We start from the raw sequence: 61,294 nt of genomic DNA, 5'->3' as shown, positions 1-61,294 counted from the left end.
ACAGTAAAAACCACGATAATCTGGAACCCTCAAGGAGTGGGTTACTCAAGATAGCCAAGTTTGAAAAATGAACATTAACTATTTGTGATGGAAACCTTTTAAAAATGGATCATACCTTTCCCTCTTATCTTGAAAATGAGATATCAAGTCAGTGAACTTTGATAATTACTCATGGTCTTCAGTTAGAATCACACTCAGCTTTCATTAAAGGACTTGGGTGTTCTGTTTTGTTTTTAGTTTTTGTTGCTGTTTGTTTTTAATTCTCATGGGCATTTCTTAAACCAGTCTTCTTTCTTCAATGGCTGTCAGCTGTGTTTCTCACTGTTGCCACCTGCCCCCCACACCCACTGCTAGCCTTCCCTCTGCCTTTCAATTTACTGCTTTTATACTTTTGTGGACTTGAAAACTAGGTGATGAAACTCATGAGAATATGGGGGGGTTGCCTGAGAAAGGACTTCCCGGAACCCATTAACAGGTCAGATACTGCACTTGGGTATTGACTTGCCACCAACCCTTCTCTCCCTGAAAACTCTTATTTATTAATATGTTGGTTGTCTTTGTTCTAGTCAGTGGTGGGGCGGAGCTGCTGTAATTCCTCCCCTCAACACGCTTCTCTACCCAGCAAAGCTCTGCAACGAGAAGCTGATTCTAGCCAGGCTAGGGGAGCTCTGGGCCTTGTGTCTGGGAGCTAAGGCAGCTAGTTGAATACTCCTTAGAAAAGAAAATCAGATTTAAAACAGGCCTCATCTTATGTTCATAGTTTATTCAATGATGCATATATCATGCTGCTGCTGCTGCTAATTCGCTTCAGTCGTGTCCGACTCTGTGCGACCCCAAAGACGGCAGCCCACCGGGCTCCTCTGTCCCTGGGATTCTCCAGGCAGGAATACTGGAGTGGGTTGCCACTTCCTTCTCCTACTATCCTGCAAATTCTCCTTCTCTTCTCTGCTTCTTTTTCCTTTTTTTTTTTAAAATAAAATGCTGAACATATGCTCTTTTAGCTTGTAACATTGGAACTAAAGCTAACACATCTAAAAAATGCTTTTCTAAAAAAGCATCTCTTGTCAAAACTGCAGACTGGGGCTTCCCTGGTGGTCGGTCTAGTGGTTAAGAATCTGCCTTGCAATGCAAGGGACACCGGTTGGATTCCTGGTCTGGGAAGATCCCACCTGCCATGGAGCAACTAAGCATGTGCAACACAGCTACTGAACCCACGAGCTGCAACTACTGCAGGCCCCACACCTCGAGTCTGTGCTCCCCAGTGAGAGAAGCAATCACAACCAGAAGCCCGCACAATCGCAATGAAGAGCAGCACCCACTCTCTGCAACTAGAGAAATCCCATGTGCAGCAACAAAGACCCATCACAGCCCAAAGAAAAAGCTGCAGAGCCCTTAATGATTCTAATTTTTAACTCACATTATTATGGAGCTACTCCATATATTTTTACATTAGTTTCTTTGCACAGAAACAAATGAAAAATGCCTTATTAAAGATGCTGACAGGTAAATATTAGACTAGAAACTTGGTTGTCTGGCATTTCTGTGGTGCTTAGCAGCATCTCCAGGGTTTCACCGTGCTTTCTCATTGGACCCTGAGAACAGCCCAGGGGTTACACTGTCCCCCACGTCACAGCCACTAGACCAGAAGGGCAGAGGTGTCCAGCAACGTGTCCAAGGTCTGTTAGCGTTCTTGAGACTGAGTCCGGGAGCTCTGCTTCCCAGACCTGTGGGTTTCCCCCGGGAGATCCTAAGTTACCGTACTGATGAGTAAGAGCTGAAACCTCTTCGTCTACAGTGTGCAGACACGTTGGTTCTCACTGTGCAGCGAGGGCTGCCCACCGCTCCGAGAATGTGAAATGTCAGAGCTTCCAACATGAGAGGAGGAGAACCTGAGTGGCGTGTGATCCTGAGGGAGTCTGTCTTCTTCAACGAGTTGTCACCCTGCTGCGGCTGGAGGAGTGGGGACTGCCCCTTTGGGATCCGAGGACTGGACTGACTGGTTAGTCATGTACAGTAATCTGGGCACCCCAGAACTACACAGAGTGGCCTTAGTTATTAGCCCACTTAGGCTTCAAGGAGTGACTGGTTAGTTGTGTAATTTGGGGACCCTACCACTAAATATAGTGATATTAGTTGTTACTGAAGATAACTGTCCAGTGTTTTTAAAGAACTAATACTGTCTTGTTTAGTGGTGTTTTGGCCTCAAAACACCACCAAAGTAGTGGTCAGTTAGTGAAATTATTATTTTTCAATACTAGGTGCCTAAGGTGTTTTAGAATATTTCTGATCCATTTCTTAATACAAACAATCATATCTGTGCCACTTGCATCCAAATCAAAAGTTTCCCTTATTTTTTACTTTCAAATTTCAAAATATAACTGCTTCTGAGCTGGAAAAAAATGAGTCTTTGACAAGAATAATTTGTATAACTGGATTTAATTTGTCAGTTGCAAATTATTGCTTTTTGTTTTAAGAATTGTTAATGATAGGTTGTATTAAACCAATGTTTTTGAAGGTCTATTAAGATATTACATTCCAAATAGAACAATATTTAAATAAACCTTTCACAAATTTGTATTTTTGCTTTCATTTGTGTTTGTGTATGTGTGTGTATTTGCTGATGGAGTATAGAATGCTTCCTGAGAAGTCAACCCAACCCCCTAATTCTAAAATATTCTCATTATCCAGGTTAGTTTTTTAAAAATCAGAAATTTAGGCTGATCTATTTATATTCACAGACTGGTGCTATCAAGTTAATCCTATAATTAAAATTCATTTCCCAAAGATGTTACTAACATCCTAGAAATATTAAAGATTTAAATCCTAAAAATTGGTATGGAAATGATTCAATTTTCTCTAATTTCTTTCCTTCTCTCCCAGAGTGATTCATTTCACTTTCTGTGTCTTCCTCCATGAACCATAATGCTTTTGCGGAGATCCCTAATTCAGTGAAACCTGTTTAGGGGATCATCTCTGTTAGAAAGACAGCTGCCAAAAAGGCATTCACTTTCCGAGCATGGATTTTAGATTACGGCCAATCAAGACTCGGAGCTGGAGGAACACCTGTCAGAGACGTTTTTCTACAAGAAGATGGTCTCTTTAATCAGGTTTCATTGCACTTCACAAAAAGATTCATTTTAAAATGTGGGTAAAACGGCATCTGCTTTTATGATTCATCCTCACCATCCTTTTAAAGCTGAAAAACCAATTTAGAGTTTATTTACGACACCATTCTATGGCAGAAGGAGAAACTTCAACAAAGTGTTTAATGAGGAAGGACTTTCCCAGATGTCAGACTTGTAACTCTTGTGAAGAAATCTAAAAATCTAGTTTTGAACTTTCCTTGTGTGAGTGTAATTAACGATAGGAATTCTTCAGGGTCAACTTTTATAAGTGTTTAAGGTGAACTGGGAAAATATGCTTCCTGAAAGCTGGGAAACTCTCGTGTTGGAATTTGTTGCATTTATCTGTGAACAATGCAAAATATTATTGATACTGACTGGTGTTTAGAGGAATGACACTCAGCTTTCAACTCTGCTCTAATTAGAGGCACAGTTAAGTATATAAAACACAGGTACCTTCTAACATCTGCAGACTATATTGAGCGTAACTATTAAAAGACAAACTTCATTTTGCGAACTGTAATTTAATGGTATAACTGTGCAGACTGGAATATCGGTTAATTTTCAAAACATTTTATTCTACACCAATTAGCTTGGGTCCTAGAGGGCAAAATGACAAGAGGTTACTCGTTCACTATGTATTTAATTAATTGAAAAATGCTCAAATTGCTTTTACAGTTGTTATTAAAAAGTAGAATCAGTGTTGCCAGTGCTCAACCATAATTGGAACCCCAGGGAATTAAATATTTAGCATTAGTAATGTAACAGCACTTAGGACACAAATTTCTATTTTCGTAATGAAAGCTATACACTGTGAGTGCAAGCGGCTGAAACGACAGCTGTGACAAGTGAAACGGCCTGGGATATTTCAATAAGACACCTCATTGGACAGCAAGTCTTACCACATTACTCGTTTGTAAGAGATCTGCAAGTTTAATTCCCAATAGAAACCCGTTACCCAACTATTTAGATTTCTAATTGCATGCAGGATGAACAGTTGGGCAAATGTCTTGGCCGTGAGTGGCTGAAATGTATAGTGCTCTCTAAATAATCCTATATAAGTTCATGCCTTTGTCAGTTTAAAAATAGCAGGACTGTCAGGGAATAAAGATCTTGTTTGTTTTAAGTTTAATTACATTTTAAGCATAAATGCTTTCAGTGTTACAATGAGAAAAGTTGGATATTAGACTCTAATGAGCTACAGTGGTAGACGGCTAGAGACCCTAAGGGATTCCCTCCGTAAATTAACTGGATAAAAGTACTTGGTTAGGATATAGTTGATGGCTGAGCTGTTCTTGAAACCCAGTTATAGAGCTGTCTCTCACTCCTGTTTTCATTCTAAACAGGCCCTGTAGAGACTTCAACGGCCGCCTGTTACAACAGTTCAACTTGTCAAAATGTATTATATTACTCCACTAATAAATAGTATTAAAGGGTATTTGACTTCATTTCTCCTTTTCAGAGGGGATCAGGTTGATAAACACAACTGGCTTAGGTCTGTCTCATTTTAATTTGTTTATGTCATCTAAGTAATATTGAAGGTCCCTGGTTTGAATTTGGCAAACATTATTTTCCTGGGGATGTAAAACTTACAAAATATTATGGACAATGGAAACAATTAATGGAGACTATTTATTATAGAATCCCTGTCTGTGAAAGATGTATGACTTTGACATGTTTAGCCCATGTTCAAAGTATTTGAAAAACCGTAGCTAAACTGATATTCTTTGAAGCATAACTCGCCTAATTCCTTTGCCAATCACATTCTGTCTTTTCTTGAAAAAAAGAAAAAGTTGCAGGACATTTTGGTTTCACCATCTTCTTTTGCTTACCATTGTCTGAGACAGTTGTTTTCAAGAATTTATTCTAACTGATCATGATTTCTATTTTATTTTTTGTAATGTTTAGATGTAAAGCTTATTTTTTTTTTAAAGAAAGAGAAAAGAAAAATGTATAAATTTATTTGATAAACTCTCCCTTTCACCCTCTCCCCTAGTCTTCCCTCTCTCACTGGTGATCACCTTTGCTAACAGTTTGATAATATATCAAGCATCCATAATATTTTCCATGTATATTATACATGTGCACAAACAGATGTTATTTATACAAATTACACATAGTGTATTTATATAAAGAACATGCTTTTTTTCCCCACTTAATCATCATGGATACCTTCCTATAATGGTGCCCAAATCTTCCTTATTCTTTTTCATAGCTAATTGTCATTCCATATTTTAGAGGCATAAGATTTGTTTAGCTATTGCCTGGTGATGTCATTTGAAGTTAAGTCTAGTTTTTTCACTATGACAGATAGCGCTGCAGTGAACTTCTGAGTGTGCCTTGAGTGTATGTGTGTATATGTGTGTTTGCAGCAGATGTGTGTGCATCTTTGAGCACATGTCATAAAAAGATATTGAACTAGCATTTATTGCATGATTACTCTGCACCAGGCACTATTCAAAGCACTTTACATATAGTATGCCATTGCATCATTACAATAAAGAGAGGTATTGTAATCTCCATTTTACATATAGGAAAGCTGAGGCACAAGAGAGGTTAAGTTGCTTGCCAAAGGCCACAGGCAAGTAATAGCAGAGCCTGGGGTCAAACCCAGGAGGTCTGGCACACCAGTCTGAGTTCTTAACCAAACCAGTGTGCCTGCAGAAATGCTTTGTCTTTCCTTCTAATTTACCTCTGCTTAGTAGTGAGTTTGAATGTGGTTTCAAATGTTTATTGCCATTACATTTCTTCTTCTGAGAATTGGGCTGTTTCTGTCTTTGCTCATTTTTCTCTAGTGGTGTCTTCTTAGTAAATTACAACAGATCCTAATTGTTAATGGCTGTTGGCTCTTAGTTATAATTTGTCAAATATTTTTTCTAAACTGATTGCTTATATTTTTATTTTTACCTTGGCTTATTTTAATATTACAAGTTTTGCTTTATGGATTGAGGTATAAGGAAGTTTTTCACCAGTTACAAGATTACAAGTATGTTTTCCTACATTTTCTTCTACTGCTTTTAATTTTTTAACACTTTTGACCTTCCACTCAAGTGGGATTTATTTGGGTGTGCAGTGTGAGATAAAGGTCAAACCTTTTACTTCTAGCAACACCCACAGGTTCCTTTTGTAAGCTGTCCATTTTTTTCTCTACGGTTTGAAAGATAACTTCTGTTTAATACTATATCCTGCCTATATATGTCTCTGGATTGCCAATTCTCTGGAATATTCTACTTGTCCAATCCTATAGCATCACACTTTTTACCATTATAACACAAAAGTGAGTTTAAAATCTTATAATTAAAAAATAATCTCTATCAAACACTCATATTATAAAAATAATATATATTATAAATATATATAATAATTATATATACATAAAATTTCAAAAGATATTTTAATGACTTATACATTTGCTTTTTCAGATAAACATTTGTGTCAATGTACAAATTTCATGTAGAAATTCCTTTGGGATTTCAGTTGGGAATAGATTGAATTTATAGCGCAATTTAGGGGAAGGGATGAATCTTTCTAATCCTCACTCCTTATGATATCTCAGAATAACACCTCATCAATATCTGTTGAATGAATGGATATGTGCTTTGTTTTGGTTTTATAGACAAGGAGAGGGGGTAAATACTTGTTTTTTTTTCTAGATAGTTTAAAAATTCTTAAGATGATCTATGTCATTAGATTGTAAATTTATCATTGTGAAGTTCTATTATACATAGTATTTTCACCTAAAACATCTTCCCCATATTTCTAACTATGTACACTTTCTTAATCCAAATATAGTTTACTTTGCTTTCTGCACTTTTTATCTTTGTCAGACAACAGTTTTACTTTATTGGTCTATGTATATAGAAAATTTGACTTTATTGATATGCTCTTTTTCACTTGTTTTCCTTTCATCTTAATTCTTCCTTTTACTTGTTTTAGTTTATATGATTGACTTTTTCCTGGGTCTTTTGGCTGAATGTATAGTGTGTTTATTTTTTCCTCTCTGTTTTTAATATATACTTTTAGGCTATACATTTTTCTTTGGGTTTTGCTTTGACTGTGTCCAGTAGTTTATATATATATTGCTTTCATTGTCTTTCTTAACTGAATAGCTTATAATTTTACACTTTAATTATTTTTTAACTGAAGAATTGTTTTGAAAATAGCATTAAAAAATAAGTGGTTACAGCAGTATTTTGGGGGGGCATAGGTAAAAAGGAGAGAGCTATCCGTATATTGTTTATTTTAGGTTTCTTTTTTTTTTTTCATTATAGGTTGAGAATAAAGCCTGTATCATTTGCCCTTTGGGTTGTATGTTGAGATTTCCTTTGTAGTCAAACAGTTCATTTTTGTAAACATTCTGCATATTTAAAGAAATATGCCTTCTCTCTTTAGGAAAAGTATCTTTAAGTTTACTTATTAAATCAACTTTGTTAATTATGTTTTTCAAATACTCTACATTCTTATTTTCCACATATCTTAACCTGTCAGTGCCCTAGAGCTTGTATTTTTAAAACTTCTCCTGTATCTCCAATAATGTGTTTATATATTTTGAGGCTGTGTTGTTTCATAGAGTAAAGATTTGTTTCCACTGCATCTTCATGGTGGGTTGTGCATTTAATTGATATAAAATTTCTTTGTTCCCTTTGATTACTGAAGGAAACCTTTTCCCCAATGTGGTGCTCCTTGTGATTTTTGTTTTTTTTGAAAGTCCGGAGTTATTTCACATTTTTCCTGCTTCTCCCTCTGCTCCAGACCTCAACAGTGAGCCTTCCCCAGGCACACTCCTCCTTCCATTTGGTGAGCAATTCTCAGTAGCACACACTGTTGCTACAGCCCACTGTACCTGTGAGTGAGGGTGAGTGAGTGTGGGGAAAGGCTGGCACTCGGGCAGGCCAAGGGAGGCCCCGAGGGTGCAAAATTGAGGTGATCACTGTCAGTGACTGCAAAGTCAGGCAGACCTCGCATGATGCTGAGAGTGTGTGCTTTCCTGAATTCTGCACTCTAGGGAACCTCACCTGCCTCCCCAGAGTCCTTGTCCTGCTAACAGAATCTACTGTTCCCCGGGTGGGCCTTTCAGTGACATTGAGAGACTGCCCATCACTCACTCTGGGTCTTTCAAATCTGTCATCTCTGAGCTCGCTCCATTGAGAGGGGCAACTTCATCTCCATAGTAGTTATTCCTATACCTGTTTGCAGTGTGATTTGCTCTGGAATTTCTATTAATCTATTCCTGTCTTTTTAATTTTTATTTTCATCAGGTTAACAAGATGAATTAGTTAACAGTGAACTAGCACTAGAAGAAAAACAGAAGGTCTTCACTTTGCCCTTCTTCATTCCATTCTACTCCTCAGAGATGACCCTTGAAAAATTGCCAGCTGTTTCTTCCATTATTTGCCTTCACATTTCTAAATCATATGATTTCTGCTTTGCTTATCAGTTAAAGGAGTGCTTTACTGACTTCCACTCATGACATATGAATATATGGTTTTGTTAGTTTACCATTCCTATTGCTCTAAAACTTTATTCTCCTAATATAATTATTGGTTAAATTTGCTTTTTACTGCTGGGCAACATAGTGTAATTAAACTTCCCTAATCATTTACACTTTTTTCCCTTGATGCTAATAATGGACTTGTTTCCATATTTGATTAATTTCCCTTTGCTCCATCCATTATTCACTATCAACAGTTTCTAAACAGTTAGATCTACCAGATAATAATTTAGCAATTCTCTTTTGGTTATTTGGTTTTTCTTTTCTAGGGAACTCTCTCTCTGGAAACTTTCTTTCCCTCCTCCTCCAGTTTGCATTGATTGCTTTCTTGCTTTGCCACCTGGTTGTCATCCTGAAACTTATATTTCTGCTGTCCTGTGTTACAGTCTGTGTTTTCTTGCTTTATATCTTCTTCTTTCTTGCTTCTCATTTTCATGGAACATATCCTTTCACAGCTTTCTACAGAAGTATGGAAGGAAGTAAAATATTTTCATGTGAAAATGTCTTTACTGGAGGTGTAACACTTTTCTAAGAGCTCTATCTTATACCCTAACTGTTCTTGTTCTTTAACTGCATATTCTTGTTTCATTGATACAATATCTTCTCTTATTTTTCTGAGGTTGTTAATAACTTGATTTTCAGCACTATTTCCTTTGGTGCTCCACATCCCAGCTTCCTCCAGATCCCATTTTTTTATATGTTTAGGTGTTTTTCTTTCTGTTGGAGGATCTCCTCAAGTGTCTTGTGGTCATTAGCTATAGTATTTAAGAGAAAGGTACTCAAAAGCTGATGGGAAGCTGTGTCTACCTTTGTGAAGCTTTTTGGTGGATGAATTGGAGGATCAAGTGGCAAGCCATTCTTGGCTCTGAGGAACCCTTGAACATCTTGAAAGTCTCCATTTCTTTAGACTTGGGGCTTGAGAGGTGAACCTACCAATCTCCCCTTTAGGAGGTCTGATTTAGTGGCTGACTTGGGCTTTCCTGATGGCTTAGTGGGTAAAGAATCTGCCTGCAGGGGCAGGAGATACAGGAGGCTGGGGTTTGATCTCTGGGTCAGGAAGATCCCCTGGAGAAGGGAATGGCTACCCACTCAAGTATCCTTGCCTGGAGAATTCCATGGACAGAGGAGCCTGGCAGGTTACAGTCCATGGGATCACTAAGAGTTGGACACAACTGAATGACTGACATTATCACACTTTCTGGAAGCAAGGAGGAGAAAGGGCCCAGGGAGTATGCTTTAAAAAGTATGTGGCAAAAAAAAAAAAAAGTATGTGGTGGCTTTTTTAAGCCCCGTGTCTTGCATAGGTCTTCTCTCTGCATAGAATCTCTGAGGCTGGACCCTTTAATTTGATGTCTCCTGCCCCCGACCGTTGCCTGGATACATAGGAGAGGGGAGAAGATCTGGGAGTCTTACTGCTGTGCACAGAATTTGAGCCTATCTCCACCTTAACCCTCAGCCCCCACGCTCCACCATACCTGCTTCCTCCCATTCCTGAGCCTTTAGATGCCAGGGGCTTCATTCTCATTTTCACTCCCCTTTGCAGAATTTAGATTCTAGCTTCCTTTGCTCTTTAAAGCCAGCTTATCACTTCTCCACACTCTCTGCTTTCGAAATTGTTTTGATGTCTTTGAAGATGATTTTGATATCTTTCATGCAGTCATGTCTTCCTTCTTTTTTCCTTACATACTTGCGTCCTCTTTGCCTGAAATGGAACCCTTATCTCTTCCTTCAGGTCTCAGCTTTACTGTCACCTCATCAGAGATCCCTCTTGGGGGTGTCCCCATTTTCTCCCTCTTGTATTGTCTTTTGGCCTCTCTAGGCTGAAAGTTCTATCTTTTATTACTCTTAACGCAAATCCTGGCACCTGTGTGATACATATTTGCTGAGTAAATAGACACAGCAGAAATAGGTTGTTCTAGACTGCAGGAAGCACTCCGTTTTCCTTCTGCTTGGCCTGGAGGAAGCTGCCATCAGAGGCACCCATGTTGCCTTTCAAGTGCCAGATCTGGGACCACATACTGCTTTACGAAGGAGTGAAGCTGGATCCATGCGGAGAGGAAGATTATGTCTGCTCCTCACTCCCTCACATCTGTGTTCCAGCTGTGATGACTTAAGCCCTGTCCTTTTTGGAGAAGAGTGTGTATGTAGATCAGTGCTCTGGGGTTGGGAGTTGATTCATTATGTTAATAATGAGAGCTCACATTTATTGAGCACTTCTTATGTGCTGGGCACCATACTGCATGTGCAACATTTTGATGTTGTTTAGTCACTAAGTTGTGTCCGACTCTTTTGTGACCCCATGGACTGTAGCCCACCAGGCTCCTTTGTCCCTGGGATTTCCCAGGCAAGGATACTGGAGTGGGTTGCCATTTCCCTATATATCATCTCATTTAATTCCCACCAGGGGGTAAATTATCTCTGTTATTCCTGTTTTTATAAATGAAGAAACTGTGACTCAGAGAAGATGAATTGCTTGCTCCAGTCCACGGGATTCATGAATGAGAGAAGTCGGACTTGGACCTGGCTTTGTCTGATGCCAAAGCTTCTGTTGGTGTCATCATGTTCTACCAGTTTCTGTGATGCTTTCCTCTCTCTACACTTAAGCATCACAGAATCACTGGCTGGAGTCATGACATCTTAGAGGAAGACAAGATCACAAAGGTCATCTATTTGGTCTAACTCCTGTTGGCACTGAGGAGAAAATGTATGCCTGACACTTCCGGTCACCCATCATTTGCAGGGTGAGCACTGCATTTAGCATTGATGCCTCACAGGAAATAGCAGGACCAGACTCTGTAGCTCACCAAGGCACAGAAGGGCACAAAAGTGGGCCCCAGGTCATTCTGGGCAAGTGCACACAGCCCTCTGTCCACAGGCTAAAGGAAGCTATAGTCTGATGGAACTCAAGTAAATACAGTGCTTAGCCTGAGAATGGCACCCTGGGAATCTGCTCTGACATCGCCTTTCTTCTGACTTATAATTAACATAAAACACCTATTAGTCAGTTTTCCAAAACCCCTGTGCCACCCCACTCATGCAGCCCAAGACTACAGACTCAAAGGGCAATGTGGAAAAAAAAAACAAACACAGTGGGATATGTTCCAAGATTCACACAACAATACAAATTTTGGACTAAAATCACAGGCTGTTTCTCTCCACTCTTCCCCCCCAAGTTTATCTACTCCCATAGTTCCCTAGGTTTGCAAAGATTTGAGGGTAAGGGGATTACCACTGAGGCAAGTAGATTTCACATCCTGATGGTGTTTTTGTAACTGCCACATGTGGCCCCGTGTTAAGTAGCTGAACATTTCTGTTTGCTGGCAGCCAAAGTCAGCCCTCACCTCCTAGGGAGCTCCTTCTGACTTCAAAAAGCATTCCACAGGGTTGTAGAGAACAGGGAGTGGGGGAGCGGGTTACCACTTATGCTGCCTGAACTCAAGTTCCATCTTTGTGCTTCTTGGTTATTAAAGCCTCTCAGGAGACAATGAAAGGCCAGAGGATTTAGAGGGGTTTCTTCAGATAAGGTGCTAGAAACCCTGATATTTGAATGAGAGATTGCATTCTTTTAGAAGCAACTTTTTATTGTTAAAAAAAAAAGCATAACTAAATGTTCAGTTGGGAAGGTTCCTATCACAGATGTGCAAAGTATACCGAATCAGTTAAGGGATCCCTTGCTATCCATGAAAGCTCATCTTTTTGCATCTCTCAGGGAAAAAAGCAGTCATTTAGAATGTTTTCCACAGTATGGCAATTCTGCTGGTGGCAAGTGAAGCCAGCCTGAGGAGGCACTGCTTCCAGAATGGCATAAGAAATGTGTCATTTACAAACTGTCACTGTGCATACCGGCAGAGTATAAATGAAGCTAGAATAAATATAAGCTGGACACCCCCTGACTGGACTCATCTCTTTTTCTGTTTGTTGATGTTTTATTTTATAGTGACTTCTGACAATTTAGCTACCAACAGACTGTCATGAAAAGAATAGCTCTCTTTCTCTCTGAAAAGTATTATTCTTTAAAAAAGTTATTAACTAATTTAAGTTAATATTGGGATTAAGCACAATGAGTTTCTAAATTATGGCATCATCTTAACAATAGCCTGCCTGCTGAATTTTTGAAAAAAAATTTATTTTTGCCTCTTAGAATTTCTTAAAGTTTGAAGAAGTCTTTAAAGTTTTCTAGATTGTTTTCACCATTGAAAATAAACCCACATAATTCTTATTTTGTTCTACTTCATATTTTGAGTGAAATTTTAAAGTAATGTAATAGTTCTTTTTTAATTTACCAACTTTGGACAGAATCCTTAACACAGTGCAATAAGTTGCTTCATGAGCCAGCTTCCTTCAACAGATTTAATAGAGATGTGAGCATACTTTGTTCAATCGAATGAAAGTAATAGGCTGATTTTTATTTTGCGAAATGTAGCCAGTCAAAAGATACTTATTGCACATCCCTGTGCATAAGGAACTGTGCAAGATGCCATAGGCATCACATGTTTGGGACGCAATGACTGACTTAGAACATCACGCATCTTCTCTTATCCTTCTGCGGTGATACGGATTGAGTGTGGACTGCACATCTGTTGTGATGATCTTGGGGAGAAAGGGGGCGGGGCCCCCTCAGCAGCACCTGCCCTTTGGTGCTGAACCTGACTTGAGTCAGTCACCCTGTCCCTCTGGGCTTCTGTTTCTTTCCTCCCCCTAACTCACAGGGCAGACTGTAGTTGGAGTGGAGCTGGAGGTTTCTCTGCATGAAGCTAATTGGCCCATTTGGGGCTTAAACCCAGATTCTTAGACCTCTTAGCACCTTACTTTAGACAACTGGGCTTGGCACTTTGGATGCAAATGCTAATTGTTAATCATTAGGAATAACTTTCTCCATTGGGTTTACAGAGGAGAGGGGGTTGGCTGGCTACTGTATCAGCCTTGACTCGCGCTTACAGTGGGAGCTTTGGTCCTCTGTGTAGAAACAAATGAAGTTCAGGCGTGGGGCCAACATGTCCCCTCTCACATTCCAGGGCACAGTTCAGTGGGTGACACATCCCACGACCTGGCCTCCTCCAAGATAACATGCGATCATCAGGAGTTAACTTAAATAGTAACTAGCTAGAGATTGATGCAAATATGTGAACCCCATGCCTATTTGTTGGTGGCAGCCTAAAAGGCTACCATGGTGACTTCTGGAGGAAAAACTCTGTTCCTCTTCTGATTCCATGGATTTGTCGGCTTGAGAAACCTGCACAGTGATTAGGTTGATGGTCTTTGTTGGCCCGAGGCAGTGTTCTCCTTATGTTCTTAAGTAACAAAGCTTAAATGTCTCAAGAAATAGATGTATAAAGGAAAACATTTACTTTTTAGTGAATTCAGAACTGCTGACTTACAGAATTGATATGCATTCAATATGCATAATAGCCTGAATCTGATAGGCCATAAACTTAGAGTCAGAAGGATCCATCAACTAATTTCCAGCTCCAGAATAGTAACTGTTTCTCCCTTTGTTCAAACAGCCATTCCTAATCCACCTGGCCCTCTTCCCCTAGCCCAGATGTGTCGTTAGAACCTTCCTTAACACAAGTTTAAGGCAAGTGATTGGAATTGGTGCTTCAGGAGACATTTATAGACCAGCTCTGATCTAGGTAGCTTCATTCAAGGAAATGTCAGAGTTCTACGTTTTCTGGGAGTCTACACTGGTTTATGTTTGGATATTCTAACTCTCTTTCTGTCATGACTTTTGTGTATTACTCTCCAAATGGCATCAGTTTCCAGCCTAGACTTAACTACACGTGCTGCGTATAGCTACCAGGCATAAAGGAACTTTCCAGTCACATGCAGTTTTAATATCATAATAGGATGCCATATAATAGTAACTGATGCCATGTAATAGTAACCGACTTTTAATCAGTGTTAACTAGACTTAGTTTGAAAACTGAACTATATTCAGTCTTTTAATTTTTTAAACGATTTCTCTGTTTATAATTTTATTTATTTTTGTCTGTGCTGGGTCTTCATTGCTGTGCATAGGCCTTCTCTAGCTGTGACGAGTAGGGTTTACTCTCTAGTTGCAGTGCGTGGGCTTCTCATTGCAGTGGCTTCTCTTATTGTGAAGCATGGGCTCTAGGGCACACAGGCTTCAGTATTTACCACATGCAGGCTTAGTTGCCCCATGGCATGTGGAATCTTCTGGGACCAGGGATGGAACCTATGTCCCCTGCATTGGCAGGCGGATTCTTAACCACTGGACCACCAGGGAGATCCTTAGTTTTTTAATTAAACATCTCATGAAAAGTCTATTGTTTGGACAAGAGGCATTTTTCAGATTATGTACCTTAGGATACATGCCCCTTAAGTCAAAACAAAGGCTGTGAGTGTGTGTGTGAGAGTGTGTGTGTGTATGTGTATTCACAATTGAACTAATACTAAAACCATTTACTGAGCACTTACTATTTGCTGGATATTATAGTAGTTATTCTAAATATATTTGAAATATTTTTCAGGGCTGCTATAACAAATGCCACATTAAGTAGCTTCAAGAATAGGAATTTATTTTTTCATACTTCTGGAGGCTGGGAGTCCAAGATCAAGGTATTGGTGAGTCTGGTTTCTCCTGGGTGTGAAGACGGCTGCCTTCTTGCTGTGTCCTCACATGGCTGTCCTCTATGTGTAAGCATCCGTGTGCCTCTGTGTCCTCATCTCCTCTCCTTATAAGGACCCTAGTTAGTTAGATTGGATTAACTAGGGGGCCACCCAAATGGCCTTATTTTATAACTTAATCACTCTTTAAAGGCTCTATCTCCAAACCATTCCTAGAGATTAGGGCTTCAATATATAAATTTGGGATGAGGGAGAGGGAGACACATTCAGCTTCTAACGGGTGTTGAATTCTCACCACAGTTTTTATAATAAAGGTACTGTCATTATCTCCATTGTAGAGATAAAGAAACAGTGGTTCATAAAAGCTGAGTCACTGGCCTGATGACTTCCATGTAGCAAGCCAAGCATACCACTTACATGCTCTGTATTTCTTTTTCAGTGCGTGTGTCAGAGATATCATCTAGGTTTTGAAGTGAGTTTGAAAAGGCCCATTGAAATTTCTGGATTCCTTTAAAAGAAGGTATATGTAGCCATGTTGCTAAAGGAGTTTCTGCCACTTAGCAGCGGTGTGACCTCTGGCAGGTTACTTCACCTCTCTGGCCTTTGGTTTTCCTAGTCTACAAAATGGGGTGATTAATCAAACCTACCTGAGAGGGCTGTTGTGAAGAGGATGTGAGATAATCCATATAACATATGTGTGTACATAGCGGGTATTACGTAGATGTCAGTAGCTATTATTATACATGATTATCGTCATTCTGAGAAAGATGCATTCTCAGAATGGGACCAAATGATTACTATCATTCCATTTTAACATTTGAAAGTGATATTACCTGCTGATTATTTGGATCTATATATTATCATAGTTTTAAATATTATCATTTTCAACACATTATGTCATTTTACATCAGTAACATGTCAGAGGCTGGTATAACGTGTCAAAAGGGATTTAACTCACTGGCTGTGTGTCATCAATGTGACACAGCTCTGAGGATCAGATCAACAGTACCTGCTTTTAACACACATTGGACATACCTGGGTGGTTTCCTTGGAGTCAGGTGACATGCTCAGCTGTTGCAGCACCAATTTTCTGGGGAGTTCAGAAAGACCATAAGAGATGACCAATACTCCCTAAAAGCTAACTTTCAAGTAATCCCATTGCAAAATGGCTCTGCAGTCACTCCATCATGCAGAGGCCTAAACTAGGCAAAAGGAATGCTGCACAAAGAGTCCCCCCAGAGCCCAGTTGGTCCACCGGATGCTATGTGGCTCCTGTAGTCTTCTTTTGTTGGGTTGCATTGTCGTGGGTGCCAGCTCTCTGGAGTGATGCTCCTTGTAGATGCTACCAGACATCCAATACTGCAAATCATGCTGCGCTGCAGGGCCTCATCCATCTCGTCTAAGGTACTTTACAAGTATTCTTCTAGGTTAAATTCCTAGCAGTAGAGTTGCTGGATTAGAACTTATATATATATTCAGAATTTGGAGTGATACTACCAAAGTGCCCTTATAAACAGTCAGACCAATACATTCTCATCTACAGTGGATGAATGCACCTCTTTGATGTTATTAAGTATTTTTATCTTTGCCAACACGATAGGTAAGATCCATTCTCCCATAGTTGCTTTGATTTGTCTTTAACTATCAATATCATTGAGCACCGTTTCATGAATTTGTTCCCTGTTTGTATTTTTTACTTCTGAGTGTGAATCACCTATTCATATCCTTTGTCCACTTTTCCACTGGTATATCTTTCTCCACCTGAATTATATGGACCCCTCTTCAATCGAGGAAATGAACCCTTAAGGCAAATATTTCCTTCAGTTTACCCTTTCTCTTTTGTCTTTGTTTACAGTATTTCAGACCATCCTAAGTGTTTACACGTTTTTAAATTTCTCAATACCCAGGAAATTTGTTGAGAGTTGGACTACATCCTAAGATCCATCCAAGTCTAAAGAAGATGCCACAAATACCATCAAACTGCAAAATGAAAGGACTGTGAGTCCAGTGGTGGATTTTTGTAGACTTTAGCAGGTGAGTGAAAGCCACTTCTATTGTCTAGGCCTTTCCAAGGATTCTGACATCTCTTCTGTAAAATACTCAACTCTGCCTTGTATTAGCAGAACAGTCAACATTACAATCAAAATATGATTTTTCAAATGTTTTTAAAATGTTTTTATTAGTTATAAAAGTAACATGGTTCACTACAGTGATTCAATTTTTTAAATCTAACAATAGGTTCTGGATTTTTAATATCCAGGCTCTACCCTTCCATCATGCCTACCCTTCAGGAATGTGCTGGACAACTCTATCAATGTTTGGGGTAAAGGAACATGATTCATGAAAAGGATGAATCTCCCTTAGAAGGTTTGATGAGTTCAAGGATGCTCTAAGACTTCTTCACGGGGAGGAAAAGAAAGTAACAGCTTTAAATGAAGATATTAAATGACTTGGAGGCAGCTTTATAGAATTTATGATATAGTTTTAAACTTTTTGGAAAATATGGATCCTCTTACCTATAAACTTTCTCCTCTCTAAAACTTAAACTATTAAGGTTAAAAGTGAAAGTGGCATCCGACTCTTTGTGACTCCATGGACTATAGGCCAGGATACTGGAGTGAGTAGCCTTTCTCTTCTCCAGGGGATCTTCTCAACCCAGGAATCAAACCAAGGTCTCCTGTATTGCAGACAGATTCTTTACCAACTGAGCTATCAGGGAAGCTCAACTATTAAGGTAAAAAACTCAATCATCTAAATTAGAGATTCTCAAAACTTTATGTGCATATGGATCACTTGGGGATCTTGTTTAAACGCAAATTATGTGGTTCTGTGGGGGCAGGGGAACAGTGCTTTGGGCAGGACTGAGATTCTGCATTTTTAACAAGCTGCTTTTTCCCAAACCTCTCAGTAGCTGGGCTCTAAAATACTTCTGTGAACACATTCCCCTTGCTCATTGTAGTATTCTATGTACATATACACATGCTTTATATATATCTTTATATTCTTGCTTTCTAAAACATTAATTGAGAAATAGGCCATTGTTACAGAAACCACAATGCACTTCATGAAAAAACATTGGGTACAAAGGCAAAACAGTGACAAATTGATACTTTCTTGCTTGGTCACGCCTGATTTAAGGAAATGAACCCCAAATAGGCTATGTGAATTGGAAATTGACTTCAACCACATTTAAATTGTTGTCTTTTAAAATATTAGCAGTTGAGTGTGTAAACCAATATTTATTTTCTAATCAAAGGTTTGTGGCAAATGGTTTATAAATGAAAGAAATGAGGGAAGAATGCTTTGAAATGTTTCTCGTAATAGAAATGGAAATAGGATATTTTATTTCTTTAAATGGCAGGCACAGGCTTCAGCTAAAATTCATCCTGGTCTTGAAAGAGGAAATTATATGAAAAACTGATCATAGTATAAAAGCCCAGGCCAGCACCTCTCTGCCAGCGATCATAATAAATATCTTTCAGCAGAAAAAAAGTTGAAGATCCAGCTACATTAAGGAAGAATCTGTTAACAGAATAATTGTATACTGAGGATCCCTTTAAGAAAAGCTTCCAAAATTCCATTATCTTAACTGTCACTCGCCACTTTGAGTTGTCTCAGCGCTGTGTGTTTTCATGAATTACCAGAGCTGTTTGTTTTTTCCTTTATCAGTCATCACCCTGTCAGCCGGGCCATTCATAACAACTTTTGGCAGCTCATCAGGAGAGTTCAGGGCTTGAATAGGACCCTATCAACTCTCACACCTCATTGTGTGAAACTGTTTACCAGCATTGCCTTTTTCTGTAAATATTACAAGCAGAGCCCTGAAAAGTGGAGATGCGTGAAAACAAAATGGACAAATCTTGTAGCAGTTGGTGGAGATGGCAGATGGGGGTGGGGTGGGGGAAGTGACTGAGAATTTACAAGTACTCATGTTTCCTTTATTGGGCTGAATCCTACCTAGTCACTGGGCTTGAATTCTTGTGTATGCTGGCTAATTAGACGATATTTAATCTGACTTAACATTGGTGTCAGTTTGGTGAAAGTGAGGCTCTGTGATTAGGGAGTACAGACCGGGCGTCTGCCACAGTTCTGCTCACTTCCTCTAATTTAATGCCCCCCTTCCCAGAGTATTGTCACCCTGGATGAGTTGAGTTCCCCACTGTCTTTTCTGCTTGACTGGTAACAAGGTGGCCCCCATGAACACCAACAGCAAATGGACCGACTCAAGTCTCCTGGTCTTAACAGCCTGAAGTTCTGCCAGATTCACCCATCAGAAATAATTTCCTCTTGAAAACCAATGGCAGTAAGTCTCTATGGAAGCTAATATCACCAACTTGCAAATGGGTATGATTTTTTGGTTATTGTTGTTGTTCTCTATTTTTACTGAAGTTATATATGCACAGATTTTTGAAGGGTCAAGTAGTTTCAGGTTTTGTGATTAAAAAATTAAAAAATTAAGCCTTCTCCCCAGCCTCCCACCCTACCCACCAGAGGCAACCACTTTCAATTCTTACAGCAGATTATTTAGAAAATAATGTCACAGGGAGAAATAGGTTGTTTTGCTTTACCAGTGTTGGGATGTTACATAAATGAAATCATTGCTGTGACTTGCTTAAGCCTTTACCATGAAGGTGGATTTTCTTTAATTACTTTTTTAAAACCAAGGTATAATTTATATACAATGAATGCACAGATTTTCAATGTACCATTCAATACATTTTCAGTTCAGTTCAGTCGCTCATTCGTGTCCAACTCTTTGTGATCCATGGACTGCAGCCGCCAGGCCTCCCTGTCCATCACCATATATATTTTAATGAAAGAATATACTGACATAACTGTATATCAAACTGCAGAACATTTGCAATACCCCCAAAAGTTCCTTCTAGATCCTTGCAATCAGTCCCCTTCTGTAAAGCAATCGCCTTTCTTATTTCTTTCACTGTAGATCACATCTACCTGCTCTGGAACTTTCTGTAAGGCATTATATATCATGTACTCTTTTGTTCCTGACTTCTTTTGCTCAAAATGATATGTTTGAGATTCATGCAGAAATTCTTTTTAACTGGCAAGTAGTGTTCCATTGTATAAAAATACTGCTGTTTGTTTATCAATTTTCTTTATTGATGCTCATTTGTTTCCACTTTGGGGATGTTTTTATTATTGATTTATGGAAGTTTTATACATTCTAGACAAGCTCTTTGTCAGAAATTGACTTTGCAACTCTCTCTCCCAGTCTGTATTTTATCTTTTCATATTCTCAATGGTATTACTTGATGAGAAATTTTACATTTTGGTTATGTCCATCTTTTGATTTATTTTATGATTTGTGCTTTTTGTATCTTATCAAAGAGCTCTTTGCCAACCATGAGATCATGCAAATACTCTTCTATGTTTTCTTTTAGAAAACACTGAAGCTTTCTAGTTTCAGATTTTACATGAAGGATTCCTTTCCTATCTAAATATAATTTTTGTGTATGGTGTGATGTAGAGGTCGAGGTTCTTTCTGTTTTAAATATGAGTATACAATTGTTCTAGCATCATTTGTTGCGAAAACTTTCCTTTCCACATGGGTGTGTGTGTGTGTGTGTGTGTGTGTGTGTATTTCAGGACTTTATTCTGCTTCACTGACTTTTTTATCTTCCTTATGTAAGTAACAGCGTCTTAATTATTGTAGTTTTCAGCACAATTTAAAAGTACAGGCTTTCAAAATTTGTTTTTCTTTCTCAGGTTATTTTTACTATTTTTTTAGCTCTTGCATTTTCATATACATATATAATCAACTTGTTAATTTCTACTACAAGCCTCATGGAATTTTGATTGGGACTGCACTGAATTTATAGATCAATTAGGGATGAACTGAAACTTTAGCAGTATTGATTTTTCCCATCCTTAAACATGTTATATGATTTAAGTTTTTATTTAATAACTTTCTACAGTATGTAGCAGTTTTAAGAATATAAGTCTTATCTATATTTTCTTTGAGTATTTTATGCCTTTCCTACAAATGTAAATGAATTGCTTTTTAATTTCATTTTCTAATAATTTGCTGGTAACTTTTGAAATATAAATTTTGTATATTGACCTTAATTCTTGTGACTAAATTCACTCTTCAGTTCTAGTTGTTTTGGGGGGGGGGTAGATTCCTTAGAGTGTTTTCTATATACAATCATGTCAACTGTGAAAGAAAAGACTTTTGCTTCTTTTTAATTTTTATACTTTTATTTTTTTCTTACATTGTTGTGCCAGATAGGGTTTCCAGTATATTGTTGAATAGATGTGGAGACATTGGGTATCTTGTTCCTGAACTAAGAAGCATTCACTATTTCACCACTAAGTATGACATTAACTGTTGTTTCTTCATATATGCCCATTATCAAGTTGATGAAATTCCTTTCTTTTCCTAGAGTTCTGAGTTTCTTTTCATGAATGAGTATGCCATTTTGTCAAAAATGTTTTTGCATCAATTGAGATTTTTCTTCTCTTTGATTCTGTTAATGTGATGAATTACAACTATTGATTTCATAATGTAAAATCAACCTTTAATCCCGGCAAAAGCTCCATTTATTAATAACATTTGTTCTTTTCATATAACACTGAATTTGATTTGTTAATATTTTATTGAGGACTTTGTATATTTATTCATGTAAGATATTGGTCTATAATTTTCTTTTCTTGTAATGTCTTTGTCAGGTTTTAATAACAGGGTTATGTTGGCCTCATTAAACTACTTGAAAAGCATTTCCTTCTATTTTCTCAAAGAGTTTATATAACACTGGTATTAGTTTTGTCCTTAAACCCTTGATAGAATTTGTTGAGTAAAGCCATCTGGACCTGAGGCTTTCTCTGTTGAAAGGTTTTTAATTATGAATTCAATTTTGAAAATGGATATAAAGCTCTTTGAATTTTTCTATTTCTTCTTGTGCTAATTTTGGTAAGATGTGCTTTTTGAGGGATTTGTCCACTTGTTCTAAGTTGTTGAAATTATAGGCGTAAAGTCATTAATGTTTCTGTCTTCTTGGAGGATTGAATCCTTTTTCATCAAGTAATAAGCCTCTCTATCACTGGTAATATTTCTTGTCCAATCTTGTTTTGATATTAATAAAGCTACTTCAGCTTTCTTTTGAGCAGTGTCTGCATGGAACATCTTTTTTCATTCTTTAATCTATTTATGTCTTTATATTTAAAGTGGTATTCTTGTAGCCAGCATATAGTTGACTCTTGCTTCTTATCTAATATAACAATCTACCTTTGAATTAGTGTAGCTTACATTTAATGTGATTATCAATATGGTTGAATTAAAATCTACCATCTAACCAGCTGTTTCCTATTTGTTCCATTTTGTCTTTCGTTTCCTTTCATTTTGCCTCCTTTTTAATTAATTGAGCATTTTCTATGATTCAATGTTATTTACATTATCGAATTATCATGTGCAACTCTTTTTAAAAAATTGAATATTTCAGGGTTTACCATGTACCTCTTATCTAATCAGTCTACTTTCATATTATATCCCATTTCATGTCTGCTATAAGGGTGTTCATTGGAAGGACTGATGCTGAAGCTGAAACTCCAATACTTTGGCCACCTCATGAGAAGAGTTGACTCACTGGAAAAGACCCTGATGCTGGGAGGGGTTGGGGGCAGGAGGAGAAGGGGACAACAGAGGATGAGATGGCTAGATGGCATCACCGACTCGATGGACATGAGTTTGAGTAAACTCTGGGAGTTGGTGATGGACAGGGAGGCCTGGCGTGCTGCAATTCATGGGGTCGCAAAGAGTCGGACATGAGTGAGTGATTGAACTGAACTGAAATGATAAGGACAATATACCCCCAATTTCTTCTCTCATCTCTTGTTCTGTTTTTGCCACATATTTACTCTTACATATGCTATAAATACACAATATTACTTTTTTTGCTTTAGGTAGTTATCTTTCAGAGCAACTGAAAGCAACAAAAAATTAAATTTGGACTTTGTTTACCTTTAGTTATTCCATTTCCAGGGCTCTTAATTTCTTTGTGAGGATTCAAATTTCTGTCTGCTATTATATGCTTCTGTCTAAAGCACTCTTTAACATTACATATAACATTGATATACTGGCAATTAATTTGCTCATATTTGTTTTATGGTTTTGGTTCAGAAAAGTCTTTATTTCCTGTTCCTTTTTGAAAGACATTTTTGCTGGGTATAGGTTCTGACTTGACAGTTTTTTGCTGTTGTTCAGCTACAGAGACCTCATCCCTTGCATAGTTTCTGGAGAAGTCTACTCTAACTCTTTAATTTTCATTCCTCTATATGCTGTGTGTCTTTTTCCCACTGACTCCCTTCATAACTTCCTTTGTCTCTGGTTTTCAGCAGTTTCTACGTAATATGCATATGGTGTGGGCATATCTTGGGGAGGGGAGGATTAATTCTGCTAGGTGTTCTTTGAGTTTTTTGGTATCTGTTATTCATTTTGGAATATTCTTGAGTATTATTTCTCCTTATTTTTTCTTCCTGGGATGCCAATTATACATAAGTTAGATCTTTTGTTGTTTCACATCTCTTGGATGCTCTGTTGTGTTTTTCCAACCACTCTCTATCCTTCTGCACTGTTCTGCAATCCATGTCAGAACTGGTATAAACCCAGTTTCCATACATGTGAGGGTTTGACTGAAGAAAGTTCATTGCTGTTATATCCTCTCTTATTCTCCAAATCCCTATGGGTTTATCCCTTTAAAAGATTGCTTTCTGGGACTTCTCTAGTGGTCCAGTGGTTAAGAATCCACCTTGCAATGCAGAGGGCTTGGGTTCAATCCTTTGTGGTGGAACTAAGATCCCACATGCCTTGGAGCAACTAAGCCCACATGTGGCAACTAAGACCCAATGCAGCCCAATAAATAAGATTGTTTTCTGCCATTTTAGTGGTCTTGGGAGGGAGTGAAAGTAGATGCACATGGGCAGTCTGCCATTCTTTACCTGAAGTCAACTGTGAATTTCATTATTTAAGTTAAACTTAGTGGTGGTAAGGAACTAAATTTCCTATTATCTTTGAAGTCAATCTGTTATATCATCTTTCTCATTTTAAATCACTTTTGCAGTCTCAAAAATAAGAGAAAAGAATCACAAATAATGATAGCTAACATCTATTATATATTTACCATATGCTAGTGTTATAAATGCTATAAATGAAATTTTATTCTCATAACATGTTTATAATATAGACAATCTGTTTTTTTTTTCTTTTCATTTTTACAGGTGAAGATAAACTGAGGCACAGAAGATTAAGTAATTTTCCCCAAAATTCATAAATAGAAAATGACAGAACTTGGCTTCTTAACCACTATATTCTAACTGCTTCCAACAGATGGGAAGATGGTGGCTTTTAGGTACTATCTCTATTTTTGTTCTCTGCAATCCTTCATGTATTACTGTTAACTTTCCAAGAATCTTAATCTATTAATCAGCAAGTACATATTCAGTGCCTGTTATGTGCCCAGAATTGTTCTGCTCACTGTATAACGGTATAAAGAAATACAGCCAGGCCATTTCCTTCAGGGAGTTTACAGCTCTCCAAGAGAAGGCCCCCACAAATCTGAAAATAAGCTTAATGTACAAAGTGGAACCATCATTCAGAAAAATGAAAGCTTGATTTGATCTGGGTGCTCAGAAGCCATGAAAAACTCATTAAAAACCCTGATGGTTATTTAAGAGTTTACTTAGCTGCTGGCTTACCTATGCTGCCTTTCATCTCTTCCCTTACCTCCTTTTTTTTTTTTTGCAGCCTAATTTTAGCTATTGTACTGTTCATAAATATTTCTTCCACAGAGCAAATTTTAAAAAATCATTTATTTATTTGGCTGCATTGGTCTTAGTTGCAGCACAGGGAACCTTTGTTGCAGCACGTGTGGTTCTCTCGTTGCTACACACATGTTGCAGTGTGTGTGGGCTCAGTAGCTGTGGCATGAGGCTTAGATACCCCACAGCACGTGGGATCTTATTTCCCTGACTAGGGATCGAACCCATGTCCCCTGCATTGGAAGGTGGATTCTTAATCACTGGACAACCAGGGAAGCCCCCACAGAGCAAATTAAGAGGATTGTTTATAAGCTCAAAACATCTTTGTGAAAGTTTAAAGTGGGAAGAGTCTCAAATTCTTGGTCATAGTGATATATGGAGATATATATATATATGTGTATGTGTATATATATATATATATATATATATATAAAGCTTTATAGATATATATACTTTTATCTCAACTACCTCCTTTCCTTGTCAAGTTACATAACTAAGAATGAACATGTGTTAACATTAGGTGTTCTCTGTTATTTCTGGAATGGCAGTGAGTAAACAAAGGCTTCATTGATGTAATATTGTCTTTAGGTTGGCTAGCAGAGTAACTGCCTCCCAATAAAAACCTAGCAAATTTTTATTGTTTCATGGATTGAATGCATGAAATTAAAGAAATCCTAGGGTGACTCTTTTTATAGTTGATGAAGAAAATCCTCATGAGTTTGTATTATAATTTGAAGGGATTTTCCTAATGCAATACATGTCAACACACCTTAGAGAAAAAGTTGTCATTGATCTATTATCCTGACACCAAATCTCTTTTAGGATTAAGGGACAGGATTCATTCACAGTGTCAGACCACTCCCTCCCCAGTGCAATACATAGCAGACATTAGGTGTTTGTTGGTTGGAAATATTTGTTAGGTGAAAAAATGAATCATTTGACAGTCTCTAGTTTGATGGTGAAGAAGTCTAAGTGCTCAATAACCACTTCTCCCAGTGACAGGTTCTACACAAAACTAACAGTAACAACAGAACAGTGTTTTAGGAGAAACTTGATAATGTAGCAGTCAGATCATGTACTTTGAAGCCAAGCAGACTAGAGTCTAGTCCTATCTCTGCCACTTAGGAGCTAGCATGTGACCCTCAGGGAGGTTGCTTAACCTCTTCAAGTCTCAACTTCCCAATCTTTCAACTGGGAGCAGTAACAGTATTCCATATGCTTGTTGTGAGGATTAAAAAAGATACTCTGCACTGTGACGCATTACAGTAAGCGCTCAACACACGGTAAATAAAGTTGTTATTCTACAAGGATTTTAGGAGTTGAGGCTGTGGCCATTTGGATCTGTAAAGAATCTTGACAACAGTGGGAAAATCTAAAACAGAGGAGCTTATATACTTCCTGTGTTTCTCTTGTCTTGCTTTAGGAATTTTGAGTGATGTATGTTTGGTAGTATGAGTATGTGAAAGGACGCAGAGGTGCAGCGGGACAGGATCTAGAAATTCTTTCTACCTTTAGAGAAATGCCCTCTACCAAGGATTTATGCTAACAGGGCCCACAGGCCCACCCTATCAGCTGAGGATGAAAACAGCCAGAGACAATGGGATATGACACAGTAATGAGTTCTCATTTGTCAGGTGTCTACTTGCCGATATGGTCTAAGGATATGGTGTTCAATAATTTCTAGAAATTGGTAATAATGATACCATTTACACGGCAGCTCCTCTGGCAGTTTTCAAAGTGCTTTCACATACACTCTCTGTTTAATTTCCACCACCGTGCTATGAGGAACCTGAAATAAATATTATCATTCCCATTTTATAGATGAGTAAATATATTCTGAAAAATGAAATGACCACGTCCAAGGTCACACAGCTGCTCAGTAATCAACCTCAGATTTAAACCTGAGTTCTCACTCAGGGGTCATTAATTTTTTTTCCCACGAAACTAAAGAGCTTGTTTATTCTACATAACTCATGTAGTATTTTGAATATTAAGTGTACTTGCCCCCATGCTCCCTGGTTTAGTCGGTAAAGAATCTGCTGCAATGCAGGAGACCTGGGTTCAATCTCTGGGTTGGGAAGATCCCCTGGAGAAGGAAATGGCAACCCACTCCAGTATTCTTGTCTGAAATCCTATGAGCAGAGGAGCCTGGTGAACTACAGTCAATGGGGGTTGCAAGAGTTGAACACGACAGAGCAACTAAATCACCACCACGTACCCCTGCTAGACCTTTAAGGATTTGTGTTCATAAGGTCATTTAGTAATAAGAATCTGCCTGCAATATAGGGACGCAGGAGACATGAGTTCACTCCCTAGGTCGGGAAGATCCCCTGGAGGAGGAAATGGCAATCCACCCCAGTATTCTTGCCTAGAGAATCCCATAGACAGAGAAGCCTGGCAGGCTACAGGCCATGGGGTCACAGAGTTGGACACAGCTGAGAGACTGAGCATGCACACATGGAAGAATAGCTCACCTTCTGTGTCTTTTTTGTCCTACAGAGAACAATATTTGTCATCCAGATACACCTAGTGTTTAATGATGTCAATAAGGAAACAGTCCACCCTTTGGTTAAAAGACTCTTGAGTCTGCAAGGACCACTGATTGTCCAGAGGAGGCCATGGTTATTCTGGTGAAGCACAAGGGCATGGTCATTTTGATCAGTCACTCTACAGAGGGTCCAAAGCTGTGAAGCAGAGTAAACTCAGGACAGACAGCTGGAATCCTGGGAGTGTAACCTCACCAACAGATGAGGTAGTGATGGATGACTCCTGGTTATAGTCTTTTCCCTTTTCCTCTCTCAATTTATATTCTGAGTTGTTACCTAGAATAAATCCTACAGCTTCTAATTAATGCACTCATTGTCTTTGTTTTGAATGGAAAAGGGAAAAAATATGTTCATACCCCTGCTGGCAGCATACGAAGTATGCCTAAAGTGGAATATCTTTCTCCATCGTGAATAACATTAATCTCTGTAGTCCTCCAAAGTAACTAATTGCCACAGAGTTGAATTTCTATTTGTACGGATGGGTGGTATCCTTTATGAGTTTCCGGGTGACAGTTTGTTGCAGGAAAGATTCTCTCCAGAAACCCTTCTTAAGATTATCATCAAATTCCTTAATCAAGAAGGAGAAGTCAAACCGGTTAGGCTAGATGCACAGGCAACCAGTTGGCAACAAACTGAGCTCATCAGTCCTGGATTCTTTTTTTTTTCCCCATTTATTTTTATTAGTTGGAGGCTAATTACTTCACTACATTGCAGTGGGTTTTGTCATACATTGACATGAATCAGCCATGGATTTACATGTATTTCCCATCCCGATCCCCCCTCCACCTCCCTCTCCACCCGATTCCTCTGGGTCTTCCCAGTGCACCAGGCCCAAGCACTTGTCTCATGCATCCAGCCTGGGCTGGTGATCTGTTTCACCCTAGATAATATACATTCTTAACTGTCAGAGAGGATGGGTGGATAAAGCTACAGCGGGCTTGTTGTCCATTACAAGTCTCCCAAAGGGAGGGGAGCAGCCACGCCAGTTTTCTTCTATCCTGAGCCTGTCTTGTGTTGTTCTAAGTGTGTGAGTGTGAGCTGCCTGCACACACCCATGCCCTCTGATGAGATGATGATGGGAATGGTGAACCTGAAGATGCCATGGCCACTGCGCCCTGTTCTCAACAGAACCTCCTTTTGTTCCAACAATAACAATTTTCAATAAGAAGAATCATTACATTTTCCCCATTTCTGTATAAGGGCTTGGAGAGATACCTTACTTTGTTCGAGGTCACACAATTATTAAATGGCAATGTAGGAATTTGAGCCTGGGTCTGTCTGCCCCCAACTCAAGGCTTTTGAGCATCACTCTTATTGTCTCTACTGGGATAATGGCTTCCTTGTGGTAACTGTTAGAAGCTGGAAAATGTGGGCCTGAGGGAACTTTTCAATATGAAATGCTAACTCTTTGCCTACCAAGATTCTTATTTTTAAAAACCCAGAGGAAGTTCATATTAATAGATTTATTTAACATTTATGTACAATATTTACATTTACAAAATGCTTTGCAGTGTAACAGAATGGGCAGAAATTTTTATTGCGGCATATAATTGTCTTTTCTTTCATATTCATTTATTCCTTTGATTTATTTCAAATGTTCTCCACTTGGTCTTCTGAGATCATGTACAATGGTAACAAATTTAAAATAAGATTAATAAAAGATTATTTTGTATCACTCCTAGGGAAAACTGAGCAGGGCCATGCCATTCTCTGTTCTTGATAAATGTTATGCAAAAGCGCATAATATCGTCCCCAGCACACTGCCTGTAACACCAGCTGTGCTTGTTCATGGTGCTTTGAAACTGTATTTGGTTCCTATTCCTCATTTATTTTGTGGAGTTTGTTTTCTGCCCTTCAGCTGGTTGGGGCGCTCCATATTTGGGATGATAAGCTGCAGTCTGTCATCTGAAGAGGCTGCACTATGGCCTTTCTTCACTGATCACCAAGGCAGAAACCTCTGCAGACTTTTCTCGCTGATGATTCCCTCTGCCTGGAAAGCCTTCTTCCCCAGATGGTCCCATAACTACTACCTTCTCTTCACTTGAGCCTGAGATCAAATGGCACCTTCTCCAAGAGGCCCTGCCTTGACCCCAGGTCCCAAAGAAACTCCCCCATCAGTGTATCCTGGCATTCTCTTTTATTTTCTCTTTTAGCATGTAAGATTCTTTAGTAAAAACCCTAGAATTGGGCTTCCCTGGTAGTCCAAAAATGGTTAAGAATCTTCCTGCCCGTGCAGGGGAACATGGGTTCGATTCCTGGTCCAGGAAGATGCCACATGCTGCGGGGAAATGAAGCCTGGGCACCACAACCACTGAACTAGTGCTCTAGAGCCCGGGAGTTGCAACTACTGAAGCCCTCAAGCCCTACAGCCTGTGCTCGGCAACAAGAGAAGCCACTGCAGTGAGAAGCCTGCACACACAGTGAAGAATAGTCCCACGCACCACAACTAGAGGAAGCCTGTGAGCAGCACTGAGGACCCAGCACAGCTGAAAATAAATAAATAAATAATTTTAAACCCCTAGAATTGCACTGTTTGATAAGAATAAATGTATATAATAGTTATTGATAAGTTAATATTTTGTCATTTTTAAGTTGCTAAGGAATCTCTTTAATATAAAGTACTCCGAAGGCTTACAACACATTGCTTATCTTTTTAGAGTCAGACCATCACTTTGGAGGGCATACAAATATATGGCTAGGGGAAAATGTCTGTATTTGGTTACCTTTCAGGTTCTAAATCTAAATAACTTCAGTGCATGATCAGAAGATTAAAATTTTACTCTCAAAAAGTTTTTCTCATCCTTGTATATGTGTGTGTGTGAATATTAATTTTTTTTTTCTTTAAGAATTGCAGGTAGGGTGCCTAACTAAACTGTGGTTTAGAAAGACAAGTGTGGAGGTCTGCCCTGGGAGGGAGGGTTGGGGGACAGACAAGATTGGGTAAGTGGTTCTTGACCCTGGCTGTATGTTATTAACAATGATCTATCCTACCAACTAGAACCAGTAAAAAATCAGACCCTGGAGGGTAAGCCCAGGCACTAGTGATTTTTTTTTTTTTAAGTCTTTATTGAATTTGTTATAATAATAACGCTTCTACTTTATGTTTTGTTTTTTTGACCCGAGGCATGTGAAATCTCAGCTCCCTGACCAGGGATCGAACCTGCACCCCCCTGCTTTGGATCACAGATTCTTAACCACTGGACTGCCAGGGAAGTCCCGGGCACTAGTGTTTTTTAAACTGTGCCAGGCGATCTGATCTGCAGCCAGGAATGAGAACCCTGGATTAGCAGGCTGCTATAGTCCATTCTTGAGAAAAGTGAGTGACCAGGGTAGCCGTTGTCAGCCCTGCCTCTCCCACGCCTGCCAGGTAGAGGTGCTTGATTCTCATCCAGCTCTGACCAAACCTGGAAAGAACTTAGGATCCCCCTCTTACCTGTGGGCGGTTTCTGAAACTGGTCTTGCTGTCTTCAACAATGTCCAATGAGCCTGGTGGTGCCATCAGGGCTCTCCACTCTTTTCCCTGTTTCGATTTCTTTTTTTTTTTTTTTTAAGCTGTGGGGCTTGTGGAGTCTTAGATCTTGGTTCCCTCACCAGGGATTAAACCTGGGCCCTCCGCAATGAAAGCACAGAGTCCTAACCACTGGACCACCAGGGAATTCCCCTTTTTTGATTTCCTGTTTGGTCTCTAGCTGTTCCCCTGGACCCTCAGCCCAAACCTCTGCCGACTCCTCTGTTTCTGGCTACTCTTTGCTTAGCTACTGCTGACTTCCGATTCATGGTGGCCTTATACCCCACGTCCAAGCCGCCAGCTTGGGTCTGGCTTCAAAGAGATGAACTACCCAGAACCACAGTGGAGGCTCCCTCCTGATTCATTCTAGCCTGACTCAGCTGCTGCCAAATCCCCCAACAGGGCAATCTCCTTGAACACGGCCCCTGAACATGGCCTTTGAATTCTTGGAGAAATAAACCCCACTCTCTGAGTAGGAGGCTATGTAAAGCCATGTGCAAGGGGCCAGGACACAGGGAGGGGTGAAAAATGCAGGCCATTAATGAAGTCAGCCAACCACAGATGGAAAGCAAATAAGGGAGATATTGATTGAGCATTTCTAGGAAAGAAGCAAAAACTGTGTGAACATCAGCTCTATGGGGAGTTTGATTCCATCTGAGGTGAAAATAAGGTGACAAAATGACAATTGTGATCACGTTGCCATGAAGCATCCAAAAGTTTGGCAACTCGGATGTGAGTTGAGAAAGGTGTATGAATTATTTAGACAAGTTAACATGGCAACTTCAGAATGCTGCTCACAAGCAGGAACCAGGGGACAGAATGGGCTCAGATGAGATCTTGGCAAAGACTGGGGGGCCTGCCATGCAAAGCTGCCTCCTCCCAGGAAAGGAATGGGGTAGTCAGGTCTTCAGCAACTACAGTGGGGTTCTTGGGAGCCTCTGCGGACTTGGTTGTATGAAGCATGCTCAGTTCATCTTTTTGTTTCTGGTGTAGGGGCCTCAACTCTCTGAATCTCTCTCCTTAATGCATGCACTCAGGCAGATTGTACCTCCCTGCCCCTTTGAGACATGAGAGGAAGGGTCATACATCACTTCCTTGTGGAAGCCATGAAGAGCCACCACTGTATTTTTGATGTTATTCTTCTCTTTTCCTCTGATGATGAATTGTCAACCTTGTGTTGAGATGGTGGCATTGAAAAATTGTAGAATCTCTGAGTCCCTGGGTGACTAAATTAAGCACAGCCACCTGCTGACCCACAGTGGACAGACACCATGAAAGAGACATCAATCTTCACTATGTTAACCACAGAGCATTGGGGGTTGTTATTACTGCAGCAGAGCCCAGCCTATCCTGACTACTGCAAAGGTTTTCCCCATGAAGGTGCTCCTGTTAACTCCCTAGAACTTTTACTCATCTCCAGCCTGGTAAAGTAGAAGGAGAGGGAAAAGGTTTCTGGCATTACTTTTCTGTGCTCATCTATGGCGGGTGCACTCAAGGGGATGGAGAATGGAAGGGAAACAATATTTGCTGATTTCCTGCTCTATACCAGACGCCTTGCCAGATGCTCTGCGTACAGTCAGTCTTCAGAACAGTGTGGCTAGAGGATTTTTATTTTTATATTATTGATAAGGAAGAAGAGCTCCAAAGAGGTTAAATTACTTGTTTAAAAATCACCTAACTATGGGGTCAGTACAGTGGTTAGGACTCTGAACTTCCACTGCAGGGAGGGGAGGGGATGGGTTCGATTCCCTGATCAGGGAACTAAGATCTCCCATTCCATGTGGTCAATAAAATAAAATAAAAAATTTTCAGAAAAAAAATTTTAAACATCACCTAGTAGGAACTGACAGAGTCAGGACAAGAACCCAAGTCCATCTGACTATAAAACCTATATTCTTTTCCTGTACTATAAGCATACAAGTAATGGGCTTTAACCCTTGATAGTGTTTATCTAACATTATCTCTTTGGTTTAGTTAGATCAATCTACTATTCCAAGCTATTAATTCTTAGAATTATTTTCTTCTTTCATTTCACTCAGATTTTCACTGATCTTTGACACCCAAGGTGCTACAAATCTGCATGTTTGTTTAACTCAAACCAAATGCGCTCCAGTTTGTTTTAAGTTGGAATATCATCACCAGGATATCTGGAAATTCCTCCACTGTGGCTCCAGGTTTTAGAAACTGTGAGGTTTGCCTTTTCTGGCAAGGCTCTTGGAGGAGGGAAATAGAATGAGATGGGATGTGGAGGGAGAAGGTTTATTTGTGAAGAGAAGAGCACGAAGGCTGTACTCAATTAGCAGAGGCCCTTAGTACATGGGATCTTTACGGCTGCCTCTCTATGACCCTTAAAAACGTAAGATCCAGCTACTTGAGGAGAGCCCCTGTGACTCCCACTGCAGGCGTGCATGCTCTGTTGCTAAATCATGTCTGACTCTGTGCGACCCTATGGACTGCAGCCTACCAGGCTCCTCTGTCCATGGGATTCTCCAGGAAAGAATACTGGAGTGGGTTGCCTTTTCCTTCTCCAGGGGATCTTCCCAGCCCAGGGACAGAACCTGTGTCTCCTGCATTGGCAGGCAGACTCTTTACCACTGAGCCACCTGGGGGGCCTGTGACTCCCACTGGCCTTCACCGAAATGAGGTGAAATCTTGATGCAAACCCATGACCCACCCTCGACGCACACATGAGATGATTCCCTTGGCTTTCAGAGCACAGCCATGCCGTCCCATTCAGAGGTCAGCAGAGGGCATGCCTCGGCCTGCGTTCTCCGACTCACGACATGACTTCTGGATGGAGAGCTAGGATTTTTCTCAAGTGTAACAATATTAATTATCAACTCACTTTAACACACGTATGATGTATGTGTGCATTTATTTCACAGGAATGGTATAAAGATTAAATACTTAATGAATCCATTTTTCATATCAAGGATATATTTGCCCTCCGCCTAACTATATCTCTCCCTTCTGTTTCTCATGAGAAATATAGCTATCTTTATTATGTAATCAGTAATATATCATTCCTTCTAAGCAGGATCTAATTTTAGCAACATGATGAATGGCCCGGGAATGCATTCCACTGCCCTCTGCAGAAAGGAATATATATCAGACCTGCTCAGGTGTATGTCACTTCTTTATATTGGGAGCTTTCAAGCTCCCCAAGTGGCAGCCTGGGTTTTTCTGGCTGACAGCCCCAAGTCCTCGGTTTTGGCCGTGCAGAAAGCATTAGGAAACAGCCATGTGTGAACAATGACCAGGCATGCTTGCTCAGCCAATGAGATATGCATCTCTCCTGCACCTGGAATTATTGCACCAGCTAGAAAATGACCAACTTGGGCTTTTCTTTAATTTATTTATGGGAAGGATCTGTGTGTATGGGACCATCCTCAACATCCAACCACCACCTCCCATTATTCCTTCTTTTGCCTTTAAGCAGTGAAATTTCTTTTAGGAATCATTCCAGTTTGACTAGCAGCATGAGGAATTAGTCACTTTTTCCTGAGCTTTCGAGAAGAAAATGATCATTTTCTTTCATGCTGCCTGTAAGTTTTATAGCTGCTTCTGTCCATTCATAGCACCTTACAACTCAATAGATAACATATTAATTTTGAAGTTATTCTGAATTCATTTTTTGATCTGTAGGAAAATCAAAGCAGTACCTTATCTACATTTCAGATGTGAAAACTGAGGTGCAGAGAGAGTTAATGATCAAAACCTCCATATTAATGATTGCCTATGTTTAATTAAAAACTTTTTTTGGTCACACCCCACAGGGATCGAACTCAGGCCCCCTCTATTGGTAGGTGGAGTCTTAACCACTTGACCACCGGTAAAGTCCCTTAATTTTTAATGACCTCTATATAAGATGGAAGATAATAGTTATAGGTGTTTGCTTTTGCAACAACTGTATAGGTGAAAATAAGAAATTTTTTGTGCAACTACTATATTTGCTGATTCTAAGATGTACTTTTCTCTCATACTTGTGTTCCCCAAACAGGGATATAGTTGATAATTAATGAAGTATCATAATCTAATTGGTACTGTTTTTTTCTTTCTTAGTGGTTGCAGCAGATTGGCACTTAAAATATCTCAAATCTTCACCCCTCTCTGAGTCCACATGCTTCGCAAAGATGTCACTTTGTAACTCCTGCAATCAGCCAAATCTATTCCTCCAAGCCTGGAAAATGGGTTCAGTTCAGTTCAGTCACTCAGTCGTGTTTGACTCTTTGTAACCCCATGAACTGCAGCACGCCAGGCCTCCCTGTCCATCACCAACTCCAGGAGCTTGCTCAAACTCATGTCCATCGAGTCAGTGATACCATCCAACCATCTCACCCTATGTCATTCCTTCTCCTCCTGCCCTCAATCTTTCCCAGCACCAGGGTCTTTTCCAAGGAGTCAATTCTTTGCATAAGGTGGCCAAAGTATTGGAGTTTCAGCTTCAACATCAGTCCTTCCAATGAATATTCAGGACTGATTTCCTTTAGGGTGGACTGGTTTGATCTCCCTGCAGTCCAAGGGACTCTCAAGAGTCTTCTCCAACACCACAGTTCAAAAGCATCAATTATTCTGCGCTCAGCTTTCTTTATAGTCCAACTCTCACATCCATACATGACCACTGGAAAAACCATAGCCTTGACCAGACAGACCTTTGTTGGTAAAATAATGTCTCTGCTTTTTAATACGCTGTCTAGGTTGGTCATAACTTTTCTTCCAAGGAGTAAGCATCTCTTAATTTCATGGCTGCAATCACTATCTGCAGTGATTTTGGAGCCCAGAAAAATAAAGTCAGCCACTGTTTCCACTGTTTCCCCATCTATTTGCCATGAAGTGATGGGACCAGATGCCACGATCTTAATTTTCTGAATATTGAGCTTTAAGCTAACTTTTTCACTCTCCTCTTTCACTTTCATCAAGAGGCTCTTTAGTTCTTCTACACCTTCTGCCATAAGGGTGGTGTCATCTGCATATCTGAGGTTACTGATATTTCTCCTGGCAATCTTGATTCCAGCTTGTGCTTCATCCAGCCCAGCGTTTCTCATGATGTACTCTGCATATAAGTTAAATAAGCAGGGTGACAATATACAGCCCTGATGTACTCCTTTCCCGATTTGGAACCAGCCTGTTGTTCCATGTCCAGTTCTAACTGTTGCTTCCTGACCTGCAGACAGATTTCTCAGAAGGCAGATAAGGTGGTCTGGTATTCTCATCTTTTTAAGAATTTTCCACAGTTTTTTGTGATCTACACAGTCAAAGTCTTTGGCGTAATCAATAAAGCAGAAATAGATGTTTTTCTGAAATTCTCTTGCTTTTTCAATGATCCAACGGATGTTGCCAATTTGATCTCTGGTTCCTCTGCCTTTTCTAAATCGAGTTTGAACATCTGGAAGTTCATGGATCACGTACTGTTGAAGCCTGGCTTGGAGAATTTTGAGCATTACTTTGCTAGCATGTGAGAAGAGTGCAATTGTGTGGCAGTTTGAACATTCTTTGGCATTGCCTGTCTTTGGAATTAGAATGAAAACTGACTGGAAAATGGGTGGGCCTTACCTTTATTTGTTCCTGAAGCGGGTGTTTTTGGGGTTCACCCATTTCCCTTGTCCCACAGGGCCTCAGCCTGCCTGACTTGCATAGGCACCAGCATTCTTTGCTTGAATCTCTTTGCCTGCTCTGATGGTTTAAAATAAGTTCAGTCTTTGACAAGTCTTCCTATACTCCCCTTGAATGTGGGCCAGGCTTCAAGACTCGTTTCTCTCAAATGGAAGCTGGTGGAGATCATGTGACTTTTAAGGGGAGGTTATAAAAGCACTGTGGCTTTGCCCTCTCAGATCACTCACTTTGCACTAAACCCTATACCCTGTCCTGAGGGCATTCAAAGGGTCAAAGGAATAGAGGCTAAAAGCCAGCCCTGATAGGCCAGCCATGTGAGAGGATCATTGTGGAGGCAGAAGTCCAGCCACAGATAATGAAATTCTTGCCGATTCCCTAAATTTCTTAAACTGCAACCTCACGAGAAAGCCCAAACCAGAACCAACCAGCTAAGCTATTCCAAAATCCATGACCCTAAAAAAAGACTTTAAAATAAATAAAAACAAAATCATTTCAAGATATGGAAAAAGGAATAGTAGTCACAAACCAAGAATAAAACTATTTGAAAATGAGCAGACTTGGAAAAGAAATTCCAAAAAGGAAAAAATATACTAATTGAAATGAAAATCTAATAGACCAGTTGGACTGTAAGGCAGAGATGGCTGCTGAGAGGTGAAGTGAATTGGAAGACACATTACAGGAAATTATCCAGAATATAGCATATAAGATAAATGAAAAATATGAAAACTGATCAAATGATAAGGTCCTACCTATGTCTATTAAGAGTTCCAAGTGGAAAAAAAAGAAAGAGTTGGAAGCAAATAAATAGTAGTCAATAATTTCCATTATCTAAGACAGGAGTCTTTAAAGAAGCACACCAGTTCTTATGCAGTATAATTAAAAACAAACCCATTCTTAAATACGGAAGTTCAACTGCAAAGTATCAACCTTAAGAATTACCAGAGAGAAAAAATAAATTACCTAGAAATGAATGACAATTAGACTGGGGGCATAATATTCAAAGCAAGAATAACTAGCAGAACACAGCTGTTGTGTTATAAATGTAGTTACAAATGCACAGGAATAATGCATTTAAATTACTGACAGAAAAACTATTTTTCCAGAGTGAAAGTTGAATAAAGTAAATTCCAGATACAAATGACTATTTTGGCCAGCAGTATTTGGCATGTTGTACATGGATATTTACTTTGGCCAGGAAGTAAATTACCTTGAAAAGAAGAAGTGGGATGCAGGAAATATTTTTTAAATGGATAAGTATCTAAACAAACACTTCATAGTATAAAATGAAATGGCTACTTTATGACTATTTAAAAATAAGTGAAAATAAATTTCTAAGTAATAAAATCATGGAACATGGGAGAGCAAATCATAGTTAAAGCATATATTATTTAGAAGGAGATCAGTGATATTGATCGGGCTTCCCTGGAGGCTCAGGTGGGCTTGCCAGGTGGCGCCAGTGGTAAAGAACCTGCCTGCCAACGCTGGAGATGTAAGAGATACATGGTCAATCCCTGGGTCGGGAAGATCCCCTGGAGGAGGGCATGGCAGCCGACTCCAGGATTCTTGCCTGGAGAGTCCCAAGGACAGAGGAGCCTGGTGGGGTACGGTCCACAGTGTCACAAAGATTCAGACATGACTGAAGAGACTTTGCACACATGCATGGAAGCTCAGACAATAAAAAAAAAAAATCTGCCTGCAATGCAAGAGATCCAGGTTTGATCCCTGGTTCAGGAAGATCCCTTGGAGAAGGGAATGGCTACCCACTCTAATATTCTTGCCTAGAGAATTCCATGGATGGAGGAGCCTGGTAGGCTATACAGGCCATGAGGTTGCAAAGAGTTGGACATGACTGAGTGACTAACACCTTCACCCTCTTTCAAGTGATACTAATTAACTCTAGATGTTAAGTGTGAATATGAATGTACGGGTGGGGCTTCCCACGTGGCTCTAGTGGTATAATAGAACCTGTTTGCCATGGTAGGAGACATAAGGGACCCAGATTTGATCCCTGGGTCAGGAAGATCCCCTGGAGGAGGGCACGGCAACCCACTCCAGTGTGCCTGGAGAATCTCCACTCATGCCTGGAGAATCCCATGGACAGAGGAGCCTGGCGAGCTATGGTCCATAAGGTCACGAGGAGTCTGACATGACTGAAGCGACTTAGCATTCACGCACGCATGAATGTAAGGGTAGCCATGACAGAAGAGAAATGGAATGCATAATTTGCACACAAGTAAAAGAAAAATATAAAATTATGAACTTGAATACTACCCACCAGAACAAGACAGTAGCTTCCTGTTGGGAAAGACAAGAGATGATGATGACCAGGAGGGGCTAAAGTGGGGGTAAAGGAAATGTCAAATTTATCTGAAATGTTCTACAGTTTAAAAACCATTTAGAAACAAGCCTTTCCCCCTCTCTGCCTCTGGGAGATGCTCAGGATTTTCCGTGATATTCACGGTCCCTGATAACATGCCTCTATGTTTCAGCCAGCTTAGCTCCCTCTCTACTTCCCAATGCATATTTTTCATTTCCATCAGGCCAGTCTCCTCTTTTTACATACATCATCTGACTTATTTTAGGATTCATGTCTCTGTTGTCCAAATCCTGCCAGTTCTTGAAGACCTTTCTTTGTATCATCCAGTATTGACAACAGCAAATAAAGCTGTCTGTAGCACATCACACATAATTGCATTCTGTTTAGCTCTCTCTTATTTGTATGTAACTATCTTATGTTTTCTATTCCCTTTTAATTGCTTTCTTTTATTCAGTATTTCCCTTAAAAGATTATAGAATCTCAGAAGTCAAGAACTGTGGTGTTTATTATACCTTGCCCTGGGATCCCTCATGGCATGTTCCACAGCTAAACACATTGTAAAGAATATGTTTGTTAAATTGAAAGCAGTCTCTCTGACGGAAAGGCAATGAAGAAAAGAAAATGAACAAGCAAGTTCTGACCATTCTTTAGTGGATAAATTGCACCAATGAAACAGTAAGTCACTTATTCCAATGTTATTGATTAATCTCAGTGATCTGGAATGTATTTGAGATTCAGAAAAAGTTGGTTAAGAACATGCGGTTTGGTGTCAGACACACCTAGTTTGAGCATCAGCTTAATCATGTAATTACTATCTTTATGACTATGGATAGGCAACCTAACTATCCATTTGAGTTTTAATTCTTCATAGGGGAAACTATTAATAGTTCTTACATGGAAATCACCTGGTTCAACACATGGAACATAGTAAAACACTCATGACCTTGGATTATTATTACCTAAAATAAGTAAAACCAAAGCCATGCATGAGATAATGCCCACTCTGTTGCCAGCCCATGATAGAATTGCATTTATGTGCCCTCTAGAAGTTAGGTACGGCTATGTTCTTTTGTGTTTGCCAATGAAATGTAAACATAAAAGACATATGTGATTTCCTACAGAATTTATAAGGCCTCCTGAGCAATTTACCACTTCCTCTTCCCCTATAAGAGCACCCTGGAAGCATGTGTTGAGACAGAGCCTCTGCTTACCTGGGTCCCTGAATGGCCATGCTGAGGAGAGCTCCCCTGAAACCCAGTGGATGCATAAAATGAATGAGGAATAAACTTGTGCTGTGTTATTGCCTCTGAGATTTTGGAGTCTTTTGTTCCTGCAGCAAAACCTAGCCCATCCTGACTAACATAATGAATTAAAAGTTGTAGTTGTTTTTCATCTACCCTCAACCCCCCCCCCAGAAAAAAAACTGTCTAAAGTCATGCTTTAGAACTCATTTGGTCTTACTTTAAAATACTTTCCCCCAACTTGTTTATATGTTTTTTTCCATCTTACAGGATGTTTGAAGCAAAATACTAGAGGCAACATTACCAGAGGTATGCACTGGTAGGCACAACAAGAAGGGAGAACTGCTGGGTAATAAAAAAGAAAAGAAAGTTGTGCTAAGAAGATAAGGAACTCAAAAAGCATTATGACCTGGGGTCACTTTTTTTTTAATTTTAGCTTTGCACTTATTTTAATTTTTTTCCAGTTGTTAAAATTGGAATATCATTGCTTTACAATGTTGTATTAGCCTCTGCTGTACAATGCACTGAATCAGCTGTATGTATACAAATATCGCCTCCTCTGGGACCCCCCTCCCACCACTCCCCATCCCACCCACCTAGGTCATCACAGAGCAGATCTGGGGCCATTTTGGATAGGTAGAATGAATGATGCTTACTCTAAGAGGCCTTTGAAGTCATCTCTGTATCATGACAATGCTTTTTCAGTTTATTACAGTTTCATTACATTTTTATTTTGCTTATTCCCTTTTAAAATTTCATTGTACAATTTAGTTTTTACAATTTTTTTTTTAATGCTTAGCATCATACTGAACACTTTTGAATGTGTAGCAGGTCACTTACACTCTCAGCATCTCTCAGAAATGGCAGGTTTTATCCCACCTCTATGGACGCACTTAGAGATCTGTAATTGCCCCAGGGTTTCGTGGTCAATACTGCAGAATTGGAATTTCATGTGAACCCAGCCTGTCTGATTTCAGAGTCCTTTCACCATCATGCCTCTCAGGCATTAGCATAACACCATACGATGACCCTCAACAAGGGCTAAATTATGTTTCAGGGAAGTCTGTTTTAAAAGCCTGGGAGACATGTGTAACATTTTGGACATTTTTCTATCAAGACTAAAAAAAAAAGATTCAGTTTTAACAAGTGCTGGTGCTTCAAAGAGTAGAAAGCTTGGGTTATCAGGAAAAGCCACATGTGGGAAGCAGCTCTCTCCCTAACAGTGCAAGACAAATGATACAGTCTTGAATTTCAATGATCTTATAAATGCAACAGGAGTGATAAATATAAATCTATTAAAGCTCTTTCATTTAGAACAAGGAATCTGTATTCTGTGACCATATAACTTTTTTTTTTCAACTGCATCTTTCAAACAGAAAAAGTTGCCGGGCACAGATGAGTCACTTCCTTGGTTCTTTACAATGTGAGGAGAAAAGGACCCATGATGGGAGGTGGGGAAGCTGGAGAGAAGTGAATTTCTCTTGCTGCTGTCCAAATGGTTGCCAGAAAGGCCTCAGCTTGCCATTTCATCTCTGTAGTTGTTTCCTTATGCGAAGGATGGCAGCTGACACCCAGGGGTCTTCCCCATAAGCGAGAAAAGCAGAAGACAATCAAGCTGAAAGCTTAGAGACATTTCCTGCGTGGACAGGCACTTAGCAGAGAGCGTTTCTTAAAGGATATCTCACTCTTCACTGCCAGGCCGAATGAACCTGCTCTGGAAACCCAAGTTGTCCCTGCCTACCACAAGCAAGGTTTCACTCTCAGTGGAAATTTTCATTTTTATTTTTGTATGACAGTCCAACAGGTAAGCGATACCTCTGTCACAGAACTGCAGGGCTATTGTTTAAACATCACAGTGGCAATTTCAGTTCTCTGGACGGGCTGCTAAGAATGTTGGGCCCCCTTCCCTGACCTGTGTTTTTGTCCCTTGTTACTGTGGGTGCAGTGTATTAAACATACCTTCAGAGCGGTTCAGAGAAGCCAGAAGGGAGGGTGACTGCAAATGCTTACTATCAGGCTACTTCTGACAATTCCTAATGTAATCCATATACTACACATACATTCTAGTTACACAATTTATGAGGTATAACAAGGGGAGAGAAGTGAAGCTGGGATATAATTGTGACTGATGTGAAACAGACATGTAGAATGAATGGCCTTACAACATTTTCTTTGAAGTTTGTTAAAAGCAGTAAAGTGATATTCACTATAAGTGAAACCTGCTGTTACAGATATCCACTGGCTTGAGGAACATTTTCTTTTGACTTGATTTCTTGAATTTTAATTTGCCACTTGAAGTTTTTGAAATTTTTTTTTTTTGACGTGCGATGGGAGAGAAAGGGAATAAAAATTGTGGAGGACCTACTGAGTGCTCATCCAGGCCCTTGACATCAGGGCTGACTCGCAAGTCACAATAGAGCACAGTGCCTAGGGCGACAGGGATGTTTTAATGTCTTTTAAAATCAGATGAAAACAATGAATATAATAATATAATTATATTAATGCATGATCGAGTCATATAATAAAATTAAAATGTATTTATATATTAATATGTTAATTCATATAATAAAATTTAAATTATTATAAACATATTAATATATTATTGATTCATACAATAAATCAAATATATTAATATGTTATTGATTCATATAATAAAATTAAAATTATTATGATAATAATTTGTCTTTTAACCCTATTTTATGGAGGAAGGAGCCAACAAAGGCAATGCAGCAAGGGTCCACAGATTTCTTAATGTGGTGACCCTGCTTGATAGGAAATTTCCTCACTTAATTCTGGGTAATCCTGAAAGACTGGAAGACATGGAGAAAGCGATGTTTTGAAGACTTAAGAAATTTTCCTAAGGTCCAAAAACTAGGAAGTGCTGGGGGTGGGTCTTAAGACTACTATCTCATTTTTTCCACTGAAGAAGAGCTTAATGCATAGGCAATTCTATATTGGAACACCTGGCATTAGGAATGAAAAATGTCATTTATATATTTGGTACCAAGGAAATGAATGGAAAAATCAATTCTGAGGTTGGCATGTGTTTTTCCATACAATACAGGAAGATGTCTAGAAATATATGTAACCCAGATGTCCCCAAGTTTACCAGCTTTAAGGTCAAGACTTCCTTTCAATACTCAAATAATAGTTTATGCCCTGACAGGAAGTCCAGCCTTCGTCCTATCAGTGTCGCCTCTCCCATCGTTCTCTTGGGACCTGTGATGACCACTGACGTGTTCCTCTAACCGGTCCAGCTTAACGCTCAACGTCTCCACTGACTGCTTCTTACCACATTTGAGGAGTCACGTTTGAGGCAGGTAGCCACTGCTCTCTCCGCACACATGGATGTGTGCCCCTCCAAAGGGAGGGGGAATAAAGGCTCCCCAGAGCACAGCTTGGACCTCCAATCAGTTTTTACTGAAGTCTTGGGGGCATCGATAGTACAACACAAAGGGGAACATTTGATTAATAGCTAGGTCAGCCAAGCACCCTAATTTGCCCAGAAAATGGGGATGAATTAGGAGATTGGGACTGATATATACACTCTGTTTATGCTATGTATGAGATGGTTGGATAGCATCACCGACTCAATGGACATGAGTTTGAGCAAACTCTGGGAGACAGTGAAGGACAGGGAAGCCTGGCATGTGGCAGTTCATGGGATTGCAGAGTCGGACACAAGTTAAGAGGCTGAACAACAGCGATAAGATAGATAGCTAATGAGAACCGACTGTATAGCACAGGGAACTCAATGCTCTGTGGTGACCTTAACGGGAAGGAAATCCAAAAAAGAGGGGAAATGTACATATATATATAGCTGATACACTTCCTGTGCAGTAGAAAGTAACACAACATTGAACAGCAACCATACTCCAATAAAAACTTCAAAAATTTTTCTTTAAAGAGGGAGTTCTCTGGAAATTTTAGTTTGAAAATTGTGTCAGTCTTGGGCGAACCTGGACCAAAAAATTATTACAATAATTTTTGTTGACCTTACAGATGTCTCATCTTGAACGCACAGCCCTGGCCTCACTTAGGGCTTCATCTTGGTTACTGGTCTAGCTCCACTTGGCTAAACTCTTTGTTTCTAACCCTGCCACCTCCAAGAAAACTCTTTCCTTAGACCCCAGACCCAACTTGGCCTCAGAGAGAGGAAGATGTCTTTCCTCAAGTTTAAGACCATCCTTCATCCCTGCTCCAGCCTGATTACTAACAGGAAGACCTCTTCCCTTCCTGGAAAAGAGCCATGCTCCTTCACTAGCATAACACTAAATTCTCAAGGCCTGGACAAGACAGACCCAGAAGTCCAGAGGACTGTTCCCAGACTCAAAGTCATTTGGTCTTCAATGACACCATCTATGGGACCCTGGGCTTCCCTTGTAGCTCAGTTGGTAAAGAATCTGCCTGCAATGCAGGAGACCCGGGTTTGATTCCTGGGTCAGGAAGATCCCCTGGAGAAGGAAATGGCAACCCACTCCAGTATTCTTGCCTGGAGAATCCCAGGAACGGAGGAGCCTGGCGGGCTACAGTCCATGGGGTCACAAGAGTCAGATACAACTTAGTGACTAAACCACCATGGGACCCTAAGAGTCTAATGTGGGTAGTCCTGTATCAAACCCATGCCGTGTCTTGTCACAATCTCTTGGCCTGACGATGAACGGGAAATTGGGTCATCCTCATAATTCGTAATCTCTTGTGAGAAATGTTTAGGTTAGATCATAGACACATCTCCCAGGAAGGGAAAAAACAAAGTGATTTTTTAGGCAAGTATCAGTCTAAATCCAGATTTAATGAGAAAAGAGGTTTATAACTCCCAAGGGGCACAGTGCTGTTCAAACACCACATTATCACCAAGTGGAGCCCTCGGCCCCTCAAGAAGAAGTGTCTCCATTTTTGTTACTCTGTGAATGCAGTACTTATGCCAAGAACAATGGGTGTGTGTATGTCCTACGTACACTGGTGACTTACAACAACATTTAAATTGGACTTCCCCGAAAAAAAAGGGAAAAGTTCTTTTCCAACACCAATTCCATATCCCATCCTTGTATTCAGCAATGTTTGTGACTCAAAGTGATAGGTTTCCAGTTTCGAAAATTTAAAACTTGGGTCTACATAGAACCCTGTTACAGGTAGGATCTGAGATTACCTGGAGATTACAAAATTTGTAACAATGTATTAAGTGTCGTGTGAGTTGACAATATTTATCACGAAGCTAAGAGGCCATCTGGGGCAAAGTGACCAGAAACTTAATATTTCTGAGAAGGAAGAAAAATAAAGTAAATGAGACAAAGTGAAGTTAAGAAGGCTGATTTCAGAAGACTTTACAGTGAGTTGGTAAGGCTGTAAGAAGGCTTCCACTAGAGTCTGTAGCATTAAATTTACCATACTTGCATTTAAAAAAAATTATCATTGTACCTTCTTCTAATAGATAGCTGGTGGGAAGCTTCTGTGTACCACAGGGAGCTCAGCTCAGCACTCTGTGATAAACTAGAGGGGTGGGATGGGGAAGTGGGAGGGAGGGCCAAGAAGGAGGGGCTATGTGCACGTATAGCTGATTCACTTCGTTATACAACACAACATTGTAAAGCAATCATAATCCAATAATAAAAATTTAAAAATTAAACCAAAAAAAACCCCTTATCATTATTATGCCACTTGTTTTGGTTTTTTGACCAAAGATTATATGTGTGTGTTTTGCAGGGGATGTTAAACCTGAAATTAAAAATCAAACCACCTGCTTTAATAATCTTGCTTCCACTCTACTTTTTAAGTATCACTTTCTCTTTTTTTTTTTTTTCCTTTGTAGATAATTTCAAGAAATACAGGATAAAATAGGTGTTTAACTAAAATTCCAAGTTGACTTAAGAAGTTTGTTGTGCTGAGGCTGGTACAGACTTAAGAACATGTGAATCCGGGGGTTAGGGAAGAGGAGGATCAAAAGGGAAAAGAGTAGAGCTAGTTTTTGCCCTAGTGGGAAGTTGGAACTCTGTAAGCTGCAAAAGTGAGGTATTAGAGGAAATCTGGATTGCCACAGCAATCAGACAAGAAATAGAAAGAATCCAAATTGGCAAGAAGGATGCAAAATTGCCAATTTTGACAGACGACATGATACTACAAATAGCTGACCCTTGAACAACACAAGGGCTGGGGAGCCAATTCTCCTCATACTTGAAAATCTGTGTATAACATTTGGCTCTCTAAAAATTTAACTGTCAATAACCTACTGATGAATAGAAGCCTTACCAATAACATAAACAGTCAATTAGCATATATTTTGCATGTTATATGTATATACACTGTATTCTTACAATTAAGTAAGCTAGAAAAAATGCTATTATGAAAAGCATGAGTGTGTGCATGCATGCTAAGTTGCTTCAGTGGTGTCTTGACTCTTTGTGACCCTATGGACTGTAGCCCTCCAGGCTCCTCTGTCCATGAAATTCTCCAGGCAAGATTACTGGAGTGGGTTGCCATTCCTTTCTTCAGGGGATCTTCCCAACTCAGAGATCAAACCTGGGTCTCTTACATCTCCTGAGTTGGCAAGCGGGTTGTTTACCACTAGTGCCACCAAGAAAAGCATAGGGAAGTGAAAATACATGGTCTTCCCAGGTGGCGCTAGTGGTAAAGAATCTGCCTGACAATGCAAGAGAAGTAAGAGAACTGGGTTTAATCCCTGGGTCGGGAAAATTCCCTGGAGGGAAGACATCGCATCCCACTCCAGTATTCTTGCCTGGAGAATCCCATTAACAGTATAGCACTGAATTTTTCAGTACTGTTAAGTCTATGTCATTCATTTACAAGATGAACTGCCAGCACCCACACCAATACTGGCTTATATGATACAAAACACAGTAAATATTACACATATTACTGATACCATGGAAAGGGAAAAGACAAATTCACATTTATTTTCAGGGATAACAATTTCTGCACTGATCACCAGGAAGCAGCAACATGATTGCTTAACGTTGGCCTAGTGTAACCTGTGCAACTGCTTCATGGCTGCCTAACCTATGGGGTTCCCCAGGTTGCTCAACGGTAAAGAATCTGCCTGTCAAGCAGGAGATGAGGGTTTGATCCCTGGGTCGGGAAGATCTCCTGGGTAAGAAAACAGCAACACATCCCAGTATTCTTGCCTGGAAGATCCCATGGACAAAGGAGCCTGGCGGGCTACAGCTGATGGGGTTGCAAAGAGTCGGACACGACCTAGCAACTAAACAACAAACAATAAGCCTGATCTATATATTAATGAATGAATTGTCACAAAAGTGTTATGGTATACAGTATTACAGTCATATTCATAATGCAGTATTGGAAACATTGTTACCTTATTTAAAAAAAACACTTACCTGGGATGATAGACTGATATGCAGTGTCTCCAATTGTGAGAGAGAGAAGCGCACTGTATGGTAAGGTAATCCTTTGAAAGAAAAGATATGAAACAGTAAGAAAACTAGCACATTATTAATTTTATATTAAATGTCATCGATGCCTGTGTAAGAACAGGCTATCCACTTCAATACAACTCTTGCACGTAGATTTTTGTACATTTAATCGGAAAAAACCCACATGGCCTTGTGCAGTTCAAGCTCACATTTGTTCAAAGGCCGTCTGTACAGAAAATCCTAAAGACATCACCAAACAGCTATTGGAACTAATAAATAAGCTCAGTACATGTGCAGCATACAAGATACACAGAAACCTGCTGCATTTCCATACGCTAAGAGCAAACTATCAGAAAGAGACATTAAGAAAATAATCTAACAATTGCATCAAAAAGAACAAAACACCTAGGAATAAATCTAAGCAAGGAGATAAAAGGCTTGTACTTGGAAGTTATAACTTTGATGAAAGAAATTAAAGACAACATGAGCAAATGGAAAGATATTACGTGCTTATGGGCTAAAAGAATACATGTTGACATGTTGTTAAAATGACCATACTACCCAAGGCAATCCACAGATTCAATACAATCCCTATCAAAATACCAATGGCAGTTTTCACAAAACTAGAACAAATAATTCTGAAATGCATGTGGAAACAAAGAAGACCCTGAATAGCTGAAATAATCTTGAGAAAGAGGAATAAAGCACAAAGTTGGAGGCACCATGCTTCCTTATTCCTTATACTACAAAGATACAGTGATCAGAACAGTATGGTACTGGCATGAGATCAGACACGTGGATCAACGGGACGGAAAAGAGAGCCGGAAATGAATTCATACTTACATGGCCAGTTAATTTACAACAAAGGAGGCAAGAATATACAATGGGGAAAGGACAGCCTCTTCAATTAACAGTATTGTGAAACCTGGACATGCAAGAAGTCAAACTGGTTTACTTTATCATACCATATACAAAAGTAAACTCAAAATGGCTTGAAGACTTAACTGTAAGACCTGAAACCATAAAACTTCTTGAGAGGAACAGACAGTACACACTTAGAAGAACTGGTTTGGGGTATCTCTTCTCAGTCAAGGCAGGCAAAAGCAAAAATAAGCAAATGGTGCTGTGTCAAACTAAAAAGCACTGCACAATGAAGGGTAACAACAAAACAAAAAGGCAGCTTACCGAGTGGGAGAACATATTTGCAAACAATACATCTAATAAGTGATAAATATCCAAAATATACAAAGCATTCATATAACCCAGCATAAAAAAAAAAAAAAAAAACAATTAAAAACTGGGAAAAGGACCTGAACTGAATTTTTTTCCCTCAAAAAAAGACGTACAGATGGCCAATGGGTACAGGTGTTCAGCATCAATAATCATCAGAGAGATGCAAATCAAAATCACAATGAAATACCACCTCACACCTATTAGAATGGCTACTATTAAAAAGACAATAAACAAGTGCTTCAGTTTAAGTATATAACCAGGCATCAAATTACTAGGTCATAGAGTAAATATATGTTTAGCTTTACAAAAAATTTCAGTGTCTTTCAAATGGCTATATGATTTAAAATTTCCACCACAGATGTCAAACTCTGATCAGATTGCCATCAACATCTGGTATTGTCAGCATTTTAAAATTTTGTGGGTGTACAATGATTATACCATTATGGTTTTAGTTAATATTTTTCTGATGACTGGGTGTTTTTGTGTGTTTTTTCCCCTCACTTGTATCTCTTCCATCTCTGCCTTAATGAAAAACAAAAGGCAAAAAAGAAAAAAAATTAGTAAAATTGGAATAGAATACCTTTTTTAACCTAGGTATAACAATTTATCATGCATATAATCTCAATCAGTAAGTCAATATCTGATTACTGAAACCCATTAGGATCTATCATTATAACTGGAAGCAAGATATACATGTCCTATTATAGGTGATATATTTAAACAAGATTCTGCAAGTGCTCATCAAAATAAACAGTGAAAATAAAATATAACATTTCTGTATGAGAAAGGAGGTGGCCTAAAATATTGTTATTTATAGTTATTGGAACAGTGCACCTGAAAAACCCAAGAAATATAGAGAATTATTGGAACCAAGAGGGTTGACCATCCTAACTGTAAAGCCAATAGCTTTCCTGTATAATAGTAAACACTATTTAAAAAACATAATTGCTCAAACAATATTGTTTTAAAGATGAATAAAAATACAAAATGCCCAGGACCAATGTAAGCAAAGTTATTAAACTCTACTGATGAACATAAAAATCACTTTAATAATTTGAGGGTTTCCCTGGTGGCTCAGACAGTAAAGAATCTGCCTGCAGTGCAGGAGACCTGGGTTTCATCCCCGGGTCGGGAAGATCCCCTGGAGGAGGGCATGGCAACCCACTCCAGTATTCTTTCCTAGAAAATCCCATGGACAGAGATGCCTGGTGGGCTACAGTCCATGGGGTCGCAAAGAGTTGGACACGACTGAGTGACTAAGCCCAGCAAAAACAGCACATCTTCACATGGATGGACTCAAAATAATACAGATATTGCTTCTTGTAAGTTCATACACATATCTAGAACAAGCAAATGCCAGCAAAGTTTTTATGAACTTTGAAAGAAAAAAGGTTCTAAAACTAATAGGGACTCAAATGTGTAAGAATAGCCAGTAGAAGAGTGAACTTTCTTCTAACATATATAATAATCTGTTTTTTTTTTTTTTGCCAGGCTACAAGGCATGCAGAATCTTAGTTTCCTAACCAGGGATCAAACCCGTGACCCCTCACAGTGGAAATGCAGAGCCCTAAACATTGGACTGCCAGGCAATTCCCCAAGAACCCATTAATTTATGTGGATGCAGAACTGGTACAGGAAGAGGGGTACCTTGATGGAGGATAATAGAGAACCAAGACGAAAACCTGCTTAAAATTCTCCAAGCCAGGCTTCAGCAATATGTGAACCGTGAACTTCCAGATGTTCAAGCTGGTTTTAGAAAAGGCAGAGGAACCAGAGATCAAATTGCCAACATCCGGTGGATCATCAAAAAAGCAAGAGAGTTCCAGAAAAACATCTATTTCTGCTTTATTGACTACGCCAAAGCCTTCGACTGTGTGGATCACAACAAACTGTGGAAAATTCTGAAAGAGATGGGAATGCCAGACCACCTGACCTGCCTCTTGAGAAATCTGTATGCAGGTCAGGAAGCAACAGTTAGAACTGGACATGGGCCAACAGACTGGTTCCAAATAGGAAAAGGAGTACGTCAAGGCTGTATATTGTCACCCTGCTTATTTAACTTATATGCAGAGTACATCATGAGAAACGCTGGGCTAGATGAAGCACAAGCTGGAATCAAGATTTCCAGGAGAAATATCAATAACCTCAGATATGCAGATGACACCACCCTTATGGCAGAAGGTGTAGAAGAACTAAAGAGCCTCTTGATGAAAGTGAAAGAGGAGAGTGAAAAAGTTGGCTTAAAGCTCAACATTCAGAAAACTAAGATCATGGCATCTGGTCCCATCACTTCATAGCAGATAGTTGGGGAAACAGTGGAAACAGAGGCTGACTTTATTTTTCTGGGCTCCAAAATCACTGCAGATGGTGACTGTAGCCATGAAATTAAAAGACGCTTGCTTCTTGGAAGGAAAGTTATGATCAACCTAGATAGCATATTAAAAAGCAGAGACATTATTTTGCCAACAAAGGTCCATCTAGTCAAGGCTATGGTTTTTCCAGTAGTCATGTATGGATGTTAGAGTTGGACTATAAAGAAAGCTGAGTGCCGAAGAATTGATGCTTTTGAACTGTGGTGTTGGAGAAGACTCTTAGGAGTCCCTTGGACTGCAAGGAAATCCAACCAGTCCATCCTAAAGGAGATCAGTCCTGGGTGTTCATTGGAAGGACTGAAGCTGAAGCTGAAACTCCAATACGTTGGCCACCTTATGTGAAGAGCTGACTCATTGGAAAAGACCCTGATGCTGGGAAAGATTGAGGGCAGGAGAATAAGGGGACGACAGATGATGAGATGGTGGGATGGCATCATCAACTCAATGGACATGGGTTTGGGTAAACTCTGGGAGTTGGTGATGGACAGGGAGGCCTGGTGTGCTGCGGTTCATGGGGTCACAAAGAGTCGGACACGACTGAGCGACTGAAGTGAACTGAACTGAAGATGAAAACCAAAGCATGATTATGAATCAGGACAAAGTAAAGGTAAATTGAAACAACTAGAAAAAAAATTGGACCAAAATTTCACCAAATAAGGTTAGGACAAATGATTCTCTATCATCACATAAAAATGAATTACCTATTACACATCTTACAATAAAAATTCATGATAGATTAAAGATTAAACGTAAAGATGAAACCAGAAAAGTACCAGAAAAAAAAAAATAGATAACTATTTGTTAATTTTGGTTAGAGAAGGAATTTAAGGAGGCTGTTTGAAGTATATCATCAAAGCTAGACACTGAAGAGGGAAAAGAATGACCCCTTAAAAACAGAAAACTGCCATATGACAGAAATCTCCTTAAGCAAAATTAAAAAACAAACAATTGGGGAAAACACTTTCTGCATATGCGACAGACCAAATGTTAATATCTTCAAAGTGTGATAGTGTATGGTTGCTCTCAACTGAAGAGTCCTGCTCAGACTTGCTGAAACATACAAGGGGATTTGCTAGTTTCCATAACTGGAGAGCCCAGGGATGGAGTAGCCTGAGGCTTTCATCATGAAGAAGCCATGAGTGTTGCCTAGAGCCCAGTCCCTCCTGTCCTACCAGCCTAACGACCGCTCCAGCAGAGAAGGTTTTAGAAGGATTTTGACCAGTTTGGGTCACAGGTCCAACCCTGCATAACCCCTGTGGCTGAAGGAAAGTTTCTTTCTCTTTTGCTCCTGTCTCTCGCTTGTTCTGAGATTCTAGAGTGTTACCCACTGATGTTTCTGGCCAGGCATGGGTCATGTGCTGCCCTTGTGGTAGGGAAAGAGGTAGGTCAGTGCGACACGAACTACCTGGAATGCATTCTTCCTAACACAGAGTGATTCTGCTATCAGAAGAAGGGAAAAGGAATGCTAAGGGGCAAAACCAGCAGATTTTCACTAACATATAAAGAGTTCTCACAAAGCAATAAGGAAGTATTTTCAAAAATCCACGAGAAGCCATAACAATTCACCATCAATTAAAATTCACTTTTGAAAAAAAAAATTCACTTTTGCTGAGTCCTATTCTTTTATATCTCTGCTGAATGCTTTCTAAGGTTGTAGTTGGCTAATTTGACAAATTAAGCTGTTATAATTTATCACAAGATGTTACTATGTTATAAGAAGTTTTCTCTCCTCTTAGGTAACATATAGAGTATGGGGGCTTTCTGCAGATAACATTTTAATTCAAAGGACTGTCTCCGTTGTGAGAATTTTAGGCATGAAAATTAAGAAACAGTCCCTCAGGCAGAATGAATGCTCAAATCTTTATTTCACTAGGGTTCAATAAATCTTTTTTCTTTTATCTTTGATAAGCAAGGGAAGGCCTTGTTCTTAAGGTTTTTCTTGAATAACCTATGATTTTGCAGTTATTTTATGTGTGTATTTCTTAAATGAATTCAGGAGCCTAAACTTTACTGATTTTGTTTCAAATTTAGTTTGTCACATTGCAAGAAAGATTTGATTATTACTTTTATATAATTAATACTTTTTATAAATTTTTATCTATTAGATTTCAAGTTGTTGCTCTTTTAAAAATATAGGCTGTATGTTTTAGACGCAAAGGAGAGTATTCATAGACGATAAAAAGTGCAAGTTTTGAGAAAACAGAAAGCTTCTATTAAACTTAGAACCCTGAAACTCAAGAAGCCCATTTATTTTGTTTTTTTGGTTGCTTTTAAATTGTGCATAGTTTTAAAAGATTTTTTTTTAATGTGGACCATTTTAAAGTCTTTACTGAATTTATTACAATATTGCTTCTGTTTTATTTATTTATTTTTTTGGCCATGAACCATGCAGGATCTTAGCTTCTTAACCAGGGATTGAATACACAACCCCCCTACACTGGAAGGTAAAGTCTTAACAACTGGACTGCCAGGGAAGTCCCTTGCACATGATTTTTATGAGAGAAGGAGATAGAGAGGGAACCTATGGCAGGAAGCTAATTCAAGAGAAGCTCTCAAGGTTACATTCCACGAGTAAATAAAAGTATATGCTCAACACTTTATAAACTGTGTGCTCAGAGGCACTGCTCACCTTCTCTGTGGCTTAGACACATCATTTATGAACAGGGATTACAAAAGAACCAACCTCACAGGGTGGTTAGGTGCAAAGAATTGAAGTGCTTTGAAAAGTGCCTGGCCCCAAATAAGTGCACCTATGCAGTTGGCCTAGACTATTGTTTCATGTCATTTCTAACCAGAGCCCAGCCTACCAACAGTTGTGTAGCTGACGCCGTTCAGAAGTCCTTGGGAGGTTTCAAAGTACCTCCCAAGTGACAGACTGCAGCTGAATAGAGTTGATCAGCTTACTTCCTTGAACTAGAATTCTCTGGCAATAGATGTTTCATCTAAGGATAAAAGAAACGAGCATTGCCATTAATCAAAAACATAAAGAGTTCTCAGAGCTCCTTGTTACCTCTCTGTAACCCTTATTCTATGATTTATCCACTGATGTTCCTATTGTTGCTATTAATCTGTGAACTCAAAGGAGAGCTATGACTTATTTATTCTGTGGGGCTATCACAGAGGGGGGTCACTGGATATTTGTTGAAGGAATGAATGAATGAATCAGCTAATGAACAAATAATCAAACCGGCATACAGCTCTCCAACCCTCTTATATAAATACCACTCTACTGAGCAGTGTACAAGCCAAGACTAGAAGCCCCAGCGGTGAACTACCTGGAGAGCAATGGGACAGGTTTCATCTACTTACAATCTATTAAAAGATCATCCTTCAAAAATCCTTTAAGGTGTCTTAGAAGAGGAAATTCCATCATTATAGGTGCTTCAGCCATGAATTTCACAATTTCTTCTTTGAGAAAACATGAAATATTGTACCAACATAGATAAAATCTTTTGACTATTTTTATTGGTCATTCATGCTTATATGCTATTTGTTCTTTTTTCAAGTAGATAAATTAAGATTTTTATTTGGAGTTTCAATATCAAACTCTCAAAAATTAATAGAATGAATATACAGAGAAGTAGAAGGATACAGTGGACCTGAAAAGCACTGTAAACTAACTCAGCATAATTAAGATCTATACAATTTTCACACAACACTAGGATACAAATTCTATTCAAGTTCCCATAGACTATAAACTAGGAGACACTGGAACACATCCAGGGACGTGGAACAAGATGCAAAAATTTCATGGTCTAAAGGTACTGAAATCATACAGAGTCTGTTCTCTTATCACTGTGGAAATACGTTAGAAACCAATATCAAAAGGTATTTGAAAATAACTCATATATTTTCAAGTACAATGTGACATTTACCAACTTCAACTTAGCCATAGAAAGCCTCAGTGAAGTTAGACTAAAGAAAACACAGAGGGTGATTGCAGAGAAGAAAGTATTTAAATGAGAAATTAGTACCAAATGAAGAAAAAAACATTAGCTACTTAAAACAAAATCCCACATATTTGGAAATTAAACATCCACACTTAAATGATGAGTGTATCTAAGAAACCATAACAAGAAAAATTAGAAAATATTTGTAAGAGAATAAAAATGAGACCAGAATTCACTGGAATTTGTTGCATGCAGCTAAAGTTGCTCAGTGCAATTAAATAAACATGCATATATACTATGAAAGATGAAACAGAATTGAAAGGTGGTAACCAAAAGGGAAGGTAACTTAACAGAGAGAAATTAAAAGGATGAGAGGGAAGCAACAACCATGGTTGAGTTTGCTGCATATTTTTCTATGCTGGGAAAAAATTACCTGATAGATATTCGATACTTGAACAGAATGAATTACCAGTTTGATTCAGAAAATGTTTTAAAGCTTTGGTTTTCTTTTGATGCAGTAGGTGAGGTCTTTTGATTTTTTTTAAGAAAATAGCTAGTTCAGTTCTGTCTGAATGATCCTTTAGTATCTCTCTGCAGACATCTTGTTTTATTGCATTTCCTTTTATTGACTTTGTAGATACTATGTTTATTACAAATTGACGGTCTGTGACAACCTTGCATCGAGCAAGACTATTGGTACTATTTTTCCAATAGCATTTGCTCAACTTGTGATCTCTGAGTCACATTTTGCTAATTCTCACAATATTTCAAATGTTTTCATTATTATCATATTTGTTATGGTTATCAGTGATCTTTGATATTACTATTGCAAAAAGATTACAGAGAACGGTTAGCAATAGTGTTTTTAAATAAATTATTTACCTTGCTCAGTGGTAAAGAATCTGCCTGCCAATACAGGAGACACGTGTTCAATCCCTGGGTTGGGAAGTTCCCCTGGAGAAGGAAATGGCAACCCACTCCAGTATTCTTGCTGGGAGAATTCCATGGACAGAGGAGCCTGGCAGGCTACAGTCCATGGGGTTGCAAAGAGTTGGACATGACTGAGTGACTAAACAACAATAACTTTGTTTTTATACATAACACTATCACATACTTAATATATTGCCATATGATGTAAAGGTAACTTTTACAGGCACTGGGAAATAAAAAAATTTGTGTGACTCACTTTATTGTCATATTTAATTTATTGCTGTAGCTTGGAACCAAACCTGCAATGTCTTCAAGGTGTGCCTTATTGCTTTTTTAGTAAAACTTTGCTTATTTCAGGTTGAGTATGATAAGCAGTTGGATTCGGTTCAGCTTGCAGTTCACAAAGGTTATATGTTTCATTCTGGTAGGGCGGTTGCTGTCACCCTTTGGTTTGGCTGATACCTCCAGCTACTGTGAAACTCAGGATTCTCCCCCAAAACCGTAAATGGATATCCCACTTCAGATCAAACGAGGCAGAAGCCGTATATCGGAAGTGTCAGCTGAAGAAACAGCTTTTTCCCTGGGTTCCTGCAGTGAGTGGTCCAGGAGCCCATCACTTAATTCAGAGCTAAAAGAATATGAGCAACATGTTGGGTTTTTAGAAGTGGCAAATGAAATCCTTTCCCTTCAAATTTCAGAATTAAGCAGGAAATATCTACAAGCGTCAGGTAGATGAAGATCAGAACGTCATCTTTATTGCTGGCCTCACTCGATTCGCTACCCACTCCAGTATTTTGGTTTGGAGAAATTCCATGGACTGTACAGTCCACGGGGCCTAAAAGAGTCGGAGACAACTGAGCGACTTTCACGTCCCGTCACATCACGTCACTCAATTAGAAAATGTGGTTGGAATCTGTGGCTCAGTAATTGGGTTTTCATATCTTGCCTCACTCTCTCCTCCGAGACAAGGTCTTAGGACTGACTGCCCCTTTGTAAAGCAACGTTGACCTGCCCTAGGTCAACGGCAGATAGGGTCACCGTCTCCCATCTGAGAAATCTCATGAGTTCAGACAAATAGAAATGGTTTTCCAACCTGTCTCCAGAAAGGAGATGCCAGGCCCCAGACAACTTGTCCTGTGGGTGCAAGAGCAAGAGGAAATGCCCCCCTCCAGGCAGACAGGCCTGAGAGCGAGCCAGGAGCAGCCAAGCCACGCTCAGGCCAACCAGGCAGGTGGCTCCTTCCCCTCTGGGGAGCGAGGCGAGGGGAGAAAGGGACCAGCAGCATTAGGGAGTAGCTGTCCACTTTCACACATTTTATCCTTGCCCTTTCGTCTCATGGTTCAAAACAGCACTTTGAAACTTCCATCAGAATTGAGTCCCTGAAAAAGGTGCCTTTATCCGTCAAAGGAGCCACTCTCCTTGCTTCTAAGCCAGGAAAGTCGTGGTTGACTTTTTCTAGAAATGTTTCTATCATGCCTACCCCCTCCTCAGAGGTCCCTGTCCTTGTCACTTACATCATCCTTAAAAACGGAAAGTCTGCTATTCTTTCCGGCTAAGAATGGCCCCTTTCCTGCTCGCCTACAAGTCCATGTGGTTGTCACCCATTTCAAGGCATTTTTCTCCTTGTCCAAACGCCTGCCCTCTATTCAACACACCCATTTCAGAAGCTCTGGTCTCCACAAAAGCCTGGGACCACTTGGATAGTTTTCTGAGCACTTACTGTAGTCAAAGCCTGTCTCCGAAGCCTTAGCAAAGGTAGGGAATTTGACTGTTCTCTGTATATACTTGTTTTCTCTATACATATTGAATATAAAACCCGAAATGCTGAGGCTGTCATTGATTTTGTTGTCATGTTCTCTTGATCAAGTTGCCTGTGAGTTCCTGGGCTGCTAAATTCATGCATTTAACTCTTTCATTTATTTATTCACTTACTAATCTTTACGGAGTATGCTTGGCCCTCTGCTGAACCCTGGGGTTACCGACAGGAAAAATCCTCAATTCCTATCTTTGGGAATTCATTCTGGGGGGAGGAATGGACATATAGATATTTTACAATATAGCCCAGGAAGTTGAATTGTAGAGGCACATGGACTCCTGTGTTAGCATTCTGCCCTACGGTGAGAGATACTTGGATATCATTGAACCAAAGTCTTGAAGGAAGGTTTCAGGGTGAGGGGGGGCCTCCTATGGTCAAGATGATCCATTTTGGCAGGGTCTGGTCTTCCTCAGTGTGAAGAAGAGCAGTGTGTGCCCCAGGAATTGTGAAAAGCAGGTTGGGCCCAGTCTGTGGATGGCTTTGTAAGACAGAAGGAGCTTAAACTTCATTCTGTAAGCAACAGGAAGCCAGCAGAGATTTTAAGTAGAGGTGTAACGCCATCAGCTTTTTATTAGGGAGATAACTTTGCATCGGATGGATGGGATTCATTCTTAGAAAAGTTAATCCTTCCAAGGCAACAAGCACTTGGCTGCTGAAAAGCCTGGCTTTTCGCTTAGTGTTTGGAGGGTCTCGAGCGATATTGATGTAATTGAGCTTTTAGCAAAAAAGATGAAATCGTAATAGCCAATATGTCTAAAATGAAAAGAACGTGATTTGCCTTATAATAATGTACCCCCCTTAAAAAATAAATCTTTAATTCAACCTATGAATCTTTAATGCCAAGAACGCAGCATAATACTTTGAAATTGAAACTTGAGATACAGGCATGGCAAAAAATCAGTCCTACAGTGGGTTTGGGGCATACAAATTGAGCAGTATGAACTATTGACACCTCCTGGTGGCAGCAGATGTGTGCTGTTTGCTCGGTCAAAACAAGAGGGTAATGAATCAAAGGCATTAAAAATAAATAACACTGGCAACCCAGAAGGAAGGGATGGGAGGATGAAATGGCCCGGGTCTGGGGGCCAACCTGGCGAAGACCTCTGCCTGTTGGGAGAGAGAGAGATGGCAGAGAGAGGCCTTGAGTGATCAGGGCCAGACGCCACTTCTCCTGGTGAGAGGGGCTGAGCAAGGGCGCTTCTGACAAATTTAAAACCAAAAGGTAGATTACTGAGATCGGTGTTCCAGAATTGTCCGCTGGCAGTTTTTAAAGGAAATTGTTTTCACTTTTCAGTTCTAATCACCCAGCCTCATAAATGCTTTCTCCATAGTAACCCCTTTCAGGTCTATAAGTACTTTTTAACCTTCTCAAGACCCTTTCACATAAAGGGTTGTATTTAATATAAAAGGAAAGAACCTGTCCTCCAGGAAAGAACCACCCAGAGTCATTGCATTTCTCACTTGTACATTATTTAAAAAGGCACAAAGACATTAACTGTGACAGCCTGAATAGCAAAACACAAAAGCCGATCAAATGCACCTTAGATGGACACACTTACCTACTCCCAGTTGGAAAAACATCAGAAGGGCCAAAAAGAAGCATCATGGTTTCTGACTCATTCCAGATATAGAAATGGTTCAGAACTGAGATGGGAGGATCCAGGGTCCAGGTTTAATTATCACTGGCTGGAAGACGTACGACACGTCTTTTTCTTTCTCTCAGCCTCAGTTTCCCTCTAGGTAAAGTGTGAAGATGGGCTACAAAAGATCTTTAGCATCTAGTGGATGTTGGGCAGGTTCATGACTTACATGCACTCTAAGCACTTTTGTCTTCATGGTCCCTTTTTGCTGTTGTTTCATCTCTTGGTTTATTAACTAACCACAGCCCATGTGGGTGACAGAGTTCATCTCATTCCTCTAATATTTTAAAAGTATGATTATAACCCAGCTATGTACATCAACATATTCCTTTCCACAGGATTCTGTGTTTTCAGGATGATTGAAGTGCAACATGACCAGAAGCTTTGATTCCATACTGATTTCCGGATCAGAAAATGCTTTATCCCTCCAAGTCACTTTAACATCACTATCAATACACGTAAGGTAAAAGCAAGTTGCTTTTGCAAAAAGTTTCCATGTAAAATCCACAGAGTCAACCCAATGTCCATCTCCTGGTTTGGTACTGCTGATATAAAACGTTACCATTTGGGGGAAGCTGAAGGAAGGGTATCCAGGATGCCTCGATTATTTTTCCAGTTTCCTCTGAGACTACAATTACTAACAACAACAACAACAAAAATTTAATACGTTGCTTATGGAAATAGAGGATAAATTTCAGTTCAAAATTTAAAACGAAAATCTGAAAGTTCTTAGGAGAGCTTGGGAGTCACCTGTCATCTGTGATACCTCAGTCAGGAGAACCCTGGAGTCCAGTTAAAAAGGGTTTATTTCCCTTCAAGGCTCCTTAGGTCACTGGGGCAGTGATAAATACGGCATGGAACATGGCTCTCCCCAACTCCCAGACCAAGAACGCTCTGAACTAGCATCAGCTCATAAGGAACAAGTGAGAAGGGGCCCCCTAATTTTGTGAAAACCCAGGGAGAGAACATGGCACATGATTTATTCCCATCACTCCGTATCTGAGGCTCACTCACACCAACTGCGCAATCGCAGGCCAGACTCAGAACCTGCTCCGACCCAGGCTAGGCTGGGGTTTCTTCTCGCGAGCTCCGCTGGCACCAGAGGGTCAGCCTAGCTCAGGGCCAGCTGGTCCTTCTTCTTCTGCAAGACCTGCTCCTCCCACCGCGCATGGTCCACGGGCGGTGAGCACCACAGGCCTGCACGTCTCTGGAGGAGGCGCTTGAGCGCAGCTGGTCGGGCTCCACGACGCACAAAGGTACCAGCAGAGCTTGCCGACACTGAGGTCGCAGTCGCACATCTGGGCCCCGGCACTCACCAGCGGCCCACGAAGCCCACGTGCAGGATGCGGTCCAGGAAGTGGGTCCAGCGGGGAAGCAGGGAGCCCCAGCGGGCTTGGCAGGGGCCGGCCTGGGCGTCGAAGGGAGCCTCGGACACCAGTGAGCAGAGGCCCAGGGCTCACTGCGACCCTGCGGCCAGAGCAGCTGCCGCTGGGCCACTTCCGAGTGGCGGCTGCGCGTGGCGGGCGGCCGCAGCGGGAGGGTGCCGGCCTGTGGAGGCTCGCCCCCTGGAAGGCCGCCTCGCTCAGCGCCGGGGCGCAGGCCGCAGCCGCGCCCGGTGTACACGGCCGCCAGCCTGCCTGGGCCCGCGCTGCCGCCGCCTTGTGCCCACAGACCTAGTCCTGGAGCAGCGCGCGGGTCTCGGCGCCCGACCGCGCCCACACGCCGGGCTTTATGGTCACAGCGTCACCCTCCTCTCCGCGGCTTTGAACCAACATCTCTCCAGAAAGGCCGCCTCCCTTCTCTTCCGCTTGCCCAGGTAGGTGAG

General features: G+C 39.9%; 1 long non-coding RNA gene, 1 other non-coding gene and 1 pseudogene across 3 annotated transcripts; 1 reads left to right on the top strand and 2 right to left on the bottom strand.

Moving 5' to 3' along the window:
• The first annotated feature begins 17,103 nt into the window (after window positions 1–17,103).
• On the top strand, window positions 17,104–28,282 carry LOC122691719. Of its 2 annotated transcripts, XR_006340488.1 has the most exons (5): window positions 17,104–17,235; window positions 17,843–17,935; window positions 19,328–19,504; window positions 24,436–24,566; window positions 27,475–28,282. It is a non-coding gene; the product is annotated as an uncharacterized LOC122691719 (long non-coding RNA). The 2 variants fall into 2 exon arrangements; XR_006340487.1 differs by lacking the exon at window positions 27,475–28,282 and having other exon boundaries at window positions 24,436–27,039.
• A 2,821-nt stretch (window positions 28,283–31,103) lies between these two features.
• Window positions 31,104–31,176, bottom strand: TRNAE-UUC. Its single transcript has one exon. It is a non-coding gene; the product is annotated as a tRNA-Glu (tRNA).
• Window positions 31,177–60,475: 29,299 nt separating this feature from the next.
• Window positions 60,476–61,294, bottom strand: part of LOC122692722 — a 3,436-nt pseudogene continuing 2,617 nt past the window's right edge.

Source organism: Cervus elaphus, chromosome 4 (genome assembly GCF_910594005.1).
Source record: "Cervus elaphus chromosome 4, mCerEla1.1, whole genome shotgun sequence".
Classification (NCBI taxonomy): domain Eukaryota; kingdom Metazoa; phylum Chordata; class Mammalia; order Artiodactyla; family Cervidae; genus Cervus; species Cervus elaphus.
Note: the sequence above shows the minus strand (reverse complement) of the source record. Positions and strands in the feature narration are given on the sequence as shown.